The sequence below is a fragment of the Budorcas taxicolor genome, chromosome 15 (genome assembly GCF_023091745.1).
Source record: "Budorcas taxicolor isolate Tak-1 chromosome 15, Takin1.1, whole genome shotgun sequence".
NCBI classification, from domain to species: domain Eukaryota; kingdom Metazoa; phylum Chordata; class Mammalia; order Artiodactyla; family Bovidae; genus Budorcas; species Budorcas taxicolor.
The window spans coordinates 65,937,982-66,010,070 of record NC_068924.1 but is presented as its reverse complement, the minus strand read 5'-3'; positions in this window follow the sequence as shown (position 1 = coordinate 66,010,070).

Here is a 72,089-nt window from a genome sequence, read left to right as displayed (position 1 = left end):
ATGCAGGAGTTCTCCTCAAGCAGTATTTTCAAAGAAGGAGAGTCTGGCAAATGTAGATTCCCATTAGCGATACAATGGTTTCTTCCAACTCCTGCAGTCTACTATAGAAGGATGCCAGAGACTTTGGGGCTGAATCCGGGTGTTAAAATGCTTGTATCAGGAAATTTGCTGTACTTCTGCTTTCCTACAAGTTGGCTTCATATTCTCAGGCTGGTTCCCCTCTCATGGTGACGCACAGAAGCTCTATTTTAATCGATCTATCTTAGGTGGAAAGAAGACTTTCACTTTCTTAAGAGTTTCAACCAAAGCCTCAAACTCTGACAGGCCACATCTGGGTCAAGCACTCATATCATTAGAGTCTGGGTAAGCTGGACCTAACGATAATAACTAACGTGAGATTTTGAACATGCTATTATGCAAGGAAAAATATGGTGATAGTACCAAAAGAAGACAGAATGGGTGCTCAGCAGGCAAAAAACAGAGGTGGCCTATAACCTTGAATCAAGTGTAGCTATATTTTATCAAGTTTATGAAAGCTGTATTGCTGAACCAGTCGTGCTAATTAAAAAATACTCATTTATATTCAGAGACACATTTATATATCATTATTATTCAATTAATCTATAAATATTAGTTGAACAATTATCATTTGCCTATTACTGACCTATGCTCTGGGAATACAGTAGCCCAAACTAGGAGAGAACTACATATAATAACTAAATAAATAAATAAGAAAGCTATGTAGATAAGTAAAATGCAGTAGAGGAATAAAATATTAGGTGATAGTATTATTTTATAGGGAAGATCTTCCCTGAAAATTTGATATTGAAGCTAAAATCTATCAAAAAGGAACCATCTAGCTCATTCTAGGCAAAACAGTAAGGAGCATTTGTTCATATGTCTTATTTAGCTATTCTGTGACATTTATTAATAGTAACTGGCGCCTTAAATAAAAAGAAACTTCTGGGTCTTATCTTTATAAACTAACTAAATTTTGATACAATTACTTATTTAAAGGGCTTCCGTGGTGGCTCAGATGGTAAAAAATCTGCCTGCAATGCAGGAGACCCAGGTTTGATCTCTGGGTCTGGAAGATCCCCTGGAGAAAGAAATGGCACCCACTCCAGTATTCTTTTCTGGTGAATTCCAAAATCTTTCTTATCTACCAAAAAATAAGCTCCCTATTGGCAAGAACTTTAGTTTACCTGTTCAATTGTATGTCCCCATGACTAACTGTTGGTATATATACAGTAGATATTTGCAGAATGAAAGCCTGAATGCAAAAGAATTGATAATATTGAAAACCTATGCATCTGACCTTTCACAAAACAAACAATTCAATTCTTTTATTCTAAAAGGAAAGAATAATCAATGTTTTAAAAGACTGGCAAAGATATCACTGCAACTATTTTAGAACTGATTACAGAATGAATTACCAGAACAATACTTAGGATGAAGAGAGGTAAGCATTACTGAGAGAATAGGAAAAGTGTGTGTGTGTACGCACATGTGTTTGCATCCACAGGGAGTGTGTGTGTGTACACACATGTGTTTGTACCCACAGGGAATTCCCAAGAGATATAAAGAATGATGAGAAAGAACAGAACATCCCTTCAGCTGTATCTCTGCATGGAAGAGAAGAGAGAATGTTGAGATTTGTGACAGATTATTCATGATATGAGAACAATGTCTCATGCAGTCACGTGGGTGGTGATCATGATGTCTTTTGGGCAGGGCCAAAGCTGTATGTTTCTGCATGTTAGTGAGGAAGACTGGCACAGCCACTGGATGCAGGGCAAAGTTTCTCCCAATTAACGCCCTCCTGGGTGAAAAAGAGAGTGGCCAAAGGAGCCACATTTTTAACAGAAAACTGTAGAACTAGGTCCAGTTCATGAAACATGTGAGTGGTAAAAACATAGCAAACTGGACAGTGCTGAATGGGAATCAAGGAAGTAGCAACAAGTGACCTCTGTCTGATCACTGCCTTGGCTTACTATATCCATGCCTTGAAGACCCAGGGAGATAATGCATGTGAAGTCCTGGCATGATACTCACCCATGAATGAGAGTCGTGAGTGAAAGTCACTCAGTCATGTCCAAATCTCTGCGACCCGTGGACTGTAGCCCACCAGGCTCCTCCATCCATGGGATTCTTCAGGCAAGAATACTGGAGTGGGTTGCCATTTCCTATGCAAAGGTTATTTTTACTCTTGCCTTCAATTCAAAGCTTTTTTTGTCTCACAAATTCACACTTGACCAACAGTGAGATAGAAGGGTATGGTCATTCTTTCTCTTTCCTTTCTCCAACTTTTTTCTGTTTTACAACTCTTGAATTCCAGGGCAGGGAAAGAGGGTTAAAGGGAAAGTCTGATTTTTTTAGCAACATTTTCTTTAATTAGCAAGTCCTTTTTTAAAAAACTGGAGGTTAATTGCTTTACAATGCTGTGTTAGTTTCTGCTGTATAACATCTTGAATCAGCTGTATGTATACACATATCCCCTCCCTCTAAAGCCTGCCTCCCCCATTCCACCCATCTAGGTCATTGCAGTGCACTGAGCTGAGCTCCTTGTGCTATACAGCAGTCTCCCAACTAGCTATTTTACACATGGTGGTGTATACACATCAACACCATTTAAAGTTCTGTCTTGGCTGTTAAATGCCCTCTGTCATGCCTTACACATTACTTCTGGAGCCTTCCTCTGGGACCTTCCCACTGAGCGACATGCTCTTGGCACTATTTCGTGATGCAAGTAATGGAAATTCCTCACACATTTCTTACAACTTCCCCTTCACTGCTGCCCTTCGATTGTGCCTCTCAGTGAACACAGTCAGCGGCCATCCTGTGTGGTCTTTACCAGTTAATTCAAGTTCAGCTACATTCTACAATGACCACTTTGCCAACGGGAACATCCATTACCCTGACCTTGAACAGCAGTGTGAGTGTGGCTGGTTCCACTTCAGACTCCTATCCTAGAACAGCAGAAGAGCTCCAGAGAACCTCACTTCACCTGACTTTCCCAGGGTCAGGCCCTAACAAGCACCTCCCCAAATCTACATTCATCTCAAACTCTATCAATCTGTGTTCAGGGAACAACCCTGTGTAGTTTTTGAGTTCCTGTAATTCAAGAAACTTCCCTCATTAGAATAAGATGTCTTCTCCCATGAAAAGCCATCTCCTCTTCTCCTCAACACACGTTGGATTACAGAAAAAGCACAAGAATTCTGAAAAAAAAATCTACTTCTGCACCACTGGCTACGCTAAAGCCTTTGACTACATGGATCACAACAAACTATGGAAAATACTTAAAGAAATGGAAATACCAGACCACCTGTCCTGCCTCATGGGAAACTTGTATGCAGGTCAAGAAGTAACAGTTAGAACTGGATATGGAACAGATTGGTCTAAAATGGGGAAAGGAGTACATCAAGGTTGTACATTGTAACCCTACTCATTTAACTTATATGCAGAGTACATAATGCAAAATGCTGGGCTGAATGAATCACAAGCTGGAATCAAGATTGCCGGGAGAAATACCAACAACCAAAGTTATGCAGATAATACCACGTTTATGGCAGAAAGTGAAGAGGAACTAAAGAGCCTCCTGATGAAAGTGAAATTGCTGGCTTAAAACTCAATTTTCAAAAAACTAAGATCATGGCATCCAGTCTCATCATGGCAAATAGATAAACAATGAAAACAGTGACAGACTTTATTTTCTTGGGCTCCAAAATCACTGCAGATGGTGACTACAGCCATGAAATTAAGAGATGCTTGCTCCTTGGAAGAAAAGCTATGACCAACCTAGACAGCATATTAAATAGAAGAGACATTACTTTGCCAAAAAGGTCCATATAATAAAAGCTATGGTTTTTCCAGTAGTCATGTATGGATGTGAGATTTGGACCATAAAGAAGGTTGAGCACCAAAGAACTGATGCTTTCAAATAGTGGTGCTAGAGAAGATTTTTGAGAGTCCCTTGGACGGTAAGATCAAACCAGTCAATCCTAAAGGAAATCAACCCAGAATACTCATTGGAAGGACTGAAGCTGAAGTTCCAATACTTTGGCCACCTGATGTGAAGAGTCAACACACTGGAAAAGACCCTGATCTGAGTAAGCTTGAGGGCTAGAGGAGAAGGGGGCAATAGAAGATGAGATGGTTGAAAGGCATCGCTGACTCAATAGACATGAGTCTGAGAAAACTCTAGGATATACTAAAGGACAGGGAAGCTTGGCATGCTGCAGTCCATGGGGTCAGAAAGAGTTGGACATGACTGAGCAACTAAACAACAGTTTAGTTAAGCAACTAATCTCTTCAAAGAGTTCTCTGCCTACCCTTTTCCCTGTGTTCATTTCCTGCCTCGTAGGCAAAGGAAGGAATTTCCACAATGCACTTTACTCCTATTAATTCACTTCAAAGAAATTTCACATTCAATGAATTCCCAGCCTTTCCCATGGGCTAGTGAGGTAATAACTGTTGGCCCAGTCTGGCTAAATGTGCCAAGAAGTATGCTGTACTCTCTTTAGAATATGTGGGCACATTTACCTAGTATTTTCAGAGTTGAGACCTCAGGTAAAACCCTTGCAAAGCAGGAATATTTCTATCTTACATCCTATTAAAACTGTTTCACATTTTCCTGAATTTCAAAGTCTTGTAAAGATATAATTATTCTTTCACAAATCTACATGACTCAGACTTTGGACATGACAAATATATACAGGGGCTTATATATTATAGGAACGTATTACTGAGAAGACTGGAATGCCTGGAAATGTCTAGGAAGTATATTTTGGGGGTCAGAAATTAGGAAGGGAATTTTAATACTTCAGGTTAGTTTCCCCAAAGCAGACAGTGAGACAAAGGATATATTCTCTTTAATAAAGTAGGGGATCTATGGTGGTGAAACAGATGTCCAACAAGAGAGCCTTATCAAAATGCACCCCTGGGAATACAGATGCAACCTAATCCTGTAAGAGGCCAGTAGGGTTCTGGACCACACACTGTCACAGAATTACCTAATTCAACTTCTTATCACCTTAAACAGTTCCTCAGGTGGCACTAGTGGCAAAGAACCCGCCTGCCAATGCAGGAGGTAGAAGAGCCGTGGGTCTTATCCCTGGGTCAGGAAGGGCCCCTGGAGGCGGAAACAGCAACTCATTCCAGCATTCTTTCCTGAAGAATCCCATAGACAGACGAGCCTCATGGGCTACAGTCCACTGGGTTGCAAATAGCTGGACATGACTGAGGCAACTTAGCACATGTCACCATGCTAGTCAATTACTGGTGAAGACTCTCTATAGAGAAATGGACAAATCTTCCCAGTATTTCCAACTCTCTATTAACAATTTTAAGGAATCTAGTCCAAGCACCAGATGTCCTACTGAATATAATCCTGGAAGAAAAAAAATATTACAGAACACCCCTTCTTTCTTTTGTTCTTCTTATGATTTGATTTGTTCTGGATGTGTATATGGAGGGAATGAAATAGAAAAGAGACTGGCTATAATATACTGTAATATTTGGAGTATTGATATTATATTCTAATATTAACAATTCTAAACACTTTTCTGGGGACTTCTCTGGTGGTCTGGTGGTTAATATTTGCCTTCCAATGTAAGGGTATGGGTCAATCCCTGATTGAGGAGCTAAGACCCCACATATGTTGTGGCCAAAAAACAAACAAAACCCATAAAAAACAGAAGCAATATTGTAACAAATTCAAAAAAGTCTTTAAAAATGGCCCACAAAAAATAGTCTTTTTGTTTTTGGTCTTTTTTTTTTTTTTTTTTACTGTATTTTACTTTACAATACTGTATTGGTTTTGCTATACATCAACATGAATCTGCCACGGGTGTACACGTATTCCCAATCCTGAACCCCCTCCCCCTCCCCCACACCTCCTTCCCCACCATACCATCTCTCTGGGTCATCCCAGTGGACCAGGCCCAAGCATCCTGTATCCTCCATCGAACTTAGACAGGCAATTCATTTCTTATATGATATTATACATGTTTCAATGCCATTCTCCCAAATCATCCCACCCTCTCCTTCTCCCACAGAGTCCAAAAGACTGTTCTATACATCTGTGTCTCTTTTGCTGTCTCGCATACAGGGTGATCATTACCATCTTTCTAAATTCCATATATATGTGTTAGTCTACTGTATTGGTGTTTTCCTTTCTGGCTTAAAACACACACACACACACACACACACACACACACACACACACACACACACACACTTCTCACAGAAGTGTTCCTGTATGAGTTAGCACCAAACAAGTACAACATAGTGAGGGAACAAACATTCTCATCATGTCCCCTGTGATGACCCCAGATCTACATGACTCAAAAGCCTAATCAGCAATAGCTGTTAGAAGGTGAATTTCAGGAGTAATATCAAATTGAACAAATTCTGGATAATTTATACCTTTGGTTTTGAAGGAGCAAAGAGCTAAGAGAGATTATAGGTGATTGATCAGATAAGCTTCATTTTTGAGCAAGGCAAAATGTGTAGACAAGAGATTAAGAAGAATAAGGTAAATGGGAAAATCACCTTGAACAAAGCTAGAAATAGAAAAGTAAGTAGATGTTCAGGGGAAGAGAGGTAGATACGAAAAAACTAGAAAGTGAGGTCAGAGTGCCTTATAAACATTGTAAGTATTCGATTCATTTATGTAGCCAACTGGAGGTTGCTGAGTAGGCAAAGGACAAAAGATCACTATCTGTATTTGATTTATGCTGTAGACTCAATTTTCAAAGACATGAACTAGACATGAACTATTTTATCAATGTCAAAATATTAATTCTATACATGTAAGATCAGTTCAGTTCAGTCGCTGACATGTCTGACTCTTTGCAACCCCATGAATCGCAGCACGCCAGGCCTCCCTGTCCATCACCATCTCCTGGAGTTCACTCAGACTCACGTCCTTCGAGTCCGTGATGCCATCCAGCCATCTCATCCTCTGTTGTTCCCTTGTCCTCCTGTCCCCAATCCCTCCCAGCGTCAGAGTCTTTTCCAATGAGTCAACTCTTCTCATGAGGTGGCCAAAGTACTGGAGCTTCAGCTTTAGGATCAGTCCTTCCAAAGAAATCCCAGGGCTGATCTCCTTCAGAATGAACTGGTTGGATCTCCTTGCAGTCCAAGGGACTCTCAAGACTCTTCTCCAACACCACAGTTCAAAAGCATCAATTCTTCAGGGCTCAGCTTTATTCACAGTCCAACTCTCACATCTATACATGACCACAGGAAAAACCATAGCCTTGACTAGATGGACCTATGTCGGCAAAGTAACGTCTCTGCTTTTCAATATGTTATCTAGGTTGGTCATAACTTTTCTTCCAAGGAGTAAGCGTCTTTTAATTTCATGGCTGCAGTCACCATCTGCAGTGATTTTGGAGCCCAAAAACATAGAGTCTGACACTGTTGCCGCTGTTTCCCCATCTATTTCCCATGATGCCATGGTCTTCATTTTCTGAATGTTGAGCTTTAAGCCAACTTTTTCACTCTCTTTCACTTTCATAAGGAGGCTTTTTAGCTCCTCTTCACTTTCTGCCATAAGGGTGATGTCATCTGCATATCTGAGGTTATTGATATTTCTCCCAGCAATCTTGATTCCAGCTTGTGTTTCTTCCAGTCCAGCATTTCTCACAATGTACTCTGCATCGAAGTAAAATAAGCAGGGTGACAATATACAGCCTTGACGTACTCCTTTTCCTATTTGGAACCAGTCTGTTGTTCCATGTCCAGTTCTAACTGTTGCCCCCTGACCTGCAAAGTCCATCTTATATCTAATTTGATGATACAAAGTAGTGATTTAGCAACGATATAGTATCTCATTTCTAAATATGGAAAAGTGCCATGCAATATGTGAACCGCGAACTCCCTGATATTCAAGCTGGTTTTAGAAAAGGCAGAGGAACCAGAGATCAAATTGCCAACATCCACTGGATCATGGAAAAAGCAAGAGAGTTCCAGAAAAACATCTATTTCTGCTTTATTTACTAAGCCAAAGCCTTTGACTGTATGGATCACAATAAACTGTGGAAAATTCTGAAAGAGATGGGAATACCAGACCACCTAACCTGCCTCTTGAGAAATCTGTATGCAGATCAGGAAGCAACAGTTAGAACTGGACATGGAACAACAGACTGGTTCCAAATAGGAAAAGGAGTACATCAAAGCTGTATATTGTCACCCTGCTTATTTAACTTCTATGCAGGGTACATCATGAGAAACACTGGACTGGAAGAAACACAAGCTGGAATCAAGATTGGCGGGAGAAATATCAATAACCTCAGATATGCAGATGACACCACCCTTATGGCAGAAAGTGAAGAGGAGCTAAAAAGCCTCTTGATGAAAGTGAAAGAGGAGAGCGAAAAAGTTGGCTTAAAGCTCAACATTCAGAAAACGAAAATCGTGGCATCTGGTCCCATCACTTCATGGGAAATAGATGGGGAAACAGTGGAAACAGTGTCAGACTTTATTTTTTGGCACTCCAAAATCACTGCAGATGGTGACTGTAGCCATGAAATTAAAAGACGCTTACTCCTTGGAAGAAAAGTTATGACCAACCTAGATAGTATATTCAAAAGCAGAGACATTACTTTGCCAACAAAGGTCCGTCTAGTCAAGGCTATGGTTTTTCCTGTGGTTATGTATGGATGTGAGAGTTGGACTGTGAAGAAGGCTGAGCACTGAAGAATTGATGCTTTTGAACTGTGGTGTTGGAGAAGACTCTTGAGAGTCCCTTGGACTGCAAGGAGATCCAACCAGTCCATTCTGAAGGAGATCAGCCCTGGGATTTCTTTGGAAGGAATGATGTTAAAGCTGAAGCTCCAGTACTTTGGACACCTCATGTGAAGAGTTGACTCATTGGAAAAGACTCTGATGCTGGGAGGGATTGGGGGCAGGAGGAGAAGGGGACGACAGAGCATGAGATGGCTGGATGGCATCACGGACTCGAAGGACGTGAGTCTGAGTGAACTCCGGGAGATGGTGATGGACAGGGAGGCCTGGCGTGCTGTGATCCATGGGGTCGCAAAGAGTCAGACACGACTGAGCGATTGAAATGAACTGAACTGAACTGAAGTTGGTGAGGGCAGGGTGAGGAGCAGAAGAAAGAACATCAAATAGTATTAAGACTAAATTAAAGTAGACTAATTTGGTAAAAATAAATTATAAAATTAAGAAAAGCATTCAATACTGCTATGACTTAATTGCATGCTAGAGAAATACATATAAAAAAGAAGCAAAGAAATGTGTTAAAGTGTGAAGACCACTAAGATAGGACTCAGTCATTTAGGCTCCACTATTAATTTGTTATGTCCACTTCCTTCCTATTGGTTTCAATTTCCCTCTCTGCAAAATGAAGGTATAGAATGAACCAACCTTCTAAGTCATTTCTAGCTCTATCATTCTGTATGAAGAGGAGTCTTTTACATGATGGAAAGATTCATGGTAAGGAATATATTTCTTTAACTTTCAGACTAATTAGAGGTGATTTAATAGCACAAAAAAATACATATATTTTTAATGATCACAAGACTGGAAACCATGAGTCTATTAATTACTTTTTTTATTTTTCATCTTTCTTCTGAAAAGAGATTAAGAGTTCTCTTCTTGAGAACTCATATGAGAAAAATTTATATTAAGATGTTATCATCATAGTAAATGGATCTAATCAAGTATAACCAGGCTCTAGATTTCACTTTGATGTAGATAAATGATCTTATGAAACATTTAGACATGTGAATGACAAATATTTAGAAGTCACTCCTTGGTCCTACTTTTACTTTATGATATCTGCAATTTCAAAGCCCCTGATAATAGTACATTTGTCCATTTATTTTTATTATTCTTTTGATTTTTATTTTATATTATAGTTTATAAACAATACTATATTCATTTCAGGTATATAGCAAAGTGATTAAGTTATACACATACATGTAACTATTCTTTTTTCAAACTTTTTTCCCATTTAGGTTTTTACAAAATATTAAGTAGCATTCCCTGTGTTATATAGTAGGTCATCGTTGGTCATCCATTTTAAATATAGTAGGGTGTACATGTCAGTCGCAAACTCCCAATCTATTCCTCCCCTTCATCCTTCCCCCTAGTAGCCACAAATTTGTGCTCTAAGTCTGTGAGTCTGTCTTTGTTTTGTAGCAAGTTCATTTTCATCTTTTTTTTTTTTTTCAAGATTCCACATATAAGTGAGATCATATGATATCTGTCTTTGTCTGACTTCACTTAGTATGCTAATCTCCAGGTCCATTCATGTTGCTGCAGATGGCATTATTTCATTCTTTTTAATGCCTGAAAAATATCCCATTGTATATGTGTACCATATCTTCTTTATCTATTCATCTATCAGTGAACATTTAGGCTGCTTCCATATCTTGGCTATTGTAAACAAAACTGCAATGAACACTGGGATACATGTATTCTTTTGCATTTTTAATACAGGGACTGAAAAAATTTCCCATCTTTTTAGCCCTAATACAATGTCACTGATTTTTCCAATGAAACAGAAAAAAAGCATTGATAGCATTTTAAATTTCTGTTGACAGAAGAAGCACAGAAGGTGTTTCACAGTTTCTCTTGTAATTGAGACCAATAAGAACATTTGTTTGAGTGGCATACAACAGGAAAGTGTTAAAGGAAACAGATTCATTTCTACTTGAAACCAGTGATGAGTGAACTAAAGTAGAACCTTACCTACAATGTTGAACAAAAGGAAATTAAAAAGTGAATCTAGTTCAAATTCAGTCTGTTTGGCAAGCTTTAATTCATAATTAACTGGTGTTTCAAGGCAGATTAATTACATGGTACTAACCATGCAATTACAGGTAAATTCATTTTGTATTCCTCAACATTCTAAGCTGGTAGAGCTCACCATACATACTAATTACTTTCAGAGCCACTAAATGTAATTCCCATATCTAAGGTGGAACCTGTAATTACTAAGTACTTAGTACTTAACAAGTATGTATTCCCTCAGACTAAAAGAAGCAAGCTATAGTGTTCTTTCCTGGAGAATCCCAGGGATGGGGGAGCCTGGTGTACTGCCGTCTCTGGGGTCGCACAGAGTGGGACATGACTGAAGCGACTTAGCAGCAGCATAGTGCAAATAGCAGGATTCTGAAGTTAAGCCTGTATTTGAATCTTTAAATTGTGGTTTCTAAACTTAAAAGTAAACTTCTGTCTCATCACTAAGAATACAAATGTTGAACTTATTAAATAGGGCAATGTATCAATTTCTTCTCCACCTATATAACATATAACACAGGAGTGGACACTCGAAAGTTGTTTGCCATTCCCAGAACATATCACACCGCTTTGTGCTTTGACTGTTCTGTTTCCTTTACCTGACACCATATTAATATTCTCCCAGCTGTTAATTTCATATGATTCTTCAAGACCCAGATCATGAGTCAGAAAACTATTGATATTACGTATAAAATAGATAACTAACGAGAGCCCACTGTATAGCTTAGGGAACTCTACTCAGTGTTCTCCAGTGACATAAATGTGAAGGAAATCAAAAAATACTGGGGATATTTGTGTATATATAGCTGATTCACTTTGCTGTACAGCAGAAACTGAAAATATTATAAAGCAACTATACTCCAATAAAAATTAATAAAAACAAAATACAACAACAAAAATGAAAGAGTCAACAAAGTATGACCAAAGAGACAAACTACCTCCCAACCCCAGTTTTGTCAACAAAGATTTACTAGATCATAGCTATGACCCTCCCATTTTGTATTGGTGGTGGTTATCTTCATGCTACAATAGCAGAGTCAGTCGCTTAGCTGTGACCAAAAGACCCTTTGCAGAGAAAGTTTGCTTGCCCTTGATCTAGAGAAAGCCCCATATTTTCTATGCAGCCTTTCCTGTTCAACAGCCGGCTTTTTGCGGTATCCTTTACATGGCAGCTCACCTGTATTGTTAACATGAGCCCAGAACAGTGGAGACAGCATTTTTCGTTTTCCATTCTCATTGTTTCCCTCTACTTAACACAATATTAGGTATTTTGGTGTCAGCACTCAAACATCTTTTGTTTGGATTTAAAAATATATTATTGAAAGTAAAATCTTCCAAAATATAGAGGTTGAATGTCATTCTAATTAGAATACAAATAAATTGTTTAAGTTTATGGAAAAATACACAAACACACACAATTCAAAACTAAAGAGAAGTTCAGGAAGCTAATGTATGTACTTAAATACTCATAACAAGAGGGTGAAACTCTGAGGATGGGAGAAGAGAGTAAACAACTTTTTATACTGAAAATTCCAATGGGCTTCATTTTTTTCTTTTTTTTTTGGTGGGCGGGCGGGGGGTGTGTCCTTCATGTTTGATGACATCTATTCCAGGTGTGTTACACAGTGCTATGTGCTTATGCTCGTGTACAGCTTAAACAACACATTTGACTCCAAATTTGACTCAGAACTCACTTTTTCCAAAACAGAAATCCTCCCTATCTCATGTTTTCTGGTCTCTTATCTTGAATCACTGCTGCATACACATACACGAAATGCCAGTATTCCAAACATGACTCATTATCCTCTGTTATTATTCTGAATATATATCATACCTATTTAAATTGTTTCTAATCTACAGGATTTTTATCTTTTAAAAGAACAGGTGTGAAATAATAGCTATGGTTTTAAAACTGAGACTATTTAATTTATTCTCATGCAAAACAGCAACGATTTTCCTTATTACTAAAAGAGTATCCTGCATGTTGGTAATTACAAATGCTAAATTACCATGTGGTGTGAAAGGTGGAAACACTACCCGGCTTAATTAGTAGCTGCACTGTCACCAAAGTGCTTCTGTTTCTTTTAGGTAACCACAGCATGATACATGCATACAAGGGATATCCCAAACTGACTTCACAGTCAGATCTTGACTTTGTCATCTTTACTTATTTTGATTAAATAATGCAAGATCAGGAAACCTTTTTTTTTTTTTGACACTTAGAGTTCCTTCTAGCTTTCATTTTACTTTTATCTCTAACAGCATTGTGACTTTGCTCTTTATCTAGGCCTTATAAACAGTGGCCACCATTGTGTTCTTATTTTTTAAGAATTTGAAAACTTATTTCAAGTATACCCCATTATATATAAATATATATATGTATAGATAAATCCAGAGAAGGCAATGGCACCCCACTCCAGTGTTCTTGCCTGGAAAATCCCATGGGCAAAGGAGCCTGGTAGGCTGCAGTCCATGGGGTCGCTAAGAATCAGACATGACTGAGCGACTTCACTTTCACTTTCCACTTTCATGCATTGGAGAAGGCAATGGCAACCCACTCCAGTGTTCTTGCCTGGAGAATCCCAGGGACGGGGGTGCCTGATGGGCTGCCGTCTATGGGGTAGCACAGAGTTGGACACGACTGAAGCGACTTAGCAGCAGCAGCATGGATAAATCAGGCCACTGTTATTTCTTTAAAAAAAAATTTGTCCCTGTAGATCTGCTACAACCCATTTCCATCATGGTTAGACACCTTGGTTCATTTGCTGTGCTGTGTGTGTCAGTTGCTTCAGTCGTGTCCAACCCTTTGTGACCCTGTGGACTGTAGCCCACCAGGCTCCTCTGTCCATGGGATTCTCCAGGCAAGAATACTGGAGTGGGTTGCCATTTGCTGCTGCAGGGAGCCTTCCTAACAGAAACTGAACCCGTGTCCTCTGTGGCTCCTGCAATGCAGGGGGATTCTCAACTGCTGAACTACTAGGGAAACTCTGCTCATTTGTTACAGTTTGTGTATCCTCCCTTAACAAAAGGCTACCCCTTCAAGATTCCTAAAGCATCACACTAATACTATACTATATTAATGCCTCAGGACATAGATTACACCAGAAGTGAATCCTTGATGTTCAGAGTCAATCTCCATATAAACAGGGATTATAATTCAGACTGTCTGTCATTTATGCTCTGAGAATAGCAGCAACCAGAACAGAGAATCTATGCAGTTACTGAGGTCCTGGACAGCCACTCTCATGACATTCACTGCTGTATTTATTAGCACTTGTTTATAATGCAAGACCATTTCTTAGATTCTACCTGGACTATTCCCAACAGCTGTGAACCAGTAACCAATAAATGCTAATGTACAGTTATAGAATTTAAAGCTCTAACAAAAGAAGGAAGGTTGTTATGTCAGTGATAATAACATTGTGTGTGTGTGCGTGTGTACTGATTGATTGGCTGACTTATTTTGATTGCCTGGTATCCATTCTCATTTGCTTCTTGTAAAAGCATTTCTAGTTCTTCTTACAGAATTGCCTTGCGTTCACTGTGCTTTGTGATTTTTTAGTCTATCAATCAGAGTATTCTACTTTTTCCTAGCTAAAGAGAGAGCAAATGGCCCCAGCCAACTCAACCAACTATTCTATCTTTCTTTCAAGTTTGGAAACTTGAATGCTGAAATTCAGTGATAAATATTTTTAAAAATACCCCAGAGCGGACATCCTCGAAGAGATAGTCAATAAGCTCAAGTACGTGGATCAGCTGGAGTAGGTGTCGTAGAGGAGGTAGCAACCTGGAACAGAGTAGGTGGTGCTCTACTGTTTTATTTCAACTCTGTGAGCCACACCCTATCCTTAATCTCATTTTTAACCTATAGACCCTCCAGGGTCCAGAGGTATTACCTACTCTAGTGAGTAGCTGTGTGGTAGTGGTAAAGAATCTGCCTACAAGGCAGGAGACATAATGAGACCCAGTTCCATCTCTGGGTGGGGAAGATTCCCTGGAGTAGGAAATGACAATCCAAAGTGCTGGTGGTAAAGAACATGCTTGCCAGCGCAGGAGATATAAGAAACGCAGGTTCAATCCCTGAGCAAGGAAGATCGCCTGGAGGCGGAAATGGTAACCCACTCCAGTATTGTTGCCAGGAGAATCCCACAGAAAGAGGAGCCTGGTGGGCTACAGTCCGTGGGGTCACACAGAGCTGGACACGACTGAAGTGACTCAGGACCCAGAGTACCTAATTTACAGTGTGCCTAATTTCTTGCTGTCCAGTCTCTCAGTCATGTCCAACTCTGTGCGACACTACGGATTGCAACACATCAGGTTCCCTGTCTTTCACCAACTCCCAGAGCTTGCTCAAACTCATATCCATGGAGTCGGAGATGCCATCCAACCATTTAATCCTCTGTCATTACCTTCTCCTCCTGCCTTCAACCTTTCCCCGCATCAGGGTCTTTTCTAATCAATTGGCTCTTTGTATCAGGTGGCCAAAGTACTGGGGCTTCAGCTTAAGCATCAGTTCTTCCAATGGATATTCAGGACTGATTTCCTTTAGAATGGACTGATTTGATCTCCTTGCAGTCCAAGGACTCTCAAGAGTCTTCAACACCACAGTTCAAAAGCATCAATTCTTTAGTGCTCAGCCTTCTTTATGGTCCAGCTCTCACATCCATACATGCCTAATTTAGTTGTTCTTAAACTTTGGCCACCTGGAGAGTTTTAAGACTCCCATTCTCCAGCCTGCACCCCAGATCAATTAAAAAATAATTTCTGAAGGAGTGGGAACAGGCAATACATTTTTTCAAGCTCTCTAGATGATGCTAACCTGTAGCCAATGATAAGAATCACTGGCCAAATTTATACAAACAGGTACAGAATCCTTGCTGAGTGCCAAGCATGTAATCTCATTACTGCCTTACAACAACTTTAGGAGGGAGGTATTATTCTCATTTATGATGGAAAGCCAGATTATACAAATATTAACTGTACTCTCAGAGGCCACAGAGTCTAAGTGATGAAGATGTAATTTCTACCTTGGATCGAGTTTTATAACTTTTAACCAGTGTTTTAACCAAACACTTAAGAAAATGTGCTTAATCAACCTGGAGTTAAATTTCAGTCAGTGGTTTCTAGTGTTTTAATACAAACAAAATTTTATTTCCCCCTCATAAATCCCTATGTGAAAAATCAATTTCTGTGGAACAATGAGAGTTGAAGCAGAGAAAAATAATTCATACGCATGGTGCCCTTTTGATACAGGCTGAGGACCTCTGGGTCCCCAAAGATCAGAAAAGGAAAGCCTCCGATCCAAGCATCTTGAAAAGATAGGAGAAAAGAGAATCAAAATGGATTGCATGTTTCTCATTATTTGATAAGAAACAGCATATGAATTTTAAGAGAGAAAAACTAGCCCTATGGTTTCCAAATTCTCAAAGAAATTATCTAAAGGTAATAAAAATACAATTGAACAATATAACAGGTATTCTTCTGGAGTGATTTTTCTCAATACATAGTGATGATTTCGTGAGCTTGTCTCACGTAACAAGACTATAATACAGTGGAGGTGTTTCCATGGTGAATTAAACCACTCTAAATTTAAGCTATGCAAACTCCAGAGAGTCCATTCTATTGAATCTTTTTTTTTTTTTTTTTTTTGGACTCAAGGGCTATATGGGATGCTAAACTAATTGTTCAGCAATTCAGTTCTACCAGTGTTTTCAAAAAGGAAAAAAAAGTCAACCCAAAGGAGTCCATCCAAAAATCTCCTGAGCTTGCTCTGTACACAGTTCCTTTTTCTCCTTTTTCCTGCTCTGCAAATGCTAGCTATCTTGTGGTATCCCCAAATTCCTATACCTATCTCTTTAATTAAGCAAAACTACTGAGTTCTATTTGGGACCCCAGACCCGCAGCCTTGAAATGACTCCTGGAAATAAACTTTATAATCATAGCACTCATCATGGTTGTTTCTTTTCAAGAATGAATTCCTGATGGCTGGTTTTCTAATACCAGGAAACAGGTACTGCATATATGTGGTGTGATGTTACAGGGTTTGGGGTTTCTTTGTTTTGTTTCTATGAGACTGCATTTCTTGTAGCAGTTAATTCTTCATGGGCAGCATCAGAAATATCCTTTTTCTTGTTTTAGTTCTTTTTTTTCTTCAATCAAAACATGCACTAGTTAAGAAGAACATCAGTTAAGAAGAACATCTTCAATTACCATATAGAGAAGACAAAGTCTATATTACTTTGCTTATAATATTTTTATATTATATCATCTCAATCACTGAGAAATCTTATTATATGTATAGATAGGTTGTGGAATATTTTTGATCACATGTACATTAACTCCTATACCTTAAACATAACAGCAATAAATCCAAGCTTCTTCAGGAGAAGAATTTGTGTTAAATAATTATAGAAGGTGTCATGGCTAGATGATAAATTTAATCATTAAAAACTTCCAACTGTATCACTTTTTCAAGAAAATTGTAAAAAAAAAAAAAAAAATCAAGAGAAGTTCCAACCTTACTAATGGGTCATTTGTATAAAAGAAGTTGTGTAGGTGTGAATAGAAACGGAGTCAGTCTTCTGAAGTGTATAGTGATCAGTAATAAGGAATTTCCCTCACCTCTGTTCTCACACCCAAATTTTCTGTTGAATGAAAATTGTACAAAAGGAGAGAGCATACACTGTTACACATAAATATATCATTAATTAGATATATCAAAATAAGCACTTATTCTAGTGTGTTGACTTTCAGTGTAATGATGAATCTCAAGACTACAACCCAGACTGTATTCATGGACTCCAAATTTTCTATTTTATTACCCATCATATATATTCATTTGGACATTAAATAAGCATCATAAAGTTTACATGTCTGAACAAAGTTCATAATCCCTCACTCCAACCTTAAACTTGGTTTTCTCCAGTATTCACTTCTGCCATAAATGTCATTAAAATCAGTCAGTGTTTTTAGGACAAAAATGTTGCCAGCATCCTTGATCCCTCTTTGTTTCACAATTCATATTTATTTGAGTAAATGTTATTTTTGAGATGTATCCCAAGTGAAAATTTGTGTAATTCCTAGTCCTCTAGTTCAACCACCATCCTCTCTCATCTGAACAATTTTAATTCCTACTCTTCTTGCTATGATTGCTTCCCTCAAAGGAAAGTTTTCTACACATGGTGGTTCATTTAAAAATGACTTTCAGGACTTCCCTTGCAGTCCAGGGGTTAAGAATCTGTCTGCCAATTCAAGGGACATGGGTTCAATCCATGGTCTGGGAACTAAGATTCCACATGCCATGGAAAAATGAAGTTTATGTGCCACAGCCACTGAACCCACACTCTAGAGCCCACACTCTGCAAGAAGAGAGGCCACGAGAATGAGAAGCTCATGCACAGTAACAAAAGAGAACACCCTGCTCAGCACAACTAGAGAAAGCCTGCAAACAACAATGAAAACCCAGCACAGCCGCAAATTCATTCATTCACTCATTAAAAATTTAAAACGTAAAGCTCCCTCAGTCCTTCTTGTTGTTTGGTCACTAACCCATGTCCAACTCTGTGACCCCATGGGCTCCAGCACACCAGGCTTCCCTGTCCTTCACTATCTCCTGGAGCTTGCTCACACTCATGTCCATTGAGTTGGTGATGCCATCCAACCATCTCATCCTCTGTCATCCCCTTCTCCTCCTTCCCTCAGTCTTTCCCAGCATCAGGGTCTTTTCCAATGAGTCAGCTCTTCATATCAGGTGACCAAAGTATTGGCCTTCTAGGTCAGACAAAACAGTTTTTTTTTGTTGTTGTTGTTGTTTTAATGGCTGGCATGCTATGTTACAAGCCTGCTCAAAACTTACCAATGGCATTCCACTGTACATAGACAAATATGAATCTTGACCTTGGCTTCTTGATTACTCTCTAACTTCATCTTCTAACATTTTGTATCTCAGGCACTCTGTTCCAGCCATACTAATTTCCTGGCTGTTCTTCCAACAATAAATACAACCAGTATGTTTCCATATCAGGACCTTTAAATTTGAACTTTTCTCTTCCTGTATCCTTCTGCCCCAAGACAGTCAAAGATTTGCTCCTTCTATTTTCATGTGTTTGTTCAAATGTACTAGACATATTATTGCAAATATCATTTTATGCCTTTCCATTGTGTTCTTAGAACTGATCATTACCTGAAGCTACTGTATAGATTTATGAGTATATTTTAATTGTCTCTATTTCACTCTAGAATATAAAGTCCACAAGGACAAGGCTTTGCTTTTGCTTTGTCCAGTATTAAAACTACACTGTCTAGAAAAGCATCTAGCACTTAGAAGACATTCATTATATATTTAATGAAAAGTGAGATGAAAAATTGTCAATAAAATATGTACATTGTTAAATTGACTCCATACTAAATAGAAATTTTCAACAAACAAATATCATTGAAATATACTGATTCTACAATCCAGGAGCAGACAAACTTTCTACGAAAAGATGGAACATTTTGAACCCTACAGACTCTGTTGCCATTATTCAACATTTTCATCATAGCATGAAAACACAAACAACATACAAGTGATTGAGCATGAACATATTCCACTAAAATGCTATTTGCAAAAATAGTGTCAGATTTGTCTAGTAGACTATCGTTTGCCACTTACTATTGTAAAAAGTAAATCAATCATCTCTATATCTCTCTATGTATCTATACCTCTACTTAAATCTGTGGCTTTCTTTTTTCCTTTCAATAAAGAATTCTGTTGGGAAAATCCCCTGGAGAAGGGAATGGCAACCCACTCCGGTGTTCTTGCCTGGAGAATTCCATGGACAGAGGAGCCTAGCAGTCTACTGTCCATGGGGTTACAGAGTCAAACACAACTGAGTGACTAACACTTTCACTGAACACTTATATCTACACATACAATCTGTGAAATACATACTACATCCACAAGGCATTAAAATGAATTTTTCAAACTCTCATGGGAATGGGTACTTTTTATTTTATAAAAAGTAAAAAGACATTCAAATTTATTTAATGAGACTCATATAATGCTGATATTAAATCCAGGCAAATACAGTCTGAAAAAGGAAAATCAAACCAAAATTTATTTATGAATAATGATAAAAATCCAAAGTAAATCATGAGGTCATTAAATTAAGCAATTTACAAAAACATAACAACCAACTGGGATTTGTTCCAAGAATGTAAATATGACATAGTTTTAAGAATATAAAAATGTATTTAATCCCCTTAATGGAATTTATGGAGACAAACTATGATCATCTTAATAGGTGCTAAAAAGCATTTGATAATATCCAGCACTCATTGATGATAAAAAATAATCATAGTAAAGTGGAATAAAATTGAATTAAAGGACAATATGATTATAAAAAATAATAGTTCTAATATTTCTTAGGAGTTTATTAGGTTATTCACAGAAAAGCAATTTCAGTTGATCAATACACAAAGAGATAATAAACCTCACATATTAAGAAAATGCAATCATAAATAAAACAGCTGTTAACCATGTGGTAGGCCTTTTATAAGTATATTATAAATTCATTTAGTACATTTAAGCATATTTTATACATTTAAACCCACTCACTGGATACAATGCCCCCAGCTACAGAAACTGAAAGGGATAATAAACCAAGAAAGTGAATAGGAAAACAAACCTTTCTATTAATCTCTGAGACATGGTCCTATGGCCAAAGCTGGTTTTTGTTTTTTTTTTAAATTGAAGTTGATGTACAAAATTAATGTTACAGTTGCACAATATAGTGATTCATGAATTTTTAAAAATTACACTCTACTTATAGCTATAAAATATTGGCTGTATTCCCCAGTATTGAAAAAGTACCCTTGTACAAACTGTTAGGCATAAAATAAGCTACCTCTCATTCCCTACCCCTATACTGCCCCTCCCTCCATCCCTGTCTCCACTGGTAACTACTAGTTTGTTCTCCATGTCTGAGTCTGCTCCTTTGTTTGTTATATTCATTAATTTGTTGTATTTTTTTTAGATTACACATAAAAGTGATGCAATATTTGTCTTTCTGTGTATGACTTATTTCACTTAGCACACTATCCCCAAGTACATCCATGTCGTTGCAAATAGCAAAATGCCATTCTTATGGCTGAGTAGTATTTCTCTGTGTGTATGTATACATATCTATATATATCACATCTCCCTGTCTATTCATCTGTTGATGGACACTTAGGTTGCAAACACAGCTTTTGAGTGTTTTCTAATATTTTGTGTGTAAAAAAGAATGAAACAGCATTAAATATTAATAGTGGCATTATTTGCAAGTAGTCTAGGCTCTCCTTTATTTCCAGTCAAAAAGCCAGTATCTTTATTTTAATTGGGATATAGTTGCTTTACAATTTTGTGTTAGTTTCTGCTGTAAAACAAAGTAAATCATCTGTATGTACACATATATCCCCTTGTTTGTCTGACTCTTTGCAACCCCATGGACTATATAGTCCATGGAATTGTCTAGGCCAGAATACTGGAGTGGGTAGCCTTTCCCTTCTCCAGGGTATCTTCCCAACCCAGGGATCGAACCCAGGTCTCCTGCATTGTGGCCAGATTCTTTACCAGCTTATGACCAATCTAGATAGCATATTCAAAAGCAGAGACATTACTTTGCCGACTAAGGTCTGTCTAGTCAAGGCTATGGTTTTTCCAGTGGTCATGTATGGATGTGAGAGTTGGACTGTGAAGAAGGCTGAGTGCTGAAGAATTGATGCTTTTGAACTGTGGTGTTGGAGAAGACTCTTGAGAGCCCCTTGGACTGCAAGGAGATCCAACCAGTCCATTCTGAAGGAGATCAACCCTGGGATTTCTTTGGAAGGAATGATGCTAAAGCTGAAACTCCAGTACTTTGGCCACCTCATCGAAGAGTTGACTCATTGGAAAAAACTCTAATGCTGGGAGGGATTGGGGGCAGGAGGAGAAGGGGACGACAGAGGATGAGATGGCTGGATGGCACCACGGACTCGAAGGACGTGTCTGAGTGAACTCCAGGAGTTGGTGATGAACAGGGAGGCCTGGCGTGCTGCGATTCATGGGGTCGCAAAGAGTCGGACACGACTGAGCGACTGAACTGAACTGAACTGATCCCCTCATTTTGGATTCCCTTCTCATTTAGGTCACCATAGAGCATTAAGCAGAGTTCCTGTACTATATCTCTGGTTCTCATTGGCTGTCTAATTTATACAGATTAGTGTATGTATGTCAGTCCTAACATCCCTTTCAGAAAGGACTGCTTACTATCTACACAAGTTTCCTATTACTGCAACATCAAACTATGGCAAACAGTGACTTAACACAAATTTATTCTCTTACGGTTCTGGAGGTCAGAAGTCAAAAACAATTTTCACTGTGCTAAAAATCACAGTGTCGGCAGGACTGATTCCTCCCGGGGGGTCTCAGGGGAGAATCCTTTTTCTTGTCTGTTTCATCCTCTAGTGCCCACCTGTGTTCCTCGACTCCTCGCCCCTTCCTCCATCTTCTGATCACCACAATCACTGCTTGTATCATCACAGGACCTTCTCTGACTTCTCCTGCTTCCCTCTTATAAGAACACCTGTGATTACACTGAGCCCACCAGAAAAATCCAGGACACTCTCCCCATAGCAAGAGCCTTAATTTAATCACATCTACAAATTCTCTTCTGCTGTAAAGTAACAGTCACATATTTCAGGTATTAGAATGTAGATATATCATTCAGCTTACTGTAGTATTTTAAATTATCCAAGACAGACAGTGAAAGTCACTCAACCGTGTCCGACTCTTTGAGACCCATGGACTATACGTCCATGGAATCTCCAGGCAAGAATATTGGAGTGGGTACCCATCCCTTCTCCAGGGGATCTTCCCAACCCAGGTCTCCTGCATAGAAGGCTGATTCTTTACCATCTAAGCCGCCAGAGAAGCCCTAATTTATCCAAACTCAATGCTACATGTTATTTTTGTTTCCAAAAAACTTATCAGTGCCTTCATGAAAAAGAAACAGTGGCAACAACAACAAAAACACTAAAACAAAAACACTCTTTGGGTTGTTATCATGGGAAATAGAAAAGACTGAGATATGGTCCTGTTCCTTCAAAAACTCCGAATTTTCTGGGCAGCTCAGATGCAGAGCCAAACATAAACAGATTCAGGTAGAATCTGAGCACAATTTTCTCTTTTTATTACTTACTACAGAATCAGAACTCTATGCATTAATTCTCTGAGTATTTTCACACTTCAACTGGCCAAATAAACCAGTATTTAAAATGGTAATCATACAGTAGGGCTGTCTTCAAAGGTCAGTGCATGAGGAACTTAAGAGGTCATGACTAAAGTCACATTTTAACGGTGCTTCAGTGTTTTCTGAATTTATAAAATTATCTTTTGTGATGTTACTATCTAAAGTGATAAAACTTTTATACATCCTTAGAGGCAGCATCTAAAGCAGTAATTCCTAAACAATGATTTGCGGTCTCACACTCCACGATGAAAACTTCACCTACTTGAGATGAAAGAGGAAAAACATGAAAATGTAAGGAGTTCTTCATAATGCTAATGTATTCATTTTAAAACTGTCCTTTCAGTCCTCTCACCATTTTTTGTCTTGCTTTTCAAAAATTGTAGGAAAGATGATGTAAAATAAATCTTTTACAGTTGAAAAATAATGATAGACCAAATATACATCAGTAGCAAATACACACACACACACACACACACACACACACACACACACACACATTCATATATATATACAACCTGGCTGACAGAATCTAATCTAAGTTAGTAAATATAAATTCAAAATAAATAAATTAGTAAAGACTCAATATTACTGATAATATCTATAATTGTATGATGTTTTAAAATTTACAAAATACATTTATGTCCATTGGCTCAAGTGTTTCTCTTCCACCTCAACAATAAGCCCATAAGGAAAAGATGCAGCAATTATCATTGAATTTTATAGGTTTTGTAAATTTATCTGTTGAGAAATTAAAACATGGATTTTTAAATGACTTGTTTAAATAACTTCCAGTTGATATATTCACTTATACCTAATTATGTCATCTTACACTATATCCTTAGCCACTTTCCAAGACACTCAATTCACCATCCAGTATAAATTGAAACAAGGGTCTTCCCTCATGGCCCCAGAGCCAACTCAAATGCTGGATGTTTCCTCCATCACTTGAGTTAAACATGTTTCCCGTGTACCACCTTGTTCCCATGGTACAAAAGATGTTTCTCTTGTACCAACGAGGCTGAGAAGGAACCAGGTGATGTCCACTTCTTGCTCCTTCAGTTCAGTTCAGTTCAGTTCAGTCGCTCAGTTGTGTACGACACTTTGCGACCCCATGAATCGCAGCACGCCAGGCCTCCCCCTGTCCATCACCAGCTCCCGGAGTTCACTCAGACTCACGTCCATCAAGTGAGTGATGCCATCCAGCCATCTCATCCTCTGTCGTCCCCTTCCCCTCCTGCCCCTAATCCCTCCCAGCATCAGGGTCTTTTCCAATGAGTCAACTCTTCTCATGAGGTGGCCAAAGTACTGGAGCTTCACCTTTAGCATCATTCCTTCCAAAGAATCCCAGAGCTGATCTCCTTCAGAATGGACTGGTTGGATCTCCTTGCAGTCCAAGGGACTCTCAAGAGTCTTCTCCAACACCACAGTTCAAAAGCATCAATTCTTCAGCACTCAGCCTTCTTCACAGTCCAACTCTCACATCCATACATGACTACAGGAAAAACCATAGCCTTGACTAGACGGACCTTAGTCGGCAAAGTAATGTCTCTGCTTTTGAATATGCTATCTAGGTTGGTCATAACTTTCCTTCCAAGGAGTAAGTGTCTTTTAATTTCATGGCTGCAGTCACCATCTGCAGTGATTTTGGAGCCCCCCAAAATAAAGTCTGACACTGTTTCCACTGTTTCCCCATCTATTTCCCATGAAGTGATGGGACCAGATGCCATGATCTTCGTTTCCTGAATGTTGAGCTTTAAGCCAACTTTTTCGCTCTCCTCTTTCACTTTCATCAAGAGGCTTTTTAGTTCCTCTTCACTTTCTGCCATAAGGGTGGTGTCATCTGCATATCTGAGGTTATTGATATTTCTCCCGCCAATCTTGATTCCAGCTTGTGTTTCTTCCAGTCCAGCGTTTCTCAAGACTACTCTGCATATAAGTTAAATAAGCAGGGTGACAATATACAGCCTTGACGTACTCCTTTTCCTATTTGGAACCAGTCTGTTGTTCCATGTCCAGTTCTAACTGTTGCTTCCTGACTTGCATACAGATTTCTCAAGAGGCAGGTCAGGTTGTCAGGTATTCCCATCTCTCTCAGAATATTCCACAGTTGATTGTGATCCACACAGTCAAAGGCTTTGACATAGTCAATAAAGCAGAAATAGATGTTTTTCTGGAACTCTCTTGCTTTTTCCATGATCCAGCGGATGTTGGCAATTTGATCACTGGTTCCTCTGCCTTTTCTAAAACCAGCTTGAACATCAGGAAGTTCACGGTTCATGTATTGCTGAAGCCTGGCTTGGAGAATTTTGAGCATTACTTTACTAGAAGTGTGAGATGAGTGCAATTGTGTGGTAGTTTGAGCATTCTTTGGCATTGCCTTCCTTTGAGATTGGAATGAAAACTGACCTTTTCCAGTCCTGCGGCCACTGCTGAGTTTTCCACATTTGCTGTCATATTGAGTGCAGCACTTTCACAGCATCAGCTTCCAGGATTTGAAACAGCTCAACTGGGATTCCATCACCTCCACTAGCTTTGTTCATAGTGATGCTTTCTAAGGCCCACTTGACTTCACATTCCAGGATGTTCTGCTCTAGATGAGTGATCACACCATCGTTGTTATCCGGGTCATGAAGATCTTTTTTGTACAGTTCTTCTGTGCATTCTTGCCACCTCTTCTTAATATCTTCTGCTTCTATTAGGTCCATACCATTTCTATCCTTTATCAAGCCCGTCTTTGCATGAAATGTTCTCTTGGTATCTCCAATTTTCTTAAGGAGGAGAGATCTCTTCAGGATTCCTTTTACGACACCATTACTTTCTCTCTTTCCTAAACTATGCCTTCCAGCTTTGAATCACATGCTTTCAATGGAGGAAATAATCATGCATTTTGAATGCTTTAAAATGGTTAAAAAAAGATAAGGGCATTTATATGATAAGGCAATATGATCAATATGATCAGTTGTCTGGCAGCAGAGAGATGATTAGGCATGCATAGTATGCACTGTAGGCTGCCAACTTTAAACCTATTTAGAATGAGATAACTGGCAAAGAAACAAAAGGATACTAACAACTACTTCAAAAGAGTTAGAAATAGATATAAACAAAGAAGGAGGATATTGGAGGATGATATTGGAAGGGGTTAACAACATAATTCTGATTTTTTAAGAATGTAATACAGAAATAATGTCCCAGTGTGACTCATTTACACATAATATTCCAATATGCTACTCTGTGAAGTAGCTGGAAAATCATTAGAAGTTCATACTTAATCAATTTAATATGAATCAATAATAGAAAGAGCTAAAATTCCATTAAATTATTCTCTTCTGAGGTACTGTGGCAACAGCATTCAGAGACGAACCTGCAGAGGTTACTGAGTCAGCTAAAAAGTTGTAGATGATACTATGTCATTTCTTATTTCAGATTGTTAGAGCTAGATGGGCCTTGAGATACAAACACTATACATAGATGAGAAAACTGATGTACAAAAAGATGGAGTTGATCACGTTTATAAAACCTAAATAAGTCATTTGATTTGACAATTTGGTGTATTTTTCCTAGTAGATTCCTAAAAGTCCTAAGTCAGAGAATCTATTTTGAGGAAAGATCACTGATCAATGAAAGTAATTGTTCTTTTTGGTGCAACTTTCAAGAAGTTTTGATGAGGAAATCCTAATTTTTGCAAGTAGGGAGTCCTACATTTTGGAGTGTCAACTAGAGATCACAAGCAGATATGGTCCCAAGTATTAAGTTCCTCATTATAATGTAATCAGAAAGATAAAACTTTTTTTAAAAAGCTTGCAGTTTGAACACAAATGAACAAAGATATCTCATAAGTCACAAATGAGATTAGTGAAAGTGAAGTCGCTCAGTCATGTCCGACTCTTTGTGACGCCATGGACTGTAGCCCACCAGGCTCCTCTGTCCATGGGATTCTCCAGGCAAGAATACTGGAATGGGGTGCCATTGCCTTCTCCAGGAGATCTTCCTGACCCAGGGATTAAACCCGGGTCTCCCGCATTGTAGGAAGACGCTTTACCACCTGAGCCACCAGGGAAATCCAAAGTTAGGTCCCACTGAGACTTGACCTCGGATCACTGGATTCATAGTCCAGAGTGCTAATGCTACACAAATGAGATTACAGGGAGCCAAATTTATTTGTAAGTGGAGTGAAGAGTACCAGTGACAACTGACCACCGAAAATGAGACTCTCTGCCTCACAGGAGTATTGTCTCAGTAGCTTTTCTAGGTCCATTTATCTGTGGCTCTGTATTTCTCTCCCCACTTCTGTCTACTTTACTGCTTTGCCTTCCCTGACTGTTATCAGCAAACTTCTAGAAATCCTGATAAGGAGATGGAGATACACACTATAAAGATAAGAATTTTCTGAACTCTTCCTAGGCTGAAGAATTTTACTGGGCACTTAAAAATTTTGCCAGTCACAGTGGAGGAAGCGGAAGCTGGGATGAACTGACACGTAGGATTGACATATATACACTACCATGTGTAAAACAGAGAGCTAGTGGGAAGCTGCTGTCTAGCACAGCCAGCTCAGCTCAGGGTTCTGTGACGACCTAGAGGGGTGGGATTGTGGGGGGCGGCGGGGGGAGCAGGGGAGGGGAGGCGGTGAGAGGGAGGTCTAAGAGGGAGGGGATATATGTCCACATACGGTTGATTGACCTTGGAGTACAGCACAAATTAACATAATACTGTAAAGCAATTATACTCAAAACAAACAAAAAAAATTGCCATAGAACACTCACAATATCCTTATAAAAAGATATTATTAAAAGATTTTAAAGATGAGGAAACTGAGGTATGGAAAGATTAGATCACTTGTTCTAGATCCCACCATTTTGAAAGGTGGGAACTGGAATTGTTACTTCCTATTGAATGATTCCTAAGCCCAGGCACTGTCCACTTTATCAATAATTCAAAAAGTATATAATTTTTTACTTGACAAATTTATTGAGAAACATTTACATATCATATGCCTAATTCAGAGATTCTCAACCAAAGGTGAGTTGGCCTCTCAGGGTCATTTGGTAATGTCTGGAGATATACTGAGTTATCACAGCTGTGATAAGAGTGCGCAGAGGCGAGGAATGCTGAACTACACCAGACAGCTTGCCACAACAAAAAATTATTAAATTCAAAATGCTGAGGCTGAAAAACCTTAATCTAATATTGAAAGTTAGTTTAAGGTATTTCAACTTCTGTTAACACGTGAAAAAGTCACAAGAGAAAAAGCCCAGTAAGCTACATCATAGATATTTAAAACAATCAGAGAGCAGAAAATACAAAGAATCTTAATAAACTAAATTCTACAAAGTGATAGGCCCTTCCAAGACACAGGGTGGATCACAGCAGAATGACAGGAAGGGCAAGAGGAGGAGAAATCTACCAGCAATGAGGGCAAGGGAAAAACACTGGGCTGGCCACAAAATTTTAAGGACCATGAAGGCGCCAGAATGCTACATCAGCTCCCCAGAACCTCACACTGTGAATCCTCGCCCGGTGGTCAACTGTTTCAACGTCTTCACCATTTATATGTGGGCAATGTGCTTCAGTTTGAGGACAGCTTCCCATGTGGACAGCCATTGCAGGAGATGTAGGTTCAATCCCTGGGTCAGGAAGATCCCCTGGAGTAGGAAATGGCAACCCATGCTTGTATTCTTGCCCAAGAATTTCATGAACAGAGGAATCTGGTGGGCTACATTCCATGGACTTGCAAAGAGTCAGACATGACTGAACAACTAACACTACTGCTGCTGCTGCGAAGACGCTTAAGTTGTGTCCAACTGTGTGCGACCCCATAGACGGCAGCCCATCAGCCTCCTCTGTCCCTGGGATTCTCCAGGCAAGAACACTGGAGTGGGTTGCCATTCCCTTCTCCAATGCATGCATGCATGCTAAGTCACTTAAGTCACTCCTTCTCTGATTTCATTGCTAAGTCACGTCTAACTCTTTGGAACCCCATGGACCATAGCCCACCAGCCCTCTCTGTCCATGGATTTCCCAAGCAAGAATACTGGAGTGGGTTGCCATTTCCTTCTCCCAACTGACACTAGAGGACAAGATAAAAGAGCTAAGAGAAATCCTCCCACAGCACTCTGGGCCTTCTTAAGAGCAAGGAAGTAGTCACCCAACACTGTGGGTGTGGTAAGAAACCTGAGAGAAAATCCTCTGAGGATCTCAAGTCTCTAATAAGTACACTGCAGGGGCTGCTAAAGGATGAGGACATAAAAAGATTAGAAAGATAAATCCATTAAGCTCAGAAAACCAGAGTCTGGATTACAGAGGGTAAGTCTGGATGCTGCTCTTATAACTTTTTAAGCCAGTGATAAATCACACCTAAATAATGTTATGACATAACCCAGACCAAACCGGAGCGCAAATTATAGCCTGACAGAAGGAATGTGTTCTCTTCCCGAGATAAGTATGATTTTCTTTTGTCTCTAAAGAATCCACCTGACAATGCAGGAGATGCAAGAGACTCGAGTTTGATCCCTGGGTTGGGAAAATCTCCTGGAGAAGGGAATGGCAATCCACTCCAGTATTCTTGCCTGGAGAATCCCATGGACAGAGGATCCTGGCAAAGAGTCAGGTATGGCTGAGCAATGGACACAGACACTACCATTTTTATATACATAATAGGGGCCAATGTAGGTAACATATACAAGCCATATACAAGCAAGAGAATGTGACTTGAGGACAAAAAGCAAGAGAGAAATTGCAGTATAAGAAATACTTGAAAGGTAATCACTGAACATTTCCCTAAACCAATGAAAGACTATAGTCCAGGGATTTATCTGGCAGTCCAGCTGTTGAGACTCAGTACTTCCACTATGGGGAGCATGGTTCACCCCAGTGTGGCCAAAAAATAATCAAGTTATTGTGTAGACGACTATAGTCCACAGATCTTACTAGCTCAGCTAACTCTAACTAGAGACACATAGTCAAACTGCTGAGAAGAATAAATCATGAAGGAAAACCTACACAGTATACAGTGGCCAAAACATATTATACACATGGAAACAGCAAAAGGAAGACATCTGGTGACCAAACTCTCCAATGATGACCAAGATCCTCTTGTCTTATTCACTCACTAGTCCTCTCCCCTTGAGTGCAGGCAAGGGTCTGTAATGTGCTTCTTATCCACAGACCATGAAAATGATGACAGGATACACAGTATGTGAATAGGAACGTGTTATTAGCTTGTATGATTAGGTTACATGAGATTACAACATTTGTACTGTTGGGAGAATTTTTAAGAGGCAGGCATGTTGAGAAGATCACACATCAGGAAACTGACGGCGGCAATCGGCCAACAGCTGGCACAAACCTGAGGCCCTCTGTCTGACAGCACACAAGGAATCAAATGCTTTCAACAACCTCAGGAGCTTAGAGGTGGATTTGTTCCCAGTTGAACCTCAAATGATACCTCAATCAGGGCAAACACCTTGATGGCAGTTATGAGAGATGCTAACGCACAGGATCCTAAACCCTGCCTTGACTCCTAACCCACAGAAACTGTGAGCTGAAAAATCTATATCGTTTCGCTGCCATGTGTAAAACAGACAGCTAGCAGGAGCCTGCTGTTACAGCCTAACGAGCTCAGCCCAGGGCACTCTGTGGTGACCTAGATGGGTGGGATGCAGAGGGAGGTCCAAGAAGGAAGGGATATATGTATACAAGTAGCTGATTCACTTCATTGTACAGAAAACTAGCACAACCACTGTGAAGCAGTTATACCCCGCCACACACAAAAAAATCGATGTTGTTTTAAGCCATTAAATTTACAGTAAGCAACAATGCTATGTAGCAGATTTTTAATACAGATAATACACATATCTTGATTCACACAGGAAAAAATGAAGGCCAGAAGACAATGGAGTATCATTGAAAGTGCTAAAAGGAAAAGAAAAAACTTGTCTACTGAGAATTCTAAAAACACAATTTATATCTTTGATATGAAAAAAAAAATCACACTTTTCAGGCAACCTACAAACTAAGAGAATTATCTTATATCTGCACTACAATAAATCCTAGAAGTTCTTCAGACTAAGGGAGAGAACATCAGACACAACACCATCCCTGAAGGAAGAAATGAAGAGCTTTAGAAAGAGAGAATACGTGGATGGAAATTAAGATCTTGTTTCATTGTACACATATGCTTGTATGTGTCTATATGTGTGTATATATGAATACTGACAAAATGAAGCCAAGAGAATCATAAAACTTATTGTGAGATTCATAATATATGAGAACTCAAATGATGAGAAGTAGTATATGGAAATCAAACTGCTATAACATGCAGAATATTATTTAAGGAAGTGAAGTGAAATGAAGTCGCTCAGTCGTGTCTGACTCTTTGCGACCCCACAGACTGTAGCCTACCAAGCTTCTCAGTCTATGGGACTTTCCAGGCAAGAGTACTGGAGTGGGGTGCCATTTCCTTCTCCAGGGGATCTTCCAAACCCAGGGATCGAACCTGGGTCTCCCGCATTGTAGGCAGACGCTTTACCCTCTGAGCCACCAGGGAAGCCTTATTATTTAAGGGTAAACTATGATAACTTGAAGAAGCTGAAGTTGAATGGTTCTATGACGATCTACAAGACCTTTTAGAACTAACACCCAAAAAAGATGTTCTTTTCATTATAGGGGACTGAAATGCAAAAGTAGGAAGTCAAGAAAACACCTCGAGTAACAGGCAAATTTGGCCTTGGAATATGGAATGAAGCAGGGCAAAGGCTAATAGAGTTTTGCCAAGAAAACGCACTGGTCATAGCAAACACACTCTTCCAGCAACACAAGAGAAGACTCTGCACATGGACATCACCAGATGGTCAACATCGAAATAAGACTGATTATATTCTTTGCAGCCAAAGATGGAGAAGCTCTATACAGTCAGCAAAAACAAAAACGGGAGCTGACTGTGGCTCAGATCATGAACTTCTTATTGCCAAATTCAGACTTAAATCAAAGAAAGTAGGGAAAACCGCTAGACCATTCAGGTATGACCTAAATCAAATCCCTTATGATTATACAGTGGAAGTGAGAAATAGATGTAAGGGACTAGATCTGATAGACAGAATGCCTGATAAACTATGGACGGAGGTTCCTGACATTGTACAGGAGACAGGGATCAAGACAATACCTATGTAAAAGAAATACAAAAAAGCAAAACGGCTATCTGAGGAGGCCTTAAAAACAGCTGTGAAAATAAGAGAAGCAAAAACCAAAGGAGAAAAGGAAAGATATAAGCATTTGAATGCAGAGTTCCAAAGAATAGCAAGGAGAGATAAGAAAGCCTTCCTCAGTGATCAATGCAAAAAAATCAAGGAAAACAATAGAATGGGAAAGACTAGAGATCTCTTCAAGAAAATTAGAGATATCAAGGGAACATTTCATGCAATGATGGGCTCGATAGAAAACAGAAATGGTATGGACCTAACAGAAGAAGATATTAAGAAGAGGTGGCAAGAATACACAGAAGAACTTCACAACCAAGATAATCATGATGCTGTGATCACTCACCTAGAGCCAGACATCTTGGAATGTGAAGTCAAGTGGGCCTTTGAAAGCATCACTACGAACAAAGCTAGTGGAGGTGATGGAATTCCAATCGAGCTGTTTCAAATACTAAAGATGATGCTGTGAAAGTGCTGCACTCAATATGCCAGCAAATTTGGAAAACTCAGCAGTGGCCACAAGACTGGGAAAGGTCAGTTTTCATTCCAATCCCAAAGAAAGGCAATGCCAAAGAATGTTCAAACTACCGAACAATTGCACTCATCTCACACACTAGTAAAGTAATGCTCAAAATTCTCCAAGCCAGGCTTCAGCAATACGTGAACCATAAACTTCCTGATGTTCAAGCTGGTTTTAGAAAAGGCAGAGGAACCAGAGATCAAATTGCTAACATACGCTGGATCATGGAAAAAGCAAGAGAGTTCCAGAAAAACATCTATTTCCGCTTTATTGACTATGTCAAAGCCTTTGACTGTGTGGATCACAATCAACTGTGGAAAATTCTGAAAGAGATGGGAATACCAGACCACCTGACCTGCCTCTTGAGAAACCTATATGCAAGTCAGGAAGCAACAGTTAGAATTGGACATGGACCAACAGACTGGTTGCAAATAGGAAAAGGAGTATGTCAAGGCTGTATATTGTCACCCTGCTTATTTAACTGCTATGCAGAGTACATCATGAGAAACACTGGGCTGGAAGAAACACAAGCTGGAATCAAGATTGCTGGGAGAAATATCAATAACCTCAGATATGCAGATGACACCACCCTTATGGCAGAAAGTAAAGAGGAGCTAAAAAGCCTCTTGATGAAAGTGAAAGAGGAGAGTGAAAAAGTTGGCTTAAAGCTCAACATTCAGAAAACGAAGATCATGGCATTGGGTCCCATCACTTCTTGGGAAATAGATGGGGAAACAGTGGAAACAGTGTCAGACTTTATTTTTTGAGGCTCCAAAATCACTGCAGATGGTGACTGTAGCCAAGAAATTAAACCACACTTACTCTTCGGAAGGAAAGTTACGACCAACCGAGATAGCACATTCAAAAGCAGAGACATTACTTTGCCAACAAAGTCCATCTAGTCAAGGCTATGGTTTTTCCAGTGGTCATGTATGGATATGAGAGTTGGACTGTGAAGAAAGCTGAGCGCTGAAGAATTGATGCTTTTGAACTGTGGTGTTGGAGAAGCTCTTGAGAGTCCCTTGGACTGCAAGGATGTCCAACCAGTCCATCCTAAAGGAGATCAGTCCTGGGTGTTCATTGGAAGGATTGATGCTAAAGCTGAAATCCCAATCCTTTGGCCACCTCATGCTAAGAGTTGACTCATTGGAAAAGACCCTGATGCTGGGAGGGATTAGGGGCAGGAGGAGAAGGGGATGACAGAGGATGAGATGGCTAGATGGCATCACCAACTTGATGGACGTGAGTCTGAGTAGACTCCAGAAATTGGTGATGGACAGGAGGCCTGGCATGCTGTGATTCATAGAGTTGAAAAGAGTCGGACACAACTGAGCAACTGAACTGAACTGATAATAACTTTAAGACGTTTACTGTAACCTGTACAATTTATTAGCAGTTTTTATTTATGTCTCGAAATTTTTTTTCCTTTAAATATTTGAAATTGTCTGTGATTCAGTACATTCAATAATGGAACAAAATTCTATGTTATTTGTTTTAAGAATAATGAAAAAAGAGGATTGCTGCAATGGAATATAGAAGTCCTCTAGTTTCTTCAAGAATTATGACTTTTGTAACGTTCTGTTTATAGGTGTCCTAAAATATTCTTTTGATAGAGAAGAACTGAACAGAAGATTTCCAATACTACGTAAGATAAATCCATAGAGACAGAAAATAGATTGGTAGCTGCCTAACAGGGACTGGGATGAATGGATAGGGATTAACTGTAAATGGATATGAGCAATCTTATTAGGATAATAAAAATATCCTAAAACTGGACTATGGTGATGACTGTGCAACTTGGTAAAAAAAATCACTGAAGTGTACACTTTAACTGGGGTAATTTTATGGTATTTAAATTATACCTAAATAAAATATAAAAATTGTTTCAAACTATGTTTGAATAGTGAAATTAACCAGCATTTCTGTAAATTAGAATCTATTTTCTCACATATCCAGATGTTGACACAAATGAAGGGGAAAAAAAAAACACAACAGTTAATATCATAAAAAACACATAATATTTTTGACTGTTAAGAGATTAACACATTTTGATAGTTAAATTAAAATAGATACTTACAGAAAGTTAAATATGAAATAGTAACTTTCTAACTGAAAGCAAGAGAGTGGGGGAAAAAAAACCACTCCTAATTCAAAATTTAGAATGTTCTCCAAGGTGTATAATGGACAGGTGCTTATCAATAATGTTTTACATACTGTCTTTTTCCTGCTCAAGTTAGAGACACCATGTTTCTCAATTTGAGAGAAGTAAAATGATGTGAAATGACTGCCTTTCCCCCTTAACTGTACATATTTAGCATTTCAATTCAATTAGTACAATACAATAAAATAAAAATATGTAGTTTGGCTAATCAGAGTTTCTCAACTTCAGTTGTATCTGGGGGTATTTTAGTCTTAATTACTCTTTGTTGTGGGGGCTGTCTTATGGAGTATGTTTGGCAGCATTCCTGGATTTTATCCACTAAATAATAATAATAAGGATGTATCCAGAAAGATAATCTTGATTTATAAAAAAACTTTTAAAAATTACAGCATTTATATGGCTTGTAGGTGTTGAATAATTCATAACACTTTTAAGATGGGGTTTGCACGCACTGGGGAGGCAAGGAGGGAAATGAGATAGATCCTGAAGGGGTTAAAGGGAGGCTTCAACTTTAATAGTAAGGTTATAGTGTAGGTTAAAATAGAACTGCCATATGACCCAGCAATCCCACTGCTGGACATACACACCAAGGAAACTAGAATTGAAAGAGACACATGTACCCCCATGTTCATCACAGCACTGTTTATAATAGCCAGGACATGAAAGCAACCTAGATGTCCATCAGCAAATGAATGGATAAGAAAGCTGTGGTATATATACACAATGGAGTATTACTCAGCCATTAAAAATAATACATTTGAATCAGTTCTAATGAGGTGGATGAAACTGGAGCCTATTATACAGAGTGAAATAAGCCAGAAAGAAAAACACCAATACAGTATACTAACGCATATATATGGAATTTAGAAAGATGGTAATGATAATCCTGTATGTGAGACAGCAAAAGAAACACATATGTATAGAACAGTCTTTTGGACTCTGTGGGAGAAGGAGAGGGTGGGATGATTTGGGAGAATGGCATTGAAACATGCATAATATCATATATGAAACGAATCACCAGCCCAGGTTTGATGCATGATACAGGATGCTTGGGGCTGGTGAAGTGGTATGAGCCAGAGGGATGGTATGGGGAGGGAGGTGGGAGGGGTGTGGGGGGTTCAGGATGGGGAACACGTGTACACCCATGGCGGATTCATGTTGATGTATGGCAAAACCAATACAATATTGTAAAGTAATTAGCCTCCAATTAAAAGAAATAAATTAACATTAAAAAACCTAAAACAAATAAAATACAAATGTTTACAAAGTGGGTGGTGGAGACATTTTTTTGTCTAAATTAAACTCATGTAATTTTGCATACATTTGACCATTTATTATCTATCTAGCCATCCATCCATCTATCTATCTCTCGGTTTGTGTAAATTAGCATATGATGATTAATAATGACTAATAAACTGAGCATTGACTTCAATAGAGTCCTGGAAGATCTTGAGGGTATTTCTATTTTCATCTTTATAGAATCAGGAAGAGGAGTAGTCACAAAATAAAACTGAAACCCTCCAAACTGTAAGACTCCTATGTCTAACAGTGTTGCTATTTCACTTGCATCTCAACATGACTTAGTTGCTAAAATAAAAGCCATCCATCATTCACAACAAAACTACAATGGGGGACTGTTTAAAAACGCATGCTTAAAACATGGCCAATTTAAAAGATTGGGGACTAATTATTCTTACTGTTGACATAGAATTATGTGACAGTCAAAGTACAAACAAATAATTATCTTCAATTTCTGAAAAAGGGCAGAAAATTCTTACCAGATATTGTGATAATCTATTGTATTTGTTATTATATAGTTCAGTGTTACAGAAATTGAAATAACTAGGTTATCAAATCATGTCCCTTCCAACAAAAATAACTCCATATGGTAAAATACTGATAAAAAGAGTTCTGTTGGTTGTTATTTCTGCTTCCAGAAATTAGCACAATAAAGGGCTTACATTAAAATTGAGATAATAGAATCCCAAATTTTTCTCCTTTTAATTTTACAGTTCAAAGACCCCTTAGAGGTTGTTTAGCTCTTATTTCACAGATGTGGAAAATGAGATTCAGAAAGTTCAAGTTATTTCCATCTCCAAAGTCACCTTGTTAGTCACAGTTAAGTCTAGAACTCATATCTTCATCCTTCTATGTTCTTTCCACACTGCCAAAGTGACTCCCTGACATATTATCTATTTTATAAAGGAATATTTTATAACACAACATAATGGCTTAATTGGTAACTACATGGCTAATGTGCATTTCAGAACACATTAAGAAAATTAATGCCATTATTAGAAGAAAAGGCCCTTATTGCAGTTTAAGCTTTCATTTTTTTCCCCAATTACTGCATAATCCTAGTTCTTAAGGGGAAAAAAATCAAGTGCAGCCAGCCACACATAACCAATGCAAAGTCCATGACACTATCAATATGAAAATACCTCAGAGTCACAAAACCAGATCATCTCTACATCAGTCAATTCCCTGAAACTCAAGGGTGTCAATCATTGGGAAGGATCAGCTAACCTATTCCCCCACAAGAACTCTGATTTAATGTTCCCAACATCTGTTGTCAACAAAGGAAAATAAAGGGAATGGAGATTCAATTTGTATCCTAGTTTAAGGCATTCAAGACAAACATGAGGATAAACACACTGTTTATTCTCTGAACTGATGGCATTTTTCTGTTTGCTTTTACCTGGTGTTTCATTTAGCTCAACAAATTTCACTTTCTTCTTTATCTCTTCCTTTGAGCCTCAGAATTCCAGAGCTTTTACAAAGAGCTACCTGGATGAATCTTGCAAAGCACAAGAAAGCTAGCACTGTTTTGACACACTAACGCAAAAAGTTGGTTTAGCACACAGTGATATGACTAAACAACTACCTTGAATTCTGCCCTCAACAGATATGTGTATATCCCCATTGCTACAGAAAAAGATCATGAATTGGTTTCTTTTTCATGTTGGCTTGATAATACTGAGGGAAAGCACTGAAATGGGAGCAGATCGCCTTGGGTATGTGTCCTAAATAAAGATTATTTACCTCTCTGGAACACATTTGTCAAAGAATAAGGATAACAATACCGGTTATATCAGTTAGGATTATATTTAGCTGTCACTGACAGAAATCCAGAAACTAGCAAAGGTTAAGCAAGACTGAAGGTTATTCCCTCCTATATAAAACTCTGAGAAAGTAGACCATAATTGACATGATGGTTAACTGCATCAAGGAACCAGAATCTTTCTATCCCATTGTTGTATCCTTCACAACTTCTATCTCCTAATCCAGGGAAGTAGCATTTTGACGTAGGGACAAGGAGGAAGGAAGACACAAAGATGGAAAGGTAAAGAGTACACAGATATTGACTCTAAAAAAAGCAGATGTATAGCACAAAGGACTTAGGTCCCATTGGCCAGAATTATATCACTCCTGAATCTCTTGCTCTGGAAGAAGTCAGCGTCATGCCATGTGAAAGACCTGTAAAAAAGCCAAGCAGTGGGAAACTGAGTCCTTTGACCAAGAGTCAGCAAGAAGCTGAGGTCTCCTGTCAGTAATCTTACAAATGAGTTATCTTGCAAATGGATCCTCCAACCTAGGCCAAGTTTCTGAACAATTTCAGACTAAGCGAATAGCCTGATTGCAAACTCTTATGAGACCTCGAGCCAGAAACCCTCAGCTAAATTGCTTCTGCATTTCTGACCCTTAAAAACTGAAGAACAAATATGTGACAATGTTTTTTTAAATTTTTAATTGTGGTAAAATACATGTAATATAAAACTTACCATCTCAATCATTTTTAAGCATATGGTTCAGGAGAGTTAAGTATCAGGTTGGCGTAAAAGTTCATTCATGTTTTTTCCATTATAGCTTACAGAAAAACCCAAACAAACTTTTTGACCAACCCAATATATTTAACACTGTTGAAAACTCATTTATGTAGTTATCTGTTCAGGACAGAAGTGTAAGATAGCTTTGCAGCCAAATTTAAAGTGTTGTGGTGTTTTTTTTTTTCTCCATTTAAGGGGCAAACTTCTTGTCCATAAATACAGTTCCACAAAGATCACCCATGTCTTCTCATATAGTGCCACATGACTTCTTTCAGGTTGAATATTTTTGGTTGTTTGCTTCTTTCTATTTGCCCTTTTTTTTGCAATTAAAAGCTAGTGAGCAAATTTTCAAGTCCAGCCAAATAAATCATAAAACAAACTGATTTTTTCCTTCATTCCTATGTGATTAAACTTGATGCTAAGAGTCTGCGAGACTTTGGCAAAAGGAGTAAGAAAGAATGGGTGAAACAGAAAAACTTCATCTCAACTTTCCAAACAACTCAAGTGAGACAAACCTTAGCCATAGGTACTAAACCAACAAGATTCATTTGCCTTCAATTATTCTTTTAAGAATTTTAATATAGGTGTGCATTCTCCATATGTCTTCCTGCCACGATTCTCCACTCAGGAAACGTTACTTTCTTATTTTTCATTGCTGCCCATAGATTTTTTTTAAGTCCTCTGCTGCCAAAATATATCCATCCACAACTTCTCAGAGGGCAGTTGTCTCTGTAAAGCATAATAATCTGGTATTTATTAGTTGTAATTGCCTGTTCACCCCAGACAACCAATGGAAGAACTTCTCCCTGGGGCTACCTTGCAATGCCATCTATGGGTTTAAATTAGGAGAAAAAGAAAAACACAAAGAACTCGGATGAACTGCAAAGCTTATAGAACCAATTCTGATGTGAGGGATAGGAAGAGGCAGTTATCTAGGAAATCACCTCATTGTTCTTCTATGAAGGTCAATCAGTTTACTCCTACTTTGTTTTTAACCTTAGCTGTATGATAAATTAGCACTTTTCTGTATTTTCTAGCTACCTCCTAGTTATAGTCTCTGCCATAGCAAGGAGAGTCAAAAGAAGTAATTACTGAAATATTTGTCATATCTCCCCATCAGCCATACTATTTTAAATATTTTAATATTAATTTAGCTGATTCACACTTTAAAACCTTATAAAATGTATTTGTATCTATGCTAATGAGAAAGGGAAATCATACTTTTTCAGTTCACAGTGTTGGGAGCTGTAGGATTTATATAGTTGTGGAAGCATTCCAATTCTGACACAAAGCAGAAGCAGATGTAGCTGCAATAATGCTCACATGAAGGAAACATTGCAAAGCTTTTACATATGAACAGTGAGGTCAAAATTTTTCTTAAGTAATATTGTCTAGATTATACATGTATGCTCCTTAAGATAACTTTTTAAGTACCCATACTGGATGTGTTAAAAATAATCAAAATATCCAGATGACATTATCTTTAGAGCCAAGGCATGTGTCTACTGGAAATTGGGTGAGACAATACCTAAAATACCTAAAAATACCTGTGTCAACCCATTCACATATTACTGAGGAAATTTATCAGTTATCAAGAGAGAAAGAAAATAAAAATGTACTAGAGAAATGAATGGAGAAGGCGATGGCACCCCACATGAGTACTCTTGCCTGGAAAATCCCATGGATGGAGGAGCCTGGTGGGCTGCAGTCCATGGGGTCGCTAAGAGTCAGACACGACTGAGTGACTTCACTTTGACTTTTCACTTTCATGCATTGGAGAAGGAAATGGCAACCCACTCCATTACTTGCCTGGAGAATCCCAGGGACGGGGGAGCCTGGTGGGCTGCCATCTATGGGGTCACACAGAGTCAGATATGACTGAAGCAACTTAGCAGCAGCAGCAGCAGCAGCAGCAGCAGCAGCAGCAGCAGGGAAATGAAACCACAAGAAACTGGATTGCATTACATAATCCCCAGAATCACACACTTGTCTGCTGAACAAATCAGATGTATTATTACCGGCAGTCTTCCTAAGGGCCAGAATCTAGGCTATCAAGAAAATCTTTTTCTTCTTAGTATTTATTTATTTGGCTGCATAAAGCCTTACAGCACAAGGGGTCCAGAACATGAAGGCTCAGAAGCTGTGGTGCATGCACTTAGTTGCCCTGCTGCCTGTGGAATCCGTTTCCCAACCAGGGATCAAACTCCCATCCCCTGCACTGCAAGGTGGATTCTTAACCACTGGACCACCAGGGACGTCCCTATTATGAGAACCTTTGGGTCAAAATGATCAGGCCCTGGGATTCCTGGTAGCTCCTGAGCATTGGGACGGAACCTGAGCCTCACCTCCTGACCACACAATACCTCTTTTACCATACCTTTTTCATGATGCCTCTTTGTTGTTAAACTTGTGAGGCATGGGGAGATTTAGAATCCTTCTGGGTACTCATGCATATGCAAATTTGAAATGCAGGTAAGTGCACACACATGGGTTGAACTTTTTGACCAATGGGAGATAGAATCCAATGGATCCAGTACAAAAGTCCTCCTTCTCTTTGTTCTTTCAAACTCTCTCCCTCCTGGCCCTACTATAGACACACTTACACAGATGCTACCAATAGGCAACTTACAAGGCTGCTCAGAAGCATGATCCCAAGGATGAAGATATCCATTATACTTAGCAGTGGCCATCCTCACACTGACTCTTCTGCCCTGCTTTACTCCCATTATCGCCCATGCTGACACTAATTATACTCCCTTTAAAATAAAAGCATGTTAGCCCTCTTCCACCTCTTCCACAATCTTTGTTTTTTCTAGAACTCAGATAAAACACACAGCCAAATGCTGCATGTGGATGTGAGGTACAAATTTACACTATGAATTGAGAGGAAATATCACTGAGAAATTGACAAAACCTGGTATCAAACCATGAAAACTTCTATTGATCTGACTGAAATAAGAAGCCTTTTCTACAGAAACACTTTCATAGCCAAAAACTCATGGGACTTCCAGAAAGGATAAAACTCTCAGGAGCTGTGAGCACAAAGGAAAATAATTACAAACCACATGAATAAATGAATTTTCGTAAGTGATAGGTGATAATGCAAACATTCAGGAAAAGTACTTAAAATAATAGAGTAGAGTACCTTGAATGAAACTATTTTAAAATATTTAGCATAATTAGAGACATAAAATAAGAGAAAGAAAACAAAATCAAATAACCAAATACTATTAACCAGGACAGGTACATTTTTACAGAGGAATGGAATAAAATTTCCATAAATGTAAAATAGAGTAATTGGCAATAAAAGCTCAGTGTGTAGGCTAAAGAACAGATTACACAAAACTAAAGAAAGATTTACTACAGTGAATTCGGTGTCTCGAGACAGTAAAATGCTGACAGAAAATAAAAACATGGATACCATTTAAAAAGTGGTTATTTTCCCATAACTGAAAAAGACATAAGCACCCTACTGTTCATCGCAGCACTACTTACAATAGCTAGGATATGGAAGCAACCTGTGACAGATGCCCAGTGACAAATGAATGGATAAAGAAACGTGGTACATACATAGTGGAATATTAGCAATTTAGAGGAATGCATTTGACTCAGTTCTAGACAGGTGGATGAACCAAGAGCCTGTTCTATAGACTGAAATAAGTCAGAAAGAGAAAGACAAATATCGTGTATTAACCCATGCATATGGAATCTAGAAATATGGTACCAATGAACTTATTTGCCGAGTAGCAATGGAGACACAGACATGGAAAACAGACTTGTGAACACAGAGGGGGAAAGAGAGGGTAGGATGAATTGCAGGAGTACATTGCCATATGTAAAATTAGATAGCTAGTGGGAGGCTACCGTATGATGCAGGGTGCCCAAATACGGTGCTCTGTGATAACCTAGAGTGTGGGATGGGGTGGGAAGTGGAAGGGAGGTTCAGGAGGAAGGGGACGTACGTATATCTATGGCTGACTCACATTGACATACGGCAGAAGCCAACACAATGTTGTAAAGCAATCACTCTCCAATTAACAACAAATAATTTCTTTAAGTGGCTATTTTCCATGGGCAACAATCTAAGGCCCACTGTATACATATTAGGAATTTCAAAGGAGAAATAAAAAGAGATTATGAGCACAATGCTTGATGTGTCAATGACTGAACAACTTTCCACAATTATATTACTGCCATTGCAAAATTATTTGGCTACCTTTCCATTTTAAAGTTCAAAAATAATGTCATTTGAAAAACCAAATTTGTTTTACCATTTTTAACAGGCTTTTTTCTGGCATTTATACTTAAAACTGCTAGATGTATATTTCTCTGTCTATGGTGTTTTTTAATTCACAAGGCATGGCTTTCAGTTAATAGCCAGATATTCTAAACTCAGGTTTTTGTTTTCAACTGCCCAGCAAACAACAATCCTTAACAGACGTGGAATCACTCAGACCTACTGACATTTGACCTACAAAAGTGCATTTCACAGGTGTGTTGTCTCTTTATGCAGAGTGAATTGCTTCCCACAGATACCTCTGCAAAATGAGCAGAATCAAAGAATTTAATCATAGTTCCACTGCACTTAGAGAAGTATTAAATAATACTTAGAGAAGTATTAAAGTATTAAAATATTTTGACAAAATTGAATATTTTAAAAGTACTTTATTGTTACATATTTCACCCTAGGTGTTAAATTTTCTTTTAATTGTATTTATCCTGCTTGGGATTTTTCTGATATTTTTGTCTCCAAGGGTCAATATTTTCAACAGTTTTGGGACTCTTTGGGGCATTTCTTCATTTCCTTTCCCCTCTTTCTCCTCTCTCAGGCTAGAATTCCAATTACACAATGCTAGATAACATTACACTGTTTCACACAGCATTATTCATTTATTGTCCCCAGATTTCTGCTCTCTTTTCCACAGACTGGATAATTTCTATTGACTTACTTTTAATTCAGCACTAAATATTTCTTTTTCTAAAAATAATTTCCAGGTCATTGCTAAGATGTCCTATCTATTGACACACTGTATACATCTGCTTATGCAAGTCCTTGAACATATCTGTAATATGTTTTAAAATCCACATCTGATAATTCCAACAGCTGTGGAATTTCATGGCCTATTTATATTGAACATGCTTTCTGATAATGCATGAAACTTCCTTTCTTCTTTACATGTCTTGAATAACAACGTTTTTACGCTGAAAATTGTGTGACATCATACAGTGTCTGGATTATGTTGCTTTTCTTCAGAGGACACTGACTTTTGATCTTCCAGTCAGAGCAAAGTCACTGGCAGGTGGTCGCGGTTCTGTTTTTGTTCACGTTGCTCTATTGCTTTTATTCTTGGAGTTTACTCAGTGATTTGGTCTTTATTGATTAAAGTGTATTCTTTCTGGGGTCTTAATTGATGTCTGTGGTGCTCAGCCATCAAGAATTCCCCATGGTGGCTGGGGTGGAACCCCTATGTCCCCCAGCCCATACTTCCCCACCCTAACATCACTGCTCCGCCCTCCGTTCCACAGCAGACATTCTCCACCAGGTCCTGTATCTACTAGGTTGGCACTTGGTCAGTGACCCTCAGAGAACTCATCGGACATCTGAGCCCTGCTTCCATGCACAGCTTCTTCCAGTCAACTTCCCTTCCTTTCACATTCCAGCTGCCTTGGCACCCTAGAATTTCTCAATTCAGCAAGAGCTCCATGCTCTTCTGGGATCTGGCCCACTACCCAGTATTCTGGACAGTGCCCTTGGGCATTAAGTTTAGGAACACGGAGGGATCATCTCGCAAGGATCACTGTCTTAACACTGCCTGTGGTCTAATGTCTGAACAAAACTGTCTCATATACCTTGTGCATTTTATAGTTGCTTGTGGCAAGAGCGTAAGTTGGAAACCAGTTATCCAAACATGGCCAGAAGTGAAGTTTCTATACCACAGTGTTTAAGAATAAAAGCATGAACAATAAAAACAAAAATTGAAAACATATTAAATATTCACTAATAGGTAATTGCTTAAATTAGGTGGCATATTTATCTTGATACTCCACCTACCTTTAACAAGTGAAAAAGTAAAGTTGCTCAGTCGTGTCCGACTCTTTGTGACCCCATGGATTGTAGCCTACCAGGCTCTGCCGGGGGCCAGTGTGAGGAACTCTGCCCATGGCAAAGGTCATGAGGAAGGAGGCTTGGCATACGCAAAGGCGTGATCAAGCCTCAGGAAACCCCCTGTTCCCAAGAATCCAAACCCCAAAACCAGAGTCTGTTTCATGCTCTCACCTACACCTCTGACTTTACGGGGGGGTCTACCCCATAACTATTTCTCTCAGAGAAGGAGTTAACTTGCAGCTCCAGTTAATAAAAATTCCTGGGCGTGACAAGAGTGTTTCAACTTAGAAATTCCTCTGGAGGTCCTCTAGCCTCCCTGATCAGGTTCGTCTGGCCACGTGTGATTGTTTACAGCCTCCCAACCTTGAGAGGCACGAGATGCTTTAAAACTTTCTAAATACAGACTCTTTTAAGAAGTTAGAAAATTATTAGTATAGTATAGTGGGTTGATTAGAAATTATATTGGTGAAGGGTTTTTTCATTTGTCCTGCCAATAATCACTGTTAATTCCCTGCCCTGGGTGTGACAAGGGTGTCTCAGGTCAAACTTCTCTGCTGACAGACTAGCTTGTGTGACAACCTCTCAACCATAAACAGCACAAAGAGTTTGGAGTATTAGCATAGGGCTTTTCTCATTGTTGAGTCAACGATTGCCACCAGGCCTCCATATCCTTAGGCACCTGGGAATATATTAATCAATGTATTTGGAATATAGAAAAGGAAATATAGTAGTTTTTGATGTTAGCAATACTAGACTTTTTGAGTTAATAAATTTTCTCTTTTGTTATAGATCACTGTACTTTGTTATAAATCACTGTGTCCTTGCTATGCAAAAATGTAACTTTATCACTATCTTAAGACTAAATAGATCTTAAGGGGAACATTGGTGAAGGGTTTTCATTTGTTGAGCCAATATTTGCTGCTAAATTTCCATATTCCTTGCCCTTATAATGAATATAACTAGCATATAGGAGAAATAAGTATTAACCTTTAAGATTAATCATGTTAAACCTTAGGCTAAGTAAATTCCTTTCTTAGTTGTAATCCACTACACCCTCACCCTGTAGGAATGCAACTTTATTTGGAGGGTGGTGCTTGGTTTAAGAAAAAATCACCCCTGGAAAAAATAAGTTTTCTGGTTAACTGACCGTTATCAGAAAGCACCATAAAATGTCAGCAGGCCTCATGGCCAGAAAATGATGTAAAACCCATAAGACCTTTGTATAATTTTATATGAAGCACCTGATTGTGACAAGGGTCAGGTCTGCTGACCCCCACGTGACTCTGTATTCATTCCTACGTATAACAAAAGGTATATAAACAAACCTGAAAAATAAAGAAATCGGATCAGTTTCTAGAAAGACTGATTCCCCCATGTTGTTTCTTTCTTGTTCCCCGTTTTTCTGGCTGAATTCCCATCTGGAGCATGGATGCTATTCCATGTAAACCAAGTTATTCAGCCTCTTTTTCTCCACTAATTTTCCTACTACACTATCCATTTCTAATCTCTCTATATATATGTAATTAAGATTTTTCCTAGGACGCCGACTCCGTCCCCCCTTCGAATCACCCTGGATCCACCGGGGCTGGACCCCAGCAAGGCTCCTCTGTTTATGGGATTTTCCAGGCAAGAGTACTGGAGTGGGTTGCTATTTCCTTCTCCAGGGGATCTTCCTGACCCAGGGATCAAACCCAGGTCTCCAGCATTGCAGACAGGCACTTTACCGTCTGAGCCACCAGGGAAGCCCTTTAACAACAATGACATGGAAAGATAATCTAAGACACATAGTTAATTTTTTTTAAGTGCTCACAAAACTACTATTCTGTAATATGTGTTCATGCACATGCACAGGTATGTGAAATGCAGAAAATAAACTGCAAGGATAAACTTCAAACTGCAAGCATACAGTCACTTTGAAGAGTATGACTGAAAGCAGCGGTGTACATGTGCTCTGTGCTCGAGTCTGCATGCATTTGTGATAGCTGGCTCATTCACAGGCTGAAAATGCAATAGTACATTTTAAAAACAAAATCATGAAGAGAACTTCACCCTGCTAAAATTGCTTGGGAGTCACTGTCAACACATCTAACTCTTGTTTTGTGAAATACCTGCTGTAACTTCAAGTTGAAGGCATCTGCTGTAAGGAAAGTGGGAACTGGACACATTCACAAAAAATATGATCATTCTGTCAGCACTGCCTTGTTGCCTTTTAGTTTTGACACCTGTCTGTGCAGTGGTGCCCTCCCTGTCTCTGTGTTTTCTAGTGCTGTGGGCCTGAAATGCTCCTTCCTTCCTATCATTGGAAACCGACATGAAGGATCCACCCTCTCTGGAGTATCTGACATGCCAATTTAAAGGGAGGGTTGGAGTGGTAAACACTTGACGCAATTTATTTCTTTTCAAATGGTGAGACTCAGAGTCTTCCCCCAGGCCCAGGTTTTGAATATTTGAAAACTACTTTGATGTCTTTCAACATCTTGACAGGCATGAGGACTCGGAAATACCAGAAATATGTCGAACGGCATCAGTTCCTCTGTCTCTGAGAATGATGGACACTATCTTTCAGGATCAGTTCCCAGAGTGATTTGCTCAAATTCAGCTAGTTCAAATAAGAATTATTTTCCTTAGACTTCAGAAATTAATGGGAACTGGGGATGACGCACAGGTCAGCTAATCATTTCTCCTCCTTTCACCTTTCTCCTCATCACTACAATTCCCTATAAAATCAGTAATTAAGAGTTCCCCTAGCTAAACTATGGGAAATATATAACACAGACATGGGTAAAAATCTCTATCAAAAATGTGTTCTATATATTTCAATTTCTCTTAACTTTACAAATGTACTATCAATTTGACAATCCAGAATAAATCTCCTTGTCAGAATTCCTGGGATCTGAAGAGAGATTTCTTTAATCCCAGTCCTAGCTCTAGACATCATCAGCTGTGCAGTGCTTATTGAGCTATTTAACTTCTCTGTGCTTCTTTGTTTCTCACCAGTAAAACAGGGACCATAATGATAGAGCTGTTTGAGAATTAAGTAATCTGTGTTTAAAAGTCCGTAGGACATACTGAAGACTTCATATGTTTTCATTATTTTCACGACCATCACCATTGCCTTCATAGTCATCATGATTAATACAATATCATCTCTTGAATGCTTATTTTACCCTCTCTTGTAAACCAATAATGGTTTTCCATGGATTTCTTTTCATTTCTGTTTAAGGATTTTACTTTCTCCAAGCTGTGCTAAACCAATAGTAACTGAAACATGAATATTTCTGACACAGGAATTATGGCTGTAATCTTAAAAGAATGAGCCCCAAACTCAGTGCATTTTAACTGAGCTCACTCCTACCTGTATGGACTCATCACACAGTAACTAACCAATTCTGTAGATGACATAGTGGGTGTTCATCAAGTATGTATTCAATGAATAATGATTTTATAAGAATATAATATATATACATGTGTGAGTATATATACACATATATATATTACTTCCATTTGATATTACTGAGATACTAAGATTCACTGAACAGACTGAGAATCTAAGTTGTCTGTGTGTTTGTCTGTGTTTCTCTTTTCCTCTCTCTCCCTCAATATATTTACACAAAAAAAACATTTCCCACTACAACTGGGTCACTAAGCAGGACTTTGAGGAGAACATCCTGTTCTCCAGGAAGCGTTCTTCACTAGGAAAAAGAGCTTCAATCTCTAGCATCAAGAAAGAACTGAAAATCAGATGCCTAGATCTATCCCACTATACCTAGACTACTCATACATCCCAAGTGGTAGAACTAACCAACTTCACATAAACATTTTCCTCTACTACTTTTTGTGACATTTTTCTGACAGATACCCATTTTAAGCTGATTCCATTAATTTAGAATAAAGAAAAGCATATGAGCATGAGCTAATGTGACTTTGTCTGGCCCACACAATCACCATCCAAGGGTAATACATAGCAACTTTACTTACTTATACTCCTATATAAAAGAAAAATTCTTTTAAAAAGCAAAAGAAAAAAGAATAAAATATAATAAATAGAAAAAAGAGAATGTTGCTATAGGGAAAGCGGAGGAAAATGTACTACAGGCTGAGACAAGAATTTGGTTGATGTATTTAAGGAATAAGAACCTAGTGTAGCTAAAGAGGAAAGAATGAGGGGGGGAAATGAGCTGAAAAGAGGCTGAGAAAGCAACCACAGGCCAGATTACATGGGATTGTTGAACGTTCTGTCAGACATTTGGATTTTACTCTAAACAAGGTGGAAAGCCATTGAAGGGGTCCCAGTTAAGGTCAGACATTAACGTTTCTGCTTTAAGATTGTATGCAAAACAGCCTGAAGTGACCTGAGGATAGAAGAAAGAGGATCAGAGGCTGCGGAGGGTGTCCCCTCTTCCATTTCCCTCTTTTATGGCTATCACTGCCGATCATACTCCCTCATCTTTGTAAGAATAACTGTGAGGTCAGGGACAACGTCAGATTGGTTTTTTACCCACTGTCATACTTATCATATTCTCTGACTTCTCAAATTATTTATTCAAGGAGTAACAGTTATGAGAACAACTGAATTCCCTTAGTTTTTAGTGTATTTAATGAGACAAATTCTAATTATTGACAAATTTTCCATCATTTGGAATATAAAGTCTTCCAAATTAAAGATATGGCATAATCAAAAGACTTGGCAAAGCAACATAGATTTCTGCAATGCTTTACAGTAGTATAAAGAGGAATATTTATTCAATGGCCCCTTGAATACATGGCTCTGTAGAAAAATACTCTTTCATTATCCATGTTGGCACCCTTTCATAATTAACATCATACTAACAGGATTTTGTAAAGCTTCCAGTGAACTAAATTTGCATATTTGACATGCATATGCTTTGTAAAATCTGCATAGTATTTAAATCATTACATAATCTTGCTCAATAAAGACGAGTGACAAAAAACACAAGGTAACCTCTCCACATTCTTCCCTTTGCTCAAAATGTACTTCATTCCTTCATAAAAAGAAAGAGACCCAGCTTCATCGATCATTTCCAAATTGATATGCATAACTAGATCTTACCTCCTGCTTGTAAATCTCCATGCAACGAGAAAGGGACACAACACAGGCCTGATGATTACAAACAGTATTAGGTAACTCAAAGCTGCAGACTTCACAGTGTCACAGAAGGTTGGCACACTGAATATTAGATGGTCTAAAGAGCCCCACAGGGAAAACGATGCAATTTGGATTGTTAAAAGTATGGGAGCGTCTGCTTTCTTTCATTTTGATTAACTCCCAACATAATACACACACATGATTATGCTTCTCTAAAATCTAGAAATAAAGAGAGATGATAAATTAATCAACTGTATTTTATAATGAAAAATTCAGTGTCTCTCTCAGATCCTAGAACTTATTTATTCATTATCTTTCACAGCTTTATAGAAGTATTCACTGGTTATCAAGTGTTTGATCATTTTCCCCCTCTTTGATGCAAAGTCCAGCAAAACATTAATTTTCATACATTGAAAATTAATCATTTCCTTATAAAGAAATTCTAGGTAGTAGGGAGTTTTTTCTGTTCCTTTGAAAAGGCTAGCTTCAAATATATTTAGTATTTAGTGCCAATAATATCTCTTTCTTCTGTATTTCTAATCTCATCTTGACCCAATTACATAAATAGGAAAACCAATGGATTTAATATTCCTCATCATTGTATTTTTTAAATTAAATCCCCAGTTATCATAAGACAGCAATTTCCATTTAAATATTATTGGTGAATCTTAACTCTCCTCTGTAAACACAATGTTTGGGAATCATATTAATAGTTATAGTTAGTACTGTGTAGTCACCCTAAAACAATGATATTTTTAAACAATTAAGCTCACAGTTTCTGCACTGTCCCACATGGGGAGCCTCAGTTGGTAAAGTGCAAACACTAAGGTGACTTGAACAGGCTGAGCAGTCAACCGGAACATTTCCCATGGCATCTTTATGAGGCCTGAATTTCCTCACAGTGTGGTTCCCTCAAGACAGTCCTTACATCATGGCTCAGGACTCCAAAGGTAAGTTTCCCAGCCCACAAGCCAGAAATGGTGTTGCTTTGTATGATCAGGTCTTGGAAGCCATCTTGTATCACTTCTGCCAAATTCAACTGGTTATAAACTAATTGTAAACTGTTCCAGATTCAAGGAGAGAGTAACTAGGGACCACTTCTGGAGGACAGAGGGATAAAGTTCAAAAGAGCATGAGGAATGGGTAATATTTTTAGCCACATTTGGGAAATATAATCAACCTCATCTACTTTTACATTCCTTATGTCCACTGGGAGGTACTTAAATGGTCCTACACAAGTAACAGTAGTAACCAGAATAGGAAATCTATGCTTATTCTGTTAGCTTCCCTGCTTCATTTCTGGCTGAGAACTCAAATATGGGGACAAAGAATATCTGCATCCATACGTACTAAAGAGATCTGGGAGGTTACTTACAGAAGATTTGCTAAGTAGTAAATACGAACTAATTTTACCAATGTTAGTTGGTAAATAACATCCAAAATGAAGACTCCCTGTGTTTATGTTTCTCAGACTAGTGGAGCAGGACTTGCTAGTTAGGCCTCCATCCTACTGATACCTATTTTGCCGGGGTCCAGCCCCGGTGGATCCAGGGTAATTCGAAGGGGAGACAGAATCAGCGTCCTAGGAAAAACTTATTTAATTACATATATATAGAGAGATTAGAAATGGATAGTGTAGTAGGAAATATTAGTGGAGAAAAAGAGGCTGAATAATTTCATTTACGTGGGATACCAATAAAATTCCAAGACAAGGAATTTGCACCATCTACGTTGGGCCACCGGCACCCGTTTGAATATCGGAGGGTGCCCTGCTTTGGGCTCCCTCTCTCACGGATCTTAGAAGCCAGGGCAAGTAAGTAGATGTGGTGAGCACCCACGTTCCAGATGGGAATTTAGCCAGAAAAATGAGGAGCAAGAAAGAAACAACACGGGGGAATCAGTCTTTCCAAAAACTGATCCGATTTCTTTATTTTTTAGGTTTGCTTATATACCTTTTGTTACATACACATAGAGACAAATGGAAATTTTAAAGTCACACAGGGGTCAGCAGTCCTGACCTTTATCAAAATCAGGTGCTTCACATAAATGTATATTTAAAAAAAAAGGTCTTAGGGGTTTCACATCATCTTCTGGCCATGAGGCCTGCTGACATTTTATGACTCTTTCTTTCTGATAACGGTCAGTTAACCAGAAAACTTATTTTTTCCAAGGGTGTTTTTTCTTAAACCAGGTGCCACCCTCTGAAGGTACCAGATAAAGTTGCATTCCTATAGGGTGAGGGTGTAGTGGGTTACAACTAAGAAAGGAATTTATTTAACCTAAGGTTAACATGATTAATCTTAAAGGTTAATACTTATTTCTCCTATATGCTAGTTATATTCATTATAAGGGCAGGGAATATGGAGATTTAGCAGCAAACATCAGCCCAACAAATGAAAACCCTTCACCAATGTTCCCCTTAAGATCTATTTAGTCTTAAGATAATGATAAAGTTACATTTTTAGACAGCAAGGACACAGTGATTTATAACAAAGTACAGTGATCTATTACAAAAGAGAAAATCCATTAACTCAAAAAGTCTAGTATTGCTAACATCAAAAACTACTATATTTCCTTTTCAATCATTGACTCAACAATGAGAAAAGACCTATGCTAATTAAGATTTTCAAAATACTCCAAACTCTCTGTGCTGTTTATGGTTGAGAGGTAGTGGCAGGAGCATGGATAATCCTGTCACACAAGCTAGTCTGCCAGCAGAGAGGTTTGACCTGAGACACCCTTGTCATGCCCAGGAATTTTTATTGACTGGAGCTGCAAGTTTATTCCTTCTCCGAGAGAACCGGTGGTGGGGGTCAGCCCCCCATAAAGTCAGAGGTATAGGTGAGAGCATGAAACAGTAAAGTAGGCACTCTGGTTTTGAGGGTAGATGCTCGGGAACAGGGGGTTTCCTGAGGCTCGATCCTGCCTTTGCATATGCCAAGGCCTCCTTCCTCATGACCTTTGCCATGGGCGGAGTTCCTCATGCTGGCTCCCGGCACTATTTAGTCTAGGCCACCCACTCTCTCACTTCATCCACTTTGCCAAGTTTCCTAACCCATTTCCTCACACCTCCATTTGCCTCACTCCAATCTCTCCATCACAGCAGAGCGTATTTTAAGGAAATCTAATCCAACGTCATCCTTCTGCTTAAAGTCTTTCAGTGGCTTCCCAGTAGTCAGCCCACCTCTGTGCGGGACCTGCCTGTCTCCTGTCTTTCACACTTTCACCTAATTGTGGGTATTGTCTCAATCTCCAGCACCATCTCTAGATTCTGGTACACATACCCCACCTGACAGCTGTTCTCTGTTCCCACCTCTCTCTTGAACTACAGTATTTCATAGGCCCCACAACTTTGAATATGCTTTCCCTTCTAACCAGAATCCACCAGGTTTTATCACCTTGATAGAATGGTTTACTTCAAAACTGCTAAGAGGTCCTTTTGCACCCTGTATGTTTCTTGTCCTAACATTCAACAGACCTTAAGAAAAAGTACCTGCTTTGTATCTATTTCTTTCTCCAGAATGTAAATGCCATGACAATAGTGACCTATGCATTCCTTGACTGCCACACAGTGCCTAGAACAGTGCCCAGCACAAAATAAGAACTCAGGAAGCTGTTGAAAGAATACACTTAAAAAAATCATTTTCAACTTGTTTTTCAACATCTCGGTAGTACATTAGCAGAATTTCCAACCTACATTTGTACATCATTATATGCTTTTAGGCAATTTTTCTCTTCTTTTTAAAAGCTTTATATAAATAGAAAAATAAAGCACTAAGGCAAATCCTGCTCCATTCAGAGTAATTCCAACTATTTTCATCAGTATCAAGATAAACATTATCGCTTACTCAGGTGTACCGTTTTCTTATCCACTTTGTCCTATAGTGTTATCAGCCCTTTGCGCTGGAAACGCTTTATCTCCATTGTACCTTTCCTTGTTTATATCCGTTAAGTTTCTGATTTCTAACTTGTTTGGTACAATCACATATAATCATATATTTAGGCTGTGGCTCCTCTCTCTTGCACATACACACTGCCTATCGCTCATGGCCCTGTTCCCTCCCCCTTTCTTGATTGTAATCCTTGGGACTCTGAGTGTGAGCCTGGATTTTGAAGCAGGATTGAAAATGCAACAAGCTAAGGTGGCATTGTAACATAAAGAGAATTTTGTGTTTCTCCAAGGTGATGAAAACTATATCATGAAAATTTCTTTAAAAAAAAAAAGGACAAATGATGGGCATACAAAAGAAGTAAGTATCAAAATATGCAACTGAATGCATTTGTGCATGCATGCTAAGTTGCTTCAATCATGTTTGACTCTTTGCAATCCCCTGGGCTGTAGTCCCCCTGGCTTCTCTGTCCATGGGATTCTCCAGGCAAGAATACTGGAGTGAGCTGCCATTTTCCTCTCCAGAAGATCTTCCTGATCCAGGGATCAAACCCAAGTCTCTTACAACTCCTGCACTGGCAGGTGGGTTCTTTACCACTAGTACTAACTGGGGAGCCCCAAATGCATTTGTGGATGGCCACTATTTCCTAAAGTTCAATAGAAAGTCATCCTTCACTTGGTCTAGTTCCCAGCATAATCCTTTAGATTCTATGATTCTACCAGAGGCATGGTCATTACCTAAGTGGATAGAAGGTCAGGAAGAGCAGGCATACCTGGATACTTCACCAGAAACCTAGACTATGGCATCTGAAAGTGGGAAAGCAAGCACACCTTTCTTTCATCTGGATGAAACCATTTGTAATTGAGAAGTAAGTACGTGCAAGTTCTGAATGCACAAGGAAGAAACTATCAAATTCCTATAAGACAGAAGTTTAGTAACAAGAGAATGTCATATGTATTCAAATCAAAATTCTTTAGTCAAAAGTTCTCCCATAATCAGAAGAAAAAAATAAACAGCTATAATAAGAGCATTATAATACTACCATTGGAAATAACTAAAACATTCTCCATTTACCAAAAAGATTTCCAATTCTTAATAACATCCTTTTGTATTATTGATTGATTAGTTCCTGGGGGGAAGGGGGGTTGTTAATAAGCAAGATTCCATGTTAAGCTATTTGTTTATAAATTATGTGAGAAACTCTGATTAATTCCCTTTAGTTGTTGTAGGATCATAGTTACTTTGTAAAAGAGAATGAGGAAAATGCTTCTATAAAAAATTAACTCTTTGGCACAAGTAAAAGGATTCATTAATTAACACTGTAGATGCAAAAGTGCTTCTATCAATTTTTCTGTGATTCTATGGTGCATAAGCTATACAGCACAGAAAAAAATATATATACTGGAAAAGAAAAATGGTTTCTTCTTTTGAACTTGGGATATTTTTCTAGGACCTTTCCTCAATACTTCAAAAATTTTTATTTATGCATGTGTACATGGAGGTAATTTTTTAAATTTGTAGATTCCTCAGTAACATCCCTTTCCCCAACATTCTGATCCAAGATGCCTAACATACAACCTACGACCTGTGTTTTTAAAATATCCGCTGAGTCACTCTGGAAAGCCTTTAGGATTCAAGATCATTACTCTAAACAATGATGTAACCTTTCTCTTTTATGCCAATCACTTCCATAATTGTATTATTATTTCTGGGTGGATGAATCTGTTACTGACAAATACAGATTGATAAGAGGCCAGAGGAGGAATTCAGGCAAGGCTTCATAGAGGACTCATGCTGTACAACCAGGGAGCTAGAAACAGTAACAGACTGTTGCTTGCCTCCAAGAAGGGTGGGGTAATTCCTTACGTGGGGTAAGGGTAGACATAGATTGGTGGGTCGAGCTGCAGGGATGGCTTAGGTGGTCCGCCCACTTCCTTGGTGGTGCTGTGTGCAGAGATCATTGCAGTAAAGCACCCTGCTTTTGCTGCCAGCACTAAGAAGCAGCCAATGGTTTTTGGCTTTTTCATATCTTATTGTTCATAGTTTTCCCTACTGTGCATGCATGCAGGCATTTTTAGTCCCTTATAGTTTCTCTGCATGCTGAGGTATTTGTCCAGGTGCAAGCACTCCAGTAAAGGGTCCGAGGTCATCTAAATTTCACATCTGCATTTCTAGTTTAGATTTCTCAACAGAAATCTAGCAGCAGCTAGATCTAGTCTAGGCTTTTTCCATGTAGGTGACCTGCTGAACCCAGCTTCTTGTTCAACAACACATCCATGAGGGGGAGTTAAAGGCGATAACACAGCTAAAAGAGAAGTCTGTCGTCAGTGGATATTTCAGTGTTGTTTTACCCTCATTTTACATTAATCTATTTCCTTTGTGTTTACAACACTCTCTTAAGACATGGTTTTCACCCCATCTTTGGTGATAACTCACACTTTTTTTTTTTAAATCTAAAGATGGTTTCAAGTCTTTTCATTCTAATCTGTGGATATTCATAGAATTGGACTCTTACTTTACTGTATTTTCTAAAAGGTTTTAAATATTTATACTGGACATTGGAAATTATTTTTATGTGATTGATCAAGATCATTACTGACAAAGTGTCAGAGTTTCCCAACACTGAATAGGGCCTTTAAATAGTAATCAGTTTGCATGTTGAGGTCCAATGAGGTTAATAATTATGACCCCAGGGGAATTTGAACTTCAAACTATAAACAAAGATTTCAATTATAGGCTCATACTTTCTCTTAATAATATTTACCTGCTGGCTATTCTGATCCATGTAAGAAAGCAAAGCCTTAATAAGGAAGGTCTATGAAGCTATCTCGCAATATGGAAAAGATCTTCACAAATAAAAGCCTTTGTTAAAATGCATCATTTAAGCTTCACTCAAACGGTTACCTAGTCCACACCTATGATATTTAAACATGAATTCAATAAATCTGCCAACGATTCTACAAGCCAGACATTACAATTCTCATCACAAAAAAGCCACAAATAACAAGGTGAAAATTAGGAAACAGCTCAACACATTCTTTATCTGTCTAGACTGAATAATCCTTGAAGACTTTTTTGAAAAACATCTCCATAAATGATTCCATAAACCAGATATGTTATTTGTCCCCTTGAACAACACCACAAATAAAAAAAGTTGACACTTAATTTTGATGTATCATATTATTATATAATATTATTATATAACATCTCTTTGAGGCACTATTTCCTTCAATATTTCAAGATCTGGTACATGTAATAGGGACTCAAATATCCAAGTCACATAATAGGTACTTAAATACACAAATTGATTGAACCATTTTCACCACTACTCAATCTGTCTCTTTCCAATCTCTTTCACTTAGAAACACAGGGACCTTTGTCAGTTTCAGTAGCAGAATAAATTCCATTTTTGAAAAAATAAGCAGTGAAACCACTGTAAGAAGAAGGTAAGAGAGCAATAGTGTAGAAAATGCTGCTACTCTTGGCCTACAGAACACAGATCAAGTGGATACTTCAGCACGCTATTTCTTTTTTATTGTTGCATGGACCGAGGAGCCTGGCAGGCTATAGTTCATAGGGTCGCAAAGAGTTGGACACAACTGAAGCTACTCAGCACCCACTGCTATTGTCATAGCTGTGCCAGAAACTCTCTGCATCTGTATCTGAGTGCTGGTTGATATTGTCATTTCAAGTACAGAACTGAGTTCTCAGAGATGCTGCTCAGTCTGCAGCAAGATCGGTCCTCGTGGGAATCTTTGTCAGTCCTGTTTAAGAAATGAGGAGAAATAAGCCTGAGAGATAGAGAAACAAGCAGAATCAGTTGCTCACTCTAGTAATCTGTTTCTTCTTTCTTATTCTCACTCTTACAACACATTCTTTCCAAATGTTTTTCTGCTGTGGAAATGCTGTCTACAAAGCAGTACTGCTCTCATTTTTTAGTTGAAATTCGGTTGTTTGAGGTATTCTTCTGTCATAACTGTCATAAGGTACTCAGGCATTTTAGAACAGACTGAGATTTTGATTGCAAATTTGATATCAAGAATGTAAATAATAGGGACTTCCCTGGCAGTCCAGTGGTTAAGAATTCACCTTCCAATGTAGGGAGTATTTGTTTGACACCTGGTCAGGAAGCTAAGATCTCACATGCCTCACAGCCAAAAAATCAAAACATAAAATGGAAGCATATTGTAATAAATTCAGTAAAGACTAAAAATGGCCCACGTGAAGAAAATCTTTAAAAGAAAAGAATGCAAATAATAATTAGAATATAATTACATGATCTAAGCATTATATATGTGTATGTGTATATATACATATGAATATATATATATATATTCATTTATCCTTAAAACGTCTCCATGTGCTAGATACTATTTTTTCTACATTTTACAGATGAGGAAATCAAAGCCTACATTAATTAAAGAACGTGTCCACTGTCACAAAACTACCAAAAGAAAGGGCTGAGATAAAAATTGAAGTTCCCAAGCTCCCAAGGCTATATTCTTTACTAGTGTGTTATCATTTCTTTTTTAAAATCATTTTATTTGAATTGGATGACAATTACTTTACAGTATTGTGATGGTTTTGCCATACCTCGACATGAATCTGTCACACGGTATACATCTGTCTCCCCATCCTGACCCCCTCCCACCTCCCTCCCCACCTTATCCCTCTGGGTTGTCCCAGAGCACTGGCCTTGGGTGCCCTGCTTCATGCATCAAACTTGCACTGGTCATCTATTTTACATGTGGTAATATATATGTTTCAATGTTATTTTCTCAAATCATCCCACCTTTGCCTTCTCCCACAGAGTCCAAAAATGTCTTCCCAGTGAATCTCTTTTATTTATTGTTTCCAGGAGATAAGATTCACTGACAAAGGACTGAGGCAATATCACCCATGCTATGCAGCCCAGGCCCCAGAGGCAGAAGCTGTTTTCAACTATGCAGGCTAATTGTGTTTTATCAATAGAACTCCACAAAGGACCCCAATAAAACCAGACTGAACAGGCTGGATCCAGGATAGGGGGCAAAAGATGCTAAAGGTCACTGCTTTCTTTGCTTTATCTCTGTGTTTCTGTACGAGTCCCTGAGAGCAGAAGGACACCTGTCCTGATTTATTTCTGTGTTTATTTCAGAAGTGCCTGGTGTTTGGCAGAGATGCTTCACAACTGGACTTTTAGAGACAGATGCTTTGAGAGATACACGATGGTCACCATACCTGAATGGGCTCTGACTTGACTGCAGGAACATGCCTGCACAGATGAAACCGAAAAGTGTCTGACGTCACCTTCACCTCATTGCCACCCTAAGATCACCCAAAGGGGGATTTGCACTCTGCCAGGCACAATTTGTGCCCTGTGCAAGCGAGACTGCAAAACTGCACATATACCAGCAACTCCTGGGAGTCTCGGCCTTTTCCCCAGTCTCTGATGATGCAGCTGCAACTAGCCCCTTTCCTCCCTTCTGGGAGAAGATGACAAGCCTCCCTTCTCCACTGTCTGGCCACTGAATAAAACCCTCTCTTGATATGCACCAAATTTAGCTTTATCACTGGCAGGCATGAATCTGAGCAGAAAGAACTCCCTAACAGAGCCAGGGGACTGTGATTCAACTGGGGCCCCAAGAGATCAGCCTCACGACTAACTGGGTAACAGTGAGATCTTTGTTTCATACTGCCTAATTACTCAGTGACTTTGAACAAGATTTGTAAGCTTTTCAGTCTCATCGCTCATGCAAAAGGAACAGAATCAAAGCTATCTCCTCCTTCTAAATTATCGTAAAAATTACATTAGATAATTAGTATGAAAACACCAATTAGACAAAAATATTCAATAAAATCGAGCTTTCTTTCTTTCTCTCTTCATTTGAAAAGTTTCACAATAAAGAAAAGGAAACCTGCTTTCATTTTAAGAATGATCATTTCCTACCTTTATATTGTAAGAATCACAAATTTATGTTAGTACATTAAGCCAAATTTTCTATGAGAATAAGTTAAGGACAGTCAGATTGATAGGAAAATACTTCTTGTATTTCACAGACTCTTGAGTGAGTGAGTGAGTGAAAGTCGCTCAGTCATGTGCGAATCTTTGTGACCCCATGAACTATAGAGTCCATGCAATTCTCCAGGCCTGAATACTGGAGTGGGTTGCCATTCCCTTCTCCAGGGGATCTTCCTAACTGAGAGATTGAACCCACGTTTTCTGCATTGCAGGTGGACTTCTAACCAGCTGAGCCACAAGGGAAGCCCCACAGACTCATAAGATACCAATAATTGCAAAGAACATCATTATTTATGTACTGAAAAGAAAAAAAAATGCTGCTAATTAATCTATGATAATGCTTTATTGTCACAAAGATTAGTTATCTGTATGTATTAAGATCTCTTTTAATCTGAAGAATACTTTTAACCCCCCGCCATATTTCATTGGCCATTACTCTAAAGTTTCATGTAATAGAAAAGGAGGATAGGAAATGCTGTCAACATGGCCATCCACTTCAAGTCATCATTTTCCGAAAAAGCAAACTGCTCAAAGTCACTCAGCTAAATAGTGGCAAGAACGGGACTATATCGAATGTTCCATAACTTCAAGTATACAGAAGCTCTCTTGGTAGTCTATGGCGGTGGTGGTGCTTTAGTCGCTAGTTCAGTTCAGTTGCTCAGTCGTGTCCGACTCTTTGCAACCCCATGAATCGCAGCACACCAGGCCTCCCTGTCCATCACCAACACCCGGAGTTCACTCAGACTCACATCTATCGAGTCAGTGATGCCATCCAGCCATCTCATCCTTGGTCGTCCCCTTCTCCTCCTGCCCCCAATCCCTCCCAGCATCAGAGTCTTTTCCAGTGAGTCAACTCTTTGCATGAGGTGGCCAAAGTACTGGAGCTTCAGCTTTAGCATCATTCCTTCCAAAGAAATCCCAGGGCTGATCTCCTTCAGAATGGACTGGTTGGATCCCCTTGCAGTCCAAGGGACTCTCAAGAGTCTTCTCCAACACCACAGTTCAAAAGCATCCATTCTTCGGCGCTCAGTCTTCTTCACAGTCCAACTCTCACATCCATACATGACCACAGGAAAAACCATAGCCTTGACTAGACGGACCTTAGTCTGCAAAGTAATGTCTCTGCTTTCGAATATACTATCTAGGTTGGTCATAACTTTTCTTCCAAGGAGTAAGGGTCTTTCATTTACTTTTTTTTTTTAATTTTTACTTTATTTTACTTTACAATACTGTATTGGTATTGCCATACATTGACATGAATCCACCATGGGTGTACATGCGTTCCTTAATTTCATGGCTGCAATCACCATCTGCAGTGATTTGGGAGCCCCCCCAAAATAAAGTCTGACACTGTTTCCACTGTTTCTCCATCTATTTCCCATGGAGTGATGGGACCGGATGCCATGATCTTCATTTTCTGAATGTTGAGCTTTAAGCCAACTTTTTCACTCTCCTCTTTTACTTTAGTTGCTAAGTCGAGTCCAACTCTTGTGACCCCATAGACTATAACCCTTCAGGTTCCTCTGTCTATGGGATTCTCCAGGCAAGAATACTGGAGTGGGTTGCCATTTCCTTCTCCTGGGGATCTTCCCAACCCAGGAATTGAACCCAGGTCTCCTGCACTGCAGGCAGATTCTTTACTGACTGAGCTACAAGGGAAGCCTAGTGGTCTATAGCGGCTCCAAACCAGATATAGAAAGGCTCAAACCCAAACTTCTTTGAAGAGCACATTTTATATATTGGGAAAAATAATCTGAAAATAAATTATAAGGTTTTAAAATCAAGTAGAGAACCCTGCACTCCCACGCCAAGCACAAAGGCCCCTCCATGTCCCCTGCCTCTTGTTTATAAAAGAGCTGAAGTCTCCCAGCCTTCACCTGAGACACAAAAGAGCAGCCTCAAGCAATTAATGATTAGGACAATAAAACTGCAGACTCTTTCAGTGTCTGATGCACATTCCTGAGTTGTTTTACAGATGCTGCAACTGCTGCTAGAGGGAAAAAGCTAAACTGCACAATGACCAGACTATGGCCATGACATAAGCTGCTCCATCATGAGCAGTACTGGCTCTACGGCTCGTGCAGTTTCCAGAACTGGCCTCAGAAGAATGGGATTAACACTATTGCTCATCATAATCTATAATCTTTGTGGGCATCAAAATAATTGTGTCTGGTTCTGCCCATATATGCAAGAGGGCAACTAAAATTTTCAGCAAAGAGATGGTACAAACCCATGTGAACATCTTCCACTCTAAGAATACATCACCCAATGTCAGTATGAAGAAGTCAGAGAAGACATGAACCTTAACCCATAATCCCTTAGAAAATGGAGTAATTTCTAAGCAGCTTTCCCTTTTTGCAGGAAGCAGCCCTCTGTAGGAAGCACCTTTCTGCAGAAGGCACTTGTCTTGTCATTTTAACTAAACTTTACATTTTAACTAACCTTTAAAGTTTCCCATGCTAAGTAACCTCTGGCCCAAGAACCTCTTTGAAATCTTTGATCATATACAAACTTTACCTAACCTGTTGATTGTTTTCTTAAAGCAGAAGAAATCATGAAAATGTAATTAACAGAGGATTAGATCATTTCCCATAGTTCCCCTTTAGTACTCTTGTCAACAGATGATGTGAACAAAGAGCATCTGAAAAAGAGAGATCACAAGTCCGCAAGCCTGCATGCTGTGGGGGATGGTGAAGAATCTAACCCCTACATCGGTGACTAACTGAGATTACATCCCTTTTTTGGCTTTAAAGGCTTTCACGGCCCAGCAGAATTTTCAGTTAGTTTTTGGACGTGAGTCTGCCTTCTCCCTTGCTCCTGAATAAAGCAAGTGTTCCTTTCTAAACAACGCTTGCCTCTAGAGTGTATTGGCTTTCAAGCAACAAGCAGCAGAACCTACGTTCTGACACAGTCTGGGAGTCATTAGTTCTTTTACTCTCACATCAGGTCCATTAGCAAGCTGTGCCACCTCTTCAGGGAACACTTCAGAGACCAAATATTTTAATTACAGCAATACTCCCAGCCCTGGGCACCCTCCATCCTTTTGTAATGTCTACACAGAATGCATCATCACCTAGCTTGCTATATGATCAGCTTAAGTATTTGGCCTCTGTGTTCCATCCTCAACTCAGCAAGCCCTTCGAAGCCTTAATAGAAAGTAAAGCTTCCTTGTAATAGTTTATTCTTTCTAGTTGGGTAGTTTCTTCTATCTCCTTGTGATTTGTTTGTGATAGTTTCTTCTAGCTGTGATTTGTTCAATTCTATATATTTAGGCCATGAAACACTGCCTGGCACATAGGAGGTAGTCAAAAAATATTTGTTGAATTAACAAATTATTAATACTTAATCACGTCATTTAATTATTGAGAAGCAACAGAATAAACTTTATTTCAAATTTGGGCTTCCCAGGTGGCTCAGAGGGTAAAGAATCCGCCTGCAATGCAGGAGACATTGAGTTCAACCCCTGGGTCAGGGAAAATGCCCTGGAGGAGGGCATGGCAACCCACTCCAGTATTCTTGTTTGGAGGCCTGGAGAATCCCATAGACAGAGGAGCCTGGTGGGTTACAGTCCATAGGGCTGTGAAGATTCTGGAGTGATTGAGCATGCCCCCATGAAAATTTGTTTAGATAAAGCCATTTTTGAAAAAAAGAACAAAATAAAGTGCCGCAAGAACTTTCCTCTTATACATTTGCAAAATTCTGCCCTTTCCTCCTCTTTAATGGCAAAGCAATAATAGTAATAGTTTCTTACTTTAGAAATAGGGTACGTTTCTGAGTCGCCTGCTCTTTTCTTTCATATTGAAACAACCCCACCTTGTGGAATAAAGGGTAAGTTGGCTGAAGATTCAAGTATCCTGGCAGCATTTTTGCAACTACAGATATATAAGTCATTGTGTATCTTTGGCTTTTAAAAGTCTCCGCTGATTTCTAAATGTGTCATAATTACAGTGGGTGGAGGTGCTGGAGACACAGGCTGTTTAATGCCCCAACTGAGCCACTCACTCCCTAAGGTGATGTTTGAACAGCAGAATCAAATGATTTTCTCTTTTTAGATTAAAAAAAAATAATATATTCCTCTGCCTCATAGTTGTGTCAGAATACTGACATTTGTTCTAGTTTATTTTCCTAGAGAAATGCCATAGTTTCTCATAAAATGCACATACCTTTTAAGAGGTATAACTATACAATAATAGATGAAGTGAAGTGAAGTGAAGTCGCTCAGTCGTGTCCGACTCTTTGCGACCCCATGGACTGTAGCCTATCAGGCTTCTCAGTCTAGGGAATTTTCCAGGCAAGAGTACTGGAGTGGGGTGTCATTTGTGGTATGGGGCTTCCCAGGTGGCACTAGTGGTAAAGAACCTGCTTGCCAATGCAGGATAAGTAAGAGACACTGGTTCAGTCCCTAGGTTGAGAATATCCCCTGGAGGAGGGCAATGCAACCCACTCCAGTCTTCTTGCCTGGAGAGTCCTATGGACAGAGGAGCCTGGCAGGCTACAGTCCATGGGGGCATTAGTCACTAAAGTGACTTACTACGCACGCAGAGTGGTATAGCTAACCAAGATGGAAAGTTCTGCACTGACTAGGGAAATCACCTACTGTACCCTAGGGGAAATTCTGACTAACCAGAAACTACCTAGGAAGCAATAGTTTCTGGATTATATTGCACGATGAGGAGTACAGGCTCCAATTTAAGCTAAAAGTGCTTTAAGGAAATAGCCATTGTCCCATGCAGCGTTAACCACCATGGAAGCTCCTGTGATGCTTTTTTGGGACTCCAATGTTGATTACTTTGATGAATGGACTATAGCAAGTGAAGTACTCAAGAAAAAAAAGATATTATAGATTTTCAACTTAATTAAGTTAAAAAATACATTTTAAAGCAATACATGTTAAAATTTCTTAACAAAGAATAAAATAAAGCGTATTTTCTAAACCAAGGTATATGGAGTAAGGGAAAATATATCAATCCAAAAGAAGTCAAAAAAGGAGAGTGGGGAAAAGACATTTAGAGAACAGAAGGGGCAAAGTATGGAGGAGGCAATGGCACCCCACTCCAGTACTCTTGCCTGGAAAATCCCATGAGTGGAAGAGCCTGGTAGGCTGCAGTCCATGGGGTCGCTAAGAGTTGGACATGACTGAGCGACTTCACTTTCACTTTTCACTTTCATGCATTGGAGAAGGAAATGGCAACCCACTCCAGTGTGCTTGCCTAGAGAATCCCAAGGATGGGGGAGCCTGGTAGGCTGCCATCTATGGGGTCGCACAGAGTTGGACATGACTGAAGCAACTTAGCATCAGTAGCAGTGGCATAGCAAGATACATTAAAAATAAAACATTACATTTAAATTATTAATACCACTGTGGATTATTCACACAAAATGATGTTTTGGTTAGAAACCATTTGCTATATTTTTCAGTAAACATAAATGAGTAAAGTCATGCAGAGGATGTTATTGTTAAGTTTTGAAATAATTCCCCCTTCACATTTTTACTTTAAGATTTGTAAGTAAATTTGCAAAGAAATAAATTTACCCAAAGTTCTACAAACTTAAAAATATATTCTAATCTTCCATGTTACCCCCTCTTATGTCATAAAAAAGCAATTTTATAGTTAAATGTTCATATTTTGTAAACATTTTAGCCTCACCCCTAAATATTTATAATAAACAATTTCTGGCACTATAAGTATTCTTCTGCCATAAGGGTGGTGTCATCTGCATATCTGAGATTATTGATACTTCTCCCAGCAATCCTGATTCCAGCTTGTGTTCTTCATCTAGCCCAGCAATTTGCATGATGTATTCTGCATATATGTTAAATAAGCAGGGTGACAATATACAGCCTTGACGTACTCCTTTCCCGATTTGGAACCAGTCTGTTGTTCCATGTCTAGTTCTAACTGTTGCTTCTTGACCTGCATATAGATTTCTCAGGAGGCAGGTCAGGTGGTCTGGTATTCCCATCTCTTGAAGAATTTTCCACAGTTTGTTGTGATCCACATAGTCGAACCCTTTGGCATAGTCAATAAAGCAGAAGTACATATTTTTCTCGGAGAAGGCAATGGCAACCCACTCCAGTGTTCTTGCCTGGAGAATCCCAGGGACGGGGGAAGCCTGGTGGGCTGCCGTCTCTGGGGTCGCACAGAGTCGGACACGACTGAAGCGACTTAGCAGCAGCAGCAGCAGATGTTTTTCTGGAACTTTCTTGCTTTTTTGATGATCCAGTGGATGTTGGCAATAAGGAAATCAGTCCTGTTTGGAAGGACTAATGCTGAAGTTAAAACTCCAATACTTTGGCCACCTGATGCAAAGAACTGACTCATTGGAAAAGACTCAGATGCTGGAAAAGATTGAAGGCAGGAGGAGAAGGGGGCAACGAGGATGAGATGGTTGGATGGCATCACCAATGGGTTGGAATGAATTTGAGTAAGCTCCAGGAGTTGGTGATGGACAAGGAAGCCTGGTGTGCTGCAGTCCATGTGGTCACAAAGAGTAGGACATGACTGAGTGACTGAACTGACTGATAAGTAGTCTATTTCTATGTAATATTTATTGATTTTTAAATATTACATATAATGATTCCTCCAATTAAAATTAATTTTTAATTTCTTACTACTATAGTAAGAGCATAAGTTGTTATTATTTTTATGACTGTATTTTTATTTACCACAGTTATTGGATAGAACCAAAGAAAGAATAGAACAAACACATATTTAAACCCAGTGTCCATGTATCAAAACATCATACATACTAGAGATTAAGCTTTTCTCACTAATCCAGTCCCTATAAATTCACTACAAGTCTGTTAAAAATAAAGTTATTTTTTTCCTCACCAGTGCTTGCGGATCAAATTAAAATTGTAAGGGCCATTATAGCTAAGCTACTCTCTTCCTGCAAACCTAGTAAAATCTCAAGAGTAAGAGGCCTAACATTTTAAATCAACTATACTTCAATATTTTTTTATTTTAAACAGTAAGGGGTTTATAGTTGATTTCCCATACCCATCAGCACTAAGGTAGGCTGTTTAACAGTTAGATCAGATAGTGTAAATAAAATGTTTTGAACCATGTTTGGAACACAGGAAGCATTCAATAAATGTTATTACATATTTTTTACATCTACATCTATTCAAAGATATAAATATTCTCCTTGGATGCCTTACTTATTTTCAAACATTCTATATTATTTTTTTCCTGATTTTGGAGCAGTAAGAGATTTTGCAAAGAATATCTTCTCCAACAAATGCAGACATAGCTGGGGCTAGAATTCAATCATGGAAGCACTGTTTGTCTTTCCCCTTTCCACCTGCAGTCAATGGAAACATGAAATAAATTCATTAATCCTGAACTATAATAAATTCCACATTGTAGAATCAGATTAGAAAGTCAACTGGATTTTTACATTTCAGGTAAAAATATGACTTAATCTTGCAGTCTCAAGGCCAAAAAAAAAAAGAAGAAGAAAAAAACATATCAAAAGATTGCTTGAATAAATGCAAATTTGACATTATTATAATTTCCAAGGAAATGAATTATGAGGTTTTAGTCATAAAGTGACATTAGTGTAACCTTCAGAATCCATAACTCTTGAAGTTTCATTTAATATTGTTGAGCATTGTTAATTTCATGGTGACAGCAGACTCTTTCCCTATGGTGAGTGAGCAAACAAAAATGATAAAAGTCAATCAAGAATTCAGAATCACAATGTGGGTTCTATTAACTTACTTCCATGGTACATTTAGGTTATTTTTAAATCTCTCTTCACATTTGACAAAATGTACACACTACTAGACATCACTATGGGGTATCACTTGCACCACGGCTATGAATTATTTGGAGAAAAGAAGAATAAGTGACATCAATTTTTATAAATGTAATTGATTAATGGGTTCATATCTAGCAAATTTCAGGAAGCCTAAAAGAGAGAGTTTAGGCGTGCAAACACAAATTATGTCATTACTGAATCAGCCTCTCCTGCTACTCACTGCTTCGCAATCCTCCCTTCCACATCAGTTTTTGGTACAATTTTAATGACTGAAAAAAATGCTCTTTCATTTCCAGATTGCAATTGAAGAAGCAATGCAATCACATCAGAGATTTAATGAAAAATGTCTCTTTAATTTTCTCACACACAGCATGACTATAATATAATGAGACTGCTGTGTCCTCTATTAGCTCAGAAGTCTTCACAAGGCCTTCTCAAAGGCATTTCAGATGAAGACAAATCCCTCTAACATTTTTAGGCAATCTTGCTAAAAGGCAGTAAATACAGTGTAGTATGGAAGAGCATGAACCATGGAGCCTGTTCACAGGAGTTCTTGGCCAGTTCCATCATTATCCAGTTGGCTGTTTTCCAGCTTTAATGAGGTATAATTAAAATAAATATTGTATATATTTAAGATGTGTAACATAAGGTATATACACTGTGAAGTGGTTATTACAATCTAGCTAATTAACATATCCATCGCCCCATATAGTTACCCTCTTTTGTGTGTATTTGGTGAAAACACTTAAGATCTTTTAGCAAATTACTATAGATTCTAAAAGTGGAGAAAATCTTTAGCTCTTGATGGAAGGTGCTGCAAAGAATGTGTGGCCATTTTGAACAACCATACAGCTGTTTAATGACAGGACTTACTCCCATCTCTCTTCTCTAGTACAATCTTCTCTCTCTTTCAAATATGACATTTTTAGGAGTATTTTTTTTTAAATTTAAGTATAGTTGATTTCAATGTTGTGTCAATTTCTACTGTACAGCAAAGTGATTCAGTTACACATTTACATATATTCTTTTCCATTATGGCTTATCACAGGATATTAAATAGAGTTCCCTTTGCTATACAGTAGGACCTTGTCATTTATCCATTCTATATACAAGACTTTGCCTCTGATAATCCCAAACTCCAACTCCATCCCTCCATCACCCATGTATCCCTTGGCAACCACAAGTCTGTTTGCTATGTCTGTGATTCTATTTCTGTTTCATGCTGCTGCTGCTAAGTCGCTTCAGTTGTGTCCGACTCTGTGCGACCCCATAGATGGCAGCCCACCGGGCTCCCCCATCCCTGGAGTTCTCTAGGCAAGAATACTGGAGTGGGTTGTCTTCTCCTTCTCCAATGCATGAAAGTGAAAAGTCAAAGTGAAATCGCTCAGTCGTGTCTGACTCTTCGCGACCCCATGGACTGCAGCCCACCAGGCTCCTCCGTCCATGGGATTCTCCAGGCAAGAGTACTGGAGTGGGGTGCCATTGCCTTCTCCAATTTCTGTTTCATAGATAAGTTCATTTCTGATATATTTCAGATTCCACTTATAAAGTATTTGTTTTTCTACTTCTGACTTACTTCACTTAGAATAATCATCTCCAGGCCCACTCATTTCGCTGAAAAAGGTGTTATTTCATTCTTTTTTATGGCTGAGTAGTATTCTATTGAATATATGTACAACATAAATCCAACTATGATTGTTAAATGTGATGGCATAGCCAAGAGTTTTCAGGACTATCTCAGTTTCTTTGGACTCATTCTTCAATGAGTCTGGCTAGACATTGACTTTAGATTGCTCATCTATACCGGTGCTCTAGGAGTAGGCACAAGTGTCAAGTTCCTAAAGACTTGCTCTAGCCTGAGATAAAATTTAAGAAATATTCTCCTTTCTAGTGTTGAGAAACTCAATTTTCCAAGGCCCACAGTTAACACAGAAAAGGAAAAATCATGGGAAACACAGAAATATCTAAGATGGGAGATAGTCAGTACCCCCTTGCTCCTTTCTCTATGGATAGTGTCCAGTAAAGACAATCTCTGCCTTTGCTCTGCTAGTCCTTATACTGCAAGGATTAATGGTTATGTTTCATCTCCTCAACCTAATCAGTGGAGATTCAGGACAGTTCCTGTTATAAGTTTTATTCATCAATGAAACTACATAGGAATATACAATGGGTAAAATGAAAAACAAACATAAAAAGAAAATTGATGCAAAAACATTAATGTAAATAGCTTAATAATCATAGAAGCTATTTATCAGATACATTTACTTGTTAATGATGATTATTTCAATTGATCAATTACTATTTGAATATCAATCCATTCATTAGACACCAAGGTAAAGGTTATTTGTTATTTTCTGGGATAGAGACTCTCTTAAAAACTGTTTCTTGAATGGGTGCATCTAAATCCACAACTTCCAAGAGTAGATACAGAGATACAAACCACACTAAGTCCACAGCAAAGATGCTGCAAACAAGTCTATGAAATATTTTATAACAGGCAACCTGAGGTATACACTTAAACTATCTAGGATGAATTTCTCTGTAAAATATTTTAAGAGAGGCCATCTCTGCTTTCTTGTAAAGTTTGGGTTTTTTAGACTTAATTTTAAAATGGTCCTCACTCAACATACTGACATTCAGTCAGGCTTTCTTTTTCTTGAACTTCTTTTTTTTTTTGAGATGTAACTTTTACTTTTTATTATTTTATTTTAATTTTATTTTTTAACTTTACAATACTGTATAGGTTTTGCCATACATTGACATGAATCCACCACAGGTGTACATGAGTTCCCAACCCTGAACCCCCCTCCCACCTCCCTCCCCGTATCATCTCTCTGGGTCATCCCAGGGCACCAGCCCCAAGCATCCTGTATCCTGTATCGAACCTAGACTAGCGATTCATTTCTTACATGATAGTATACATGTTTCAATGCCATTCTCCCAAATCATCCCACCCTCTCCCTCTCCCACAGAGTCCAAAAGTCTGTTCTTTACATCTGTGTCTCTTTTGCTGTCTTGCATACAGGGTTATCATTACCATCTTTCTAAATTCCATATATATGTGTTAGTATACTGTATTGGTGTTTTTCTTTCTGGCTTACTTCACTCTGTATAATCGGCTCCAGTTTCATCCACCTCATTAGAACTGATTCAAATGTATTCTTTTTAATGGCTGACTTCTTTGGCTATCAAAATCATGAAAAAAAGCTTAGGTTTCATTTCCTGCAATGACACATTTCCCAATGTAATTGCTAAAAAGTAGATGAAATTCCTAATTAAAAAAAGAAACATATGTATGTGTGTTATGTGTATTTCTCTCACTTGGCCTATTTTGTAAACAAATATCTCTTGATATTCTTCTTTCTTTGCCATATGATTTTGTTACAATTTGGCAAATCCCCTAAGACTTTCACAAAGGACAAGAAAACCACTCTAGGCTTGTCAGCTCCACCTCCCTGAGACAAATGACCATTTTTAAATGCTTGCAACACTTTCTGCTAAAAGAGAAATATGCCTCTCATTCTATGCTGAGTATAAACAGAACAGAAACAAAAGAAATAAGAATTTAGGTCAGCATGAGCCAGCTCTACCATACAACTGATTCTAATCCACATCTTAAAAGTATGATTTAATAGGGGAAAATAAAATGTAATAATCAGATCTTAACTCTTTATTGTGGAATAACTGTCAAAATGCAACAGGCTTAATTTACATAAAGAGAACAGTCTAGGGAACCACTTCCCAAGAAAAAAGAACTCACCCTACCCCCAAAATCTGGGGTAGTGGGAATTTATAACACTGTTCCAGCTTGATTCCATAATCTTTATGGAGCAGTGACTGTTACCTGTTTCATTCCTTCCACTTTTAAAATGAAATTACCTTTTTGCAGTTATCTTGTCCTTATTTCCTCATGTTATGAGTGTGTAGGCAATTAAGAGGGTGGACAACTTGTCTTTTTATAAACATCTGGATCATGAGAAACTGAACTATATCTGGATTTATGTAAATCACGAGTACCTGGAATCCAAGTCCAATAGAAGATTTAATCAACAAGGGTATGGGTCACTCAAGGGAAATGGATATGCACAAAAGGTATTTGCTTGTGGAAAAAGTCATTAACTGGCCAGAGGGAAGATTATGAAAAACTAATTTTATTTATGGCTCCAATCTTCATGTCTTTCTCCACTCATGCTATTTTTGGTACCCTTCTACATAGCCTCTGGGTTTGGCCACATGAGTTACGTGGACCAACAGGCTATTAGCAACCTTGTCACAGAGGTTTAAACTTGTCACAAAGGGTTAAAAAGAACTTTATGTTTCTGCTTCTTCTCCCCTTGATTTTCCATTAAATTATGTTCAGACCTGCCAGATATAGGTTGAGTTATATAATCAGAGATATTAAACCAAGAGGAGAATTACTTTAATTAGCCAAAAAATTTCTAAACATCAGATACGTGTCCCTAAGTAATGCCATGTATCTAAAAAATGCCTA